The sequence below is a fragment of the Silene latifolia genome, chromosome Y (genome assembly GCF_048544455.1).
Source record: "Silene latifolia isolate original U9 population chromosome Y, ASM4854445v1, whole genome shotgun sequence".
In the NCBI taxonomy this organism is placed as follows: Eukaryota; Viridiplantae; Streptophyta; class Magnoliopsida; order Caryophyllales; family Caryophyllaceae; genus Silene; species Silene latifolia.
Window position 1 is genome coordinate 185,653,557 of NC_133538.1, and position 72,089 is coordinate 185,725,645.

General features: G+C 35.8%; 1 protein-coding gene, 1 long non-coding RNA gene and 1 other non-coding gene across 3 annotated transcripts; 1 reads left to right on the plus strand and 2 right to left on the minus strand.

The window, feature by feature from the left end:
* Window positions 1-22,351: 22,351 nt before the first annotated feature.
* Window positions 22,352-22,458, plus strand: LOC141636975 (small nucleolar RNA R71). Its single transcript, XR_012541540.1, has one exon. It is a non-coding gene; the product is annotated as a small nucleolar RNA R71 (small nucleolar RNA).
* Window positions 22,459-24,902: 2,444 nt separating this feature from the next.
* LOC141629608 (protein FAR1-RELATED SEQUENCE 5-like) lies at window positions 24,903-26,932 on the minus strand. The gene is made up of 3 exons (XM_074442583.1): window positions 26,397-26,932; window positions 25,794-26,151; window positions 24,903-25,499 (listed from the first exon to the last, which is right to left on the minus strand). The coding sequence occupies exons 1-3, from the start codon at window positions 26,930-26,932 to the stop codon at window positions 24,903-24,905; spliced, it is 1,491 nt and encodes a 496-aa protein (XP_074298684.1).
* Window positions 26,933-33,422: 6,490 nt separating this feature from the next.
* Window positions 33,423-38,828, minus strand: LOC141626513 (uncharacterized). The gene is made up of 2 exons (XR_012536093.1): window positions 38,401-38,828; window positions 33,423-33,820 (listed from the first exon to the last, which is right to left on the minus strand). It is a non-coding gene; the product is annotated as an uncharacterized LOC141626513 (long non-coding RNA).
* Between the last annotated feature and the right edge of the window lie 33,261 nt (window positions 38,829-72,089).

A 72,089-nucleotide genomic window follows, 5' to 3' on the forward strand; every position in this document is an offset into this window, starting at 1 on the left:
GATTGTATGAGATCATCCGCTTCCTTTTCAATCTCCTTAACGCCCTGTACATAACAATAGTTCCGAGTTTCAATCGCACCAACAATCATCTTCATCGCTCTCAACTCTTGTTCAAGTACCGTTTGAATGTTTTTTTCCAAATTGGCGATCAAACCCATTGACATACCACTTAGGTTTGCCATTTGAAATCTTTTGTAGTTTTAGTGAGAAGAAAGAGATAACTATTGTTATTTTAAATTGTTTTCTTTTAGAATGATGTTAACCACCTAATATTTATAATTGAATTTATGACCTTTGGAGAACCGTGCGTTGAATAGTTAAAAAAAATTGCCACTTGCGTTTTTATTTTTATTTTTATTTTTATTTTTGACAAATTGGTTCATAAATTATGACTGTTGGTGATTGCCAATTTCATTTACCTTGCAAACAATGGCCACTTGCATAGAAATCAAATGAATGATACACCTAATGTAAGAGGTAGAAGTAGAGAAAACCCAACAATGTTAACTAATTTAGAAATAATACCAGGATAAACTTAAAAAAAAGTACAACGTAATTATATAACTAAATATCAAACAGGAATAAAATAAGGTCTCCTAATCCTTATTAATAATGAACTTTAGAGCGTCAATATCCTCTTCAAACTCTTTTCTAAGATTGTTAAATTTTTCATACGTACCCAACACGTATTTGAATAAATCATCCGCGTCCTTTTCTGTTTCCTTAAGGCCCCTTAAATAACAATCGTTACGAGTTTCAATCACCCCGACAACCACCTTCATTGCTTTGAACTCGAGTTCACGAAGATTGGAAACTTGTTCTTCTAAAAATAGCAACGATTCAATTAACAATTCATTAAGGTTTCTCATTCTAAAAATTTTAGTTGATTTATTTAGAGAGAAGATAAAAGGTGAAATAGTTTAGAAAGAGAGGAATAGTTATGTTTTAGAATGGCTACTTTGTGCTAGCTCCCCACTATTTATAATTAAGTTGGTGACTGTTCTACTACCATGACATCAAAGAAATTAATTAAATTAAATTAAATTAATATAAATTTAATTTAAAATTACTTTTTAATTACTGTTGCTTCACCATTGCTCTATTAAATATAAAAAAATAAGTTGGTGGCTGTTGGCGTACCATTGCTGTATTTTAATTGAAATTATATAAATAATTGAAATTGGCATAATTTTTAAATACTTTAATTTAGCACATTTGAAGGTAAATTAAAGAGTGCAAGGATTTGAAACGTAAAATCGAACTGGTAGATAAGACTTAATACTGAATTGAAAATAGGAACATAACAAATTCGACCATCTAAAATCGAAACGAGACTATGAATCTACTTGAAATTAAAAGGATCCATGAAAGTTATTTAGTAAACTCTTTGATCCACCCTTGATAAAATTCTTGCAACCCTATCCTCTATTATGGCAAGCCTTTGGTCAAGATGAAACAAATCTTTTGATACTGGGTCTCTTATTCCCTGGCATAGACAATATTCCTTGACTAAATTAGTCCCTCTTCTTATAGTAAGGATACCAAACTTCACCTCTCGGCGTAAGGACAGACGGTAATCTCTTATAAATGATGGTTCATGGTCTCCAAGAAGAAACCATTTAGCCCAAGCTTTGCATACCTCTGCTACATTCTTCTTATCAGCGGTGGCCAACCTATTGAATATATGAGTACTCATAATATCCACATTGCCGAGGACTTCGGTAATAGGTGAACCCGTTCCCCGGTTTCTTTCAACACTATATTCAACATCGAAATCCATTTGCATGGAGCGCTTTTTGTTGGCGATATATTCTTCTTTGAACAATTGTTTGTCCTCTTCCAATCTATTGATTGAATGAAATCGACAGTCAACAATTCTCATATTCTCATATTTTTTTTATGTTAAATTATGTTTAATTTAACTTGAGATAGTCTTTTAGGTTGGAAGCATAAGGTATTTATTTAAGATGCGTGACCGTAATGGGTCTGTGGCCTTAAATACACAACTGTTTATTTGAAGAATGTAGCAGATAATGAAAGGTTACATGAAACTAAATTATTTGAAAAGATACCAAATATAATATTATGATATCTATTTTAAGTGAACATTACTAGACAATGTTCGTTTATACAACTTAATTGATCAACTATTTTTTGTACGAAGTAGTAGGTCTAAATTATGGCGCTTTGTTTCTAGGTTTGGTTTATTTTAGGGTTGGTTGTTTTAGGGTTTCTAGTGTTTTAGGGTTGGTTGGGGTTGTATGTGTTTGTTAAGTATAATTATTTCTACGTCACGTTTATTTTAGGGTTGGTTTTGGTGGTTTTAGGGTTGGGTTTATTTTAGGGTATGGTTTTAAAAAGGGTTTGTAGGGTTTTTTACTAGGGTAGGTTTATTTTAGGGTTTGTTTTTAAAAAAGGTTTACTCATTTCGTCTCGATCTTAGGTTTATGTACCTATTTCTCTGTCAATTGATATGTAAATTACCTTTTTGGATGTATTACTCAAATGTTATTTACTAAAAATAGATTTTGATAACTATTGAGTCATAGTCCATATTTGTCTGTCAATTGATATCTAAATTTCCTTTTTGGGTGTATTACTCAAATATTACTAAAATTATCATAATATAACTATTGAGTGATACTATAAATTTGTCTGTTAGTTGATATCTATTTCGTTTTTGGGTTCATTACTGAAATGTTATTACTAAAACTAGATTTAGATAACATTTGAGGCATACTCCATCTGTCTCGGTCTCGGTCAATTGTTATCTATTTCCTTTTTTCTTGTATTACTAAAAATAGATTTAGATAACATTTGAGTCCTACTCCATCTGTCTCGGTCAATTGTTATCTATTTCCTTTTTTCTTGTATTACTCAAATTAGATTTAGATAATAGTTGATTAATACTCCATCCGTCTCGGTCAATTGTTATCTATTTCCTTTTTTCTTCTATTACTCAAAATAGATTTAGATAACATTTGAGTCATACTCCATCTGTCTCGGTCAATTGTTATCTATTTCCTTTTTTCTTGTATTACTCAAAATAGATTTAGATAATATTTGAGTAATATCTATTTCCTTTTTCGGTGTACTACTCAAAATAGATAAATATCCACATTTCAGTCATACGCCATCCGTCTCGGTCAGTTGTTATCTTTTTCCTTTTTGGGTGTATTACTCAAAATAGATTTAGATAACAATTGAGTCATAGTCCATCCGTCTGGGCCAATTGTTATGTCAAATTTTCTTTATTAGGTAACAATTGGTTGTTATGTCAAATTTTCTTTATTAGGATTAAACTTATGTTTTGTTGAAGTCATTTAAAATTGAGAAGGATTTATGTTAATTTGTTTACAAATTAATTGTTAATTCGTTTACTACTCATGGCATGTTTTATTTTGTTACAAAATAAATTATTGATGAACAAAATTAGGTATACTAAAATATTAACTCTACTACCAAAAACGTACGCCTAAAACTAGGTTAATAAACACATTACCTCGTAAATAGATGACATAATAAAGATTACATAGGGAACTTAAGAAACACAATTTACTTGCAACTTAAAAAAGAACAATATCATCATGAAATAACATTGGAATATTAAAAAAATGTCAGAACTCAATGGCCTTTTAGATTAAAATATAAATTTATGAAAATCGAATTTAAGAAAGGTTATTTATATGTATATATTGTATATCTTATACTCCAAAAAAAAAAAGATAGTGGTTAATTTTCTTTAAATTGTATCAAATATTTTAGATTTAATGTTATATGTTACTTTTAATTTACTATATTGGCCTTTAGTTTTTTGGAGGGAAAGTTTACTACAATAAGTGTAATTTTGGAGGGAAATTTTACAACATTAGGGTAATTATGGAGGGAAAGCTTACACTATAAAATAATCACCTCCCTCCATTTTTTATACACACAACTTAACACTCAAGTAAAAGAAAAATCCTTTTATTACTCTATACAAAATAATGTCGATGGAAAGAAAGGCCCACATGGCTGATCTTCTTTCTTTAAGGATGTTCATGAGGGAAATGCTCAAGGAATCTGGAAAAATTGCAGTATCCAACGCAATTTCTAGAATCCCTAGAACTCCAAATCGCTTACTAGATAACATGTACGAGGAGGAGTTTAACCTAATGTTCGAGTCAAAGCCGAGAAGAGATCACTGTTGTACACGAGGGAAATAAACGGGGTCGTTGATGTTGCAAGGCCAAGTGATGAAGATGTCATTCTCTACCCGGTCAAGAATGATATTGTTGAGACACCAACTGCTAGAAGGAGCAACCGTGTAAGGTTAGCAACCCCAACATTTAACACGCCGTCACCAAGGCCAAATGTTCTTACGAGAGGAATGAAAAGGAAATATGGATCTGAAAATATAATTGTTAGAAGACTACACTTCTAACAAGCTTTAATCTAAGGATTAATATTAATTTAGTTATGAGGAGGGATGGGGGGTTCGAGGTTAGTAGTATCTTTCGCAATTGCTGTACTTCTATTTTGCATGCATAACTTTCATTAATGGAGTTTATTTTCATATCAAGTGCATTAATTGTCTAAATCGTTATATTTACGTTTTAAATTAAGTTAATTTCACAAACCAATATATTTGTAGAAGTTTACGTCTTAGAGGTATAATGAACAAAATTTAAGCATCGGTAGGGTTTAATATAAATTCATTTGAAATACATTTTTATTGTAGAAGTTTACGTTTTACATGTATCTACATTTAAAAACCATTAGATATTAGAATTCACTAGTTCCTACTATTTTGCATTAAACATATGATTCAATTCCATCAAATATTAACAACGTTAGAAACTCAATATTACATAAACAACATTATTACGGACTTAATAGATTACTTCATGGACAATATAATTTTCCATCATATACGCCGTAGAAGACTTATAATAACTAAATTGAAGACTTATAATAACTAAATTATGAAATCCCAAAATATTACAGACTTAATAGATAACTTCATGGACAATATAATTTTCCATCATATACGCCGTAGAAGTCCAATTCTTCTCTAGTCTTTTCCTCCATCTCCTCCATTAGCCACGCGGACCGAAACCACCATTGATGCCATGCTCTGGTTGTTTTGATCACGACAATTGCATTCCATCCGCACCGGGGTAATATATACCCCACCATCAAATCCTCAGAAGAACCAACTTGGTAAGCAGATGACCTCTTATCCGTACCGTCGAGACTAATTTGTTGTGGGAGATTTCTAATGAAATCCAAATAATCTTTCTCAAGCCGTTGACGTTGTTCCACTTTTCTCTTTTTCACTTCTAAATACCATGGTTCTTGTCTTATGGCCTTTTCTCTCCTTTTATCTTCTTCAAAATTCTCACGGAGGCATCGTTTATCCGCCATGTTTTAAGTTAACTTGTGGGATTTTTTTTTTAAATTAAAAATCAATTTAATATGATTAATGAGTAAAATGGGAAATGTGGACCATTGGTGGAAATGGTAAACCAATGAGCCTATTAATAGGGACGGCGCGTGTAAGAACTTTTCGTAAATTATCTTTTTATTGACCAATGACGGTTGACGTTTTGGGAAGTGGGATTAATATGAACCGTTTAAAAGTAAATACTTTATAATTTTTAATTATAATAAATGAATACTGTTATAAGAAAAGACGTTTTGGGACTAAAATATCACATTTGATATGGATAATTGTGCAAGACAGAGTATTTATGAAGATGTCTGTTGATTACTCAAATTTTTTTTAATTATAATTAATTACAACCTGTTAATAGAGAAACCTTTCTGCGACTAAAAAATAAAGTTTCAGATGGTTAATTGTTGGACAGAGTTTCTATGAAGATGTCTGTTCATTACTCAGTGTCTTTTTCAATTGGTCAATTGATATTTTTTTAGTTATTTATTTTTTTGATTAAAAAAAATATCATGAAATTTTAAAATTAACATCGAAACGATATTGAAATATTTGAAGCTTGATGACTTGTTTTGATTATTTCTTCAATTTTTAAAAAAATAAAAAAATTGTACTTCTGAACTTAAGTCAAATTTATATAATTCGATAATGGAATGAAAAATAGAACGATATTCATATTGCATAAACGATAATGTGAACAATATATCATGAATTGAAATTCAAACATCGAAACGATAATGGAACACAAATTAAAACGATATTTGAAATTGCATAAACGATAATGTCAACAATACATAATGATTTTCAAATACAAAAGAAGACAATAAAACCATCATATTGCTTCGAGATAAGGGACTTCTACATCAACCCGTAAAAATCGCAAAACAAATTAACAACAACAGATAAGAAAGAGATATTAGATAGGTTCCCATAATATGCATGTCCTCCAACTTAATTAAATTATTAATCAAAATAACTTAGTAATTGTACTCTCTGATGAAGATGGAAGCTTCTTTTCTTTTTTTTTCTCCGTTCATATAATGACAGAGGCAAGATCTCTTAACATCTAAATCACCTCGACTAACGACTTGCGTTCCTAGCCGGAGTTTATATGTCAAACTTTGATCATAAACTCTGTCAAGCCTAGGACCATTTGTTCCAATGAGGAACCATTTTGCCCAGGATTTGCAAACCTCGGCCATATTCTTCTTATCTCCCAATGCTAACTTATTAAAGATTCTATCTCTCACAATCTCTTCCAGATTGAGAATTATGTTACGACTTTGATTTCTCCTTACACCATCTTCTTCAAGTGTGTGGGTACGTTTAAAGAGCCATTCCATTGCATTTTTTTGGTCCTCTACGTGATTTTCCTTAAAGGACTTCCTATCTTCATCCATTATGTCTATCTCGGATTCTTTGGACATAAATCATCATCGACATTGAACATCATCTTCGGAAGGTAGCTGATAATATATTTAATTTGGATTTAAATATTGGGGTAGATATGAAGAGTTGATAATAAAGTGTGTGTTATGTAACTATTTAATAGGGAAAGGAACTAGGTTACATTATATAGAACTATTAAATAGTTCTGACGATAAATAGGTCATTTACTACGGTTTCTAGGGTTTCTATGGTTTAATGGTTAATATAAATAATTTAAATAATATTAAAATAAATTATACTAAATAATGATTTATAAATAAGCTCAATCTAATTTGAGAATTGTAACATCACATGTAGATGATTAATACAATGTTGCCACCCTTGAGCCGGTTTCTTCGTTTAGTATGATTTCCGTGTAGGTAATCCCTACGCAGGTTGGTACAGGAGGTTGTCCAAAGTAGTGTATATGTCACCCCCATAATCCATAATGCTTCATATTTGAGGATTGTAACATCACATGTAGGATGATTAACACAATACAGGTTGGTACCGGACGTTATCGAAAGTAGTGTATATCAACCCCATACTCCATAATGCTTCATATTTGAAGATTGTAACATCACATGTAGGATGATTAACACAATACAGGTTGGTACCAGACGTTATCCAAAGTAGTGTATATCAATCCCATACTCCATAATGCTTCATATTTGAGGATTGTAACATCACATGTAGGATGATTAACACAATACAAAGTTGGTAGTTGGGACGTTATCCAAAGAGTGTATATCAACCCCATACTCCATAATGTTTCTTCGTTTAATATTATTCCCGTGTAGGTAATCCTAAACCCTAATCCCTAAACCCTGAAACCCTAAACCATAAACCCTAAAACCCTAAACATAAACCCTAAATCCCTAAACCATAAACCCTAAACCCTAGACCCTAAACCCTAAACCCTAAAACCCTAAAACCTAAACATTTTTTAAACAAAATTGGTACCGGAGAATGTCCAAAGTAATATGGTTAAACATTATTTAACGTAATTAAATTATTTGGTAGAAATAAATATTTTAAACAAAATGTCGATGACAATAATGCCCCTCAATTTCACTAAATCCATCCCTCCATAGTTGCAATATTTCATGGGTATAAGTGAAAAAATTTCTTAAAAAATTAAAGGGAAAATAAATAGGGAAAACATTCATTCAGGCGCCGAAATGAAAAATCGAAAGAAAACACCCCCAAATCCAGAATTCAAAACCCTATTTCGCGAAAAATTAAAAAAATTAACTTCCCTCCAACTCGAAAATAATGGATGTAGGCAGAGAATATTGGGGAAATGTTCTAGATTGTTGTCAAGATATCAATAAGGGAATAGACATGGGTGACAAAACAGTAGAAGACGAAGTAACATGTTCGACCAAAGCAGCTGAAGACGTCAACGATAACGTATTTCCATACTTTCTTTACACTTTTTCATTTGTTAATTACTCAATATTTTAGATTTAATTGAACAACCGTATTCACCATGAAGCTTAACAACGAGGGAGAATCTGATGGCGAATATGAAGAGGATGAATCAAAATACGGAGACGAAAATGAATCTGTATGTCTTTAAATTAATTTCATACTCATGTAAATCCTTGTGCTAATTAATTGCAGCAGATGTACTAAAATTAATCTCACTGGTTCTTTTGAAGGACACCCATTCGAAGGATAGAAGCATCGATAAACTCAGAAAGCGTGGAAGGCCAAGGAAGCTTCACAAATCATCTGGCCCCAGAAAGGTAATATTTAAATTTTAAATTTTAATTAGTACTCCCTATTAATTCTAATTTGTTCGATAAAAACCCCAATTTTTTATCTTTAATTTCAGTATCCTCCAATGCGCCTTTATCCTCATAAAGTAATGGAGCTCATTGTCAACTTAAATAGTAATCAAATCCAGTGGGTAAAGCAGTCCATTTTTCAGACGATCCTTGACCTGAAAATAAACAAGTCGCTGGACCGTTTTTTCCTGGCATGGTTGAGTCGTAGGTGGAACCCTAGATCCTGTGAACTGAAAATTCGTGATGATTATATTGTTAAAGTTGATGAGGAAATGATTGGGTGGGTGCTTGGTTTACCATATGGTGATGACGCCTCCGACTTTGAAGAAACGTCTTCAAGGCGTCTAGAGTTTAAGGAATTGAAGAAACACTATGAATGTTATGGTGGTGCCCCCTACAACTTCATCTACAATGCATGTATATCTGAGGTCAAAAGTAGAGTACTTTTCTTGCGGCATTTCATTTTTTATGTATTAGGTGTCCTTCTCTGTACTACGAAGAGCAACTTTGCAAGTCCGGAGTCGCTACGAGCGGTTGTTTACGATTACGTTTCGAAAGTTGGAAATGGAATTGGTCTAAGTTCATTTTACAGTGGATGGTGAAATATACAGGTGAAGGTACATGTGATGGTATTTCAGGCTGTGCATTAGTCTTGATGGTAAGTGATTCCTCATTATATGTGAATAGCTTCAGATATGGTTGTTAATTTTCCCTGAAAGTTGCACTCCATAACTATGCATTGTCTTTGTCACGTGTTGTACTTGCAGATTATTTATCTTGATAGGCTGAACTTTGAGGGTAAGGGCCTTAGGTGGAAAGTTGATGAGCCAAGATTGGGTGTATGGCAACACTCTGATATTCAAAAGGCAATAGCTGCTGATAGGGTAGGTGATTCAGAGGATCATTTTGGAAGGTCTGATGTTGTTCGGAATGTCGTTTATGTCCAACCTTACCCAATAGGTCCACGCTACTGTAGACCAAAGTGGCTTGAAGGTAAAGGGTGCTCGGTGACTAAGGAAATGGGTGTTGATGTGGATTTGAAGAAGGTTAAGGTAAAGCCGGCAACGGTAGGACGTAAGCGAGTTAAAAAGGTCACAGAAAAGGAAACAAATAACTGCAGTGTTGAAGATGTGGACCAAAAGACATTTATCAATGAAAGGGTTGACAAACTTCTACGCCGTATAGTTCTACATCCTGCCAAAGCTGCGTATGGGTTAGTGCATGGGAATTTTTAGGATTCTGTAGTTGCTTTCATAAAATAATACAGTTTGTGTACTTTGATATCGTCCATATTGTTATTTTTTAGGTGCAAAGACGACTTTTTTTTCAATGACGAAGAAGTTGAATTGTCGGTCCGTCGTGTTCGTCAAGCTATTCTTGGAGAAGAACCAATTGGTGTAGAGGTAGTTGAAAAAGGTTTCCATCTAAATTACATTAACTAATTTTTTAATTTTTACTAAATCAGAATTTGATTAACTTTTTTACTAGGTAATGGAGGCTTTGGCAAGGGTAATCAATTATACTTTATTTATGGAAGATCCGATTGACACTCAACACTACATACTTTGTCCAAAACTTATGGTAAATTGTGAGACATATTCAACTAACTTTGTAATGTACAATCTTAGAACTACATGTTTCTTCAATTTATGTAGGGGGAGATGCTTGATCTGGTTGTGAAGGGTAGAGGCTGTCATAAGTTCATGCCGAATATGGCCACCCTAGTAAAGAAAGATGTAAGTAAGGGGTTTAAACTAAGTGAGATAACCCATGTAAGTGCCTTTTCTTCATAAATTTGCATGCATGATGGTTTTATCTGTGCCTCACTCGTATTTGTTTTTATTTGTGCCTGAACCTTCCATGTTTATTGACTAGTTCCATGTACCTGTATTTGTTGATGGCCTCTGGATGTTGTATGTGGTGAACAAGTGTAAAAATTCAGTACGCCTTTACAAGACAACCGATGATTCAGTTGACAACACGAATGTTCATGAAGCTGTGGTAAGCAAGCATTATTAATGTCCTAATAACGTTTCGTATATGTTATGTGCTACTAAAGCATAAATAGCACAACGCTAATAGATGGAATTTTCTATATGTTTTTGCAGAAAAGGACGTTGGAGAAAGCAACAAGTTTGGCCGGTGGGATTTCGTTCAAGTGCAGAAATGGCAAATCGAAGGAGAAGAAAGGAGTGGCAATTGAGGGGATTCAAAGAACTTACGTCATGCACCGTTTTCTTAAGTTACTAAATCCATCCGATGGAAACTTGCGTAACTTGAGAAAGACGGTAAAATGTGCCGTAAGTTAGCGTTAGGATTTATGTTGGGTCACCAAAATAACGGGAGCAATTACATCATTAAGAAATCGATCGGGAAGTCTATTAAGAAAATGACTTGTTTAATTTTATGTAAATTTGTTTGTATACACTTTAAATTAACGAATTGCATTTCCACGTGAAGACAACGTAGTAAACGGACCATTTCGCACACATCTTCAAATTAATTACCAGAGAATATGGAGTATGTACATTGAAGCTATACAATATACGTAGTAAACGGACCGTACGGCGTATGTACATTGAACCTATACAATATACGTAAACCGACCATTGAATATGGAGTATAAAAATGAAAAGACACCATCTCCATCTCCTATATATATATATATATATGTATATATATATATATATATATATATATATATATATATATATATATATATATGTGTGTCCCCATAAAATTTTTTTCTCTGTCAACCATTCCATCAACACAACCCAAAAACTCTAAAAAACCTAAATGGAAGTTGTTTACCCATACAAAAGAATGAGGTGGGAACCAAGGGTCTATACACCAAATAACTATAAGGTCAAGGGATACAACAAGACATCACCAGCATTCGTAGTTGGTTCGTGCAGGGACCTTATCATGTCCTACATCCCGCCAAGATGCGATACGGAAACTAAATTTGAATGTCGCCCTGGTTTGCGAGCATGGGGCGATTGGTACCATAACGAAGGTGGCCGTGATGAAACGAAGAAGTATAAAATGTCAATTAGTGGTGGTTGGCCACAACCACCATATTGTCCATGAAAATGGACAATATTCAATTAGGAAATGTCTTGTTTGTTTTTTATTTTATGGAATAATCAAAAAATATTAATATGTAATGTTTATGTTTATCTAAGTAAGTTTCGTTCTTTTTAGATCATTTTACAGAAGAAAATATATTAATGTTATAATGTTTATGTTTATCTAAGTAGGTTTCGTTCGTTGTTAGATCATCATATCACATAATGCAATATTATAATATCCGTATCATAAAGCTATTAAAATAACGCAATATTGTTAAGATCTTATCTCTCTTTTTTTTTTAATTTGCTGCCACAGTATAATCCTATAATCATGTTCATATTGTACTGAATCAAAAAAAGAAAAAAAAAACAAATCGTTTATTTTAATATCCCACAACAAAGTGGCACCCATTAATTTTCTTTTTCCACTTCCCCATATAAACTGACTGCATAGAGAAGTTGAAGAGACATACCGTCTGATAACGTCTACATCACGCTTACTTCTTCATCATTATCAACAAGGTAGGTTTGATCTCACGTTTAAACTTAAATATGTTTATTAATAATTTAACAAGTATGTATGTTACCGTATATGTTAAAGAATTATTGTTCTTCATTAGTAGAAGATTAAGTACTTGATGGAATATTGTTCTTTGTATACAAATGTTGCCCTAAATTTATACTCTTTACAAGTTTAAATGATTATTGTTGCTTAGTCAGTCCAAGATGCATGCTTGTTCTTCATATATTGATGTCTTGATGATTCTGATTATATGATATGTAATCCCCAAATATGCATGTTCTACATATATTGAGGTTTAGGTTTAAAGGATTGATGATTGTGAGTTTTGAGTAACATCATGTATCTCATTAATCTTTATGCATGTTTGATCTTCTTTGGAATCTTTCAAGAAATTATGGATATGAACAGAAAAACGGAAGTGCGACCCTTTCTGGTGGAAGTTTCAACATCCAAATAAAAGACAAGCGGTTTCAAATCCGGATTGTCCTTGGGAGGCAGAAATAACAAAACTAGAGGAAGAAAGATTTCTTAGAAGGGCTAGGAAAGTTCCAAATTCAGTTGTGTATCCAAAAGAAAAGTTCATCCTCAAAGGGACAGATGAGAGATCATCCGCTTACGAAGTGGGTTCTAATGAGGACTTGATGGTGGGTTATATAATACCCAGGTGCGGCTGGTGGAAACGTTCTGTGAGCAAGGCAACAAGGGGATGGTATACCTGGTGGTTCCACTCAGGCCCGACCATTGAACGTATTGAAGAGCAACTGCGTACTGAGAACCTCTTCTACGACAAAGATTATAAGAGGCGATATTGTCCATGACTTTATTTACTTTTAAGTTGATCTATTAGGGCTCTAAGTTTAAATTGGTATGTAATTTTGTAATTATAAACTCATGGTTTCTGGAATTAAACTTATGGTATGTGAAATTAAACTTGGTCAATATAATTAGACTTCATTAAGTAGATGATTGTCTTCATTATGCAAAATGCAATTTCATTCATATGCAATTTACATGACAAACATACTAACGGTAAAATTCGTAAGATGACTCATACATCGATCGATTAACATCTCCTTCCATCGCATGCAAAGGAGGAGTAGGCTGTGATGCACCAAATGTGCTTCTGCTAGGGGTAGAATAAGGTGAGGGTAATTGCAATGCACCAAATACGCTCCTTGTAGGAGTTGATTGCGACATATCAAACTGGCTCCGCGTAGGGGTATATTGTGACGCACCAAATAGGCTCCGCGTAGGGGTACATTGCGACGCACCAAACTGGCTCCTCGTAGGGGTACATTGCGACGCACCAAACTATCTTGTAGGAGTAGATTGCGATGCACCAAACTCGCTACATGCAGTATTTAAATGATTGCTCTCATTAGCGGTGAATGGGTTTGGAACATTAATTTTTTTCTGCAATTAAAAAAATTATGACGTTATTTAGAGGGTTATGCAAAAAAGCCGAGTAATAAATTTAGTACAACAATGAATAACAATTACTATATTACTCACCTTCTTATTCTTTCTAGCATCGGGAGTTCTCTTGCCTTTTGGTACCCTCCCAGATCTTCTTCTGTCAACAGGATCCTGCAGACCACCATCCCTCTCTGCTGCCTTCCTCTTCATATATCTAATATTGCATTCCTGATCGAGGCCATTTCGTGTTCACAATTAAGCATATGTGGTCGTTGGTCAATGGTCGATACAAAACACAATTTATACTCCACAAACAACTCTACAATTAGTAAAGAGGCAAGTAAAGGTCGGATCCCAAGGGACGGGTATTGAAATGAGAATTCTATTGTAACTAGTAGTGTCTAGGGGTGTCACAAATTGGGTTGATGTAGAAGGTTACTAAACTAAAATAACAATGAAAATAAACTAGCAAGATGAATAAAATAAGGGGTGTAAACAATTGATTAAAAGCACTAGGGTGTCATGGGTTCATAGGGGAATCATGGGATATGATCATACAAACATGTTCTCAAATTATAAGCAAGCAATTATTGTTGTGATGGATTGAGTTGGGTTATATCTTACAATCCTAGGAAAGTTTTGGGTCCCGGAGCCGAATCGATTAGATTGTACAACACCTACAAGTCGACTTAATCTTTCCTACTCAACACATGCATGGTCTAACAAGACTCGAGTTGGGTTATGTCTTACAAGTCAAGTTGAAAGGATAGAAGATGATAGTAAATGCAAGGATTCATAGGCTTAGCATTTCATCAAATATAACATGTGCATGTATTAAGATCAAAACAAGCAAGCAAATAAGATATGAAAGCATATTGATTTAAGCATGAATCATCCCCATGATGGTTTCCCTTAATCACCCATTAAACCCTAGCTAAGAGACTACTCACTCATTATCATATTGATCATGCTAGAAAGGTTGTCAATCATACTAACATAATGAAACATGATGAATAAATGAAAGTAATTAACAATAATTAAAAAGGGATTAAGAGATTATACCTACTAATGATTCCAATAATAAAGCAAGAATAATAGAAGTACTTGAATCCTAGATTGAGAGGTTGTCAATCTCCCAAAATAACCCAAATAATCTTCAATTACCCAAAATAAAGGAAGAACAAGAGAGAGATTAAAGAACTAAAACTTGGATTAAAACTTGATTAATACTTGATTACAATATTAAAGAGAGATTTGATTGATATTAACTACACTAATTATTGATAAGAAGAACATGCTCCTCTAATTAGCCTAATGGGGTATTTATAGTGAAAATTAGGGAGGATGCATTAGGGTTAACTAAGGGCTAAACTAGTAATTACACTTTTTAAGTTGAGCAAGGAAAAGCGGTATTTTTCGAGAGAAGGGCTTCTCTTTTCGTAGCTTGAAGAATGAAAAAACGTCTTGCATCTTGAAATCCGTGCGAATTGGAGTCGGGACGGCCGGATCTGGGCTGAGGAATCCGAGCGGATTCAAGAGAGGGACGCTCGGATTGTGCTGGGGGAATCCGAGCGGATTCCAAGGTGGGACGCTCGGATTGGGCTGGACGGACGGGCGGATTTGGTACAATCCGTTCGGATTGTTGGTCAGCTTCAATTCTTCTTCTTTTTCTTCATAAATTCCTTGGGGATTTCCTCGGGGACTCAAGGATCCTTTTCTCAACATTGTTCTTCTACTATGATATGTACAAAGGCCTTCTAGTCTTGTCTCTCCTTGATGCTTGGTCATTGAATACAATCAATTTAGCCTCGTTTTGCCATGAAAATGCAAGATTCTTACTCCTTTCCTACCAAGGGATCAAAATCTCAAAGAATATGCAAAACAAAGAACTAAAGATAAGAAATGACCCAAATAGGCACTAAAAAGCATGGAAACAATGGTAATTCGGGGGCTAAATATGCGCCAATTATGGTCACATCAAATATCCCCAAACCGAACCTTTGCTCGTCCCGAGTAAAGAGGTGACAAAGACTAGGACCAATACTAACCTAACCTAATAATAATAGCCGATATGAGACAATTAGCGGGTCTCACTCCGCCCCTTCAACTCACAACAAGACAACCATGAGGTAGGATGCCTTCTTGCAAGGCAAGGTGGGTCTTGCCAAAATGGCGACACATCCAAACATTAAGCACAAAAAATCATATAATGGATGCATCTACAAAAAGAATAGCCACTTTCCTCATCTAAGTGGCGGAAATTATCTACAAGGGAAGCAATTCAAGGGTACACACTCCTTCATAGATGCAATTTGTTCAAACTACTAGGCCTAGAAGGATACCAATAAATCACCTCCAAAATGTGTCAAGCTAGGGTACCTTTGTCCTCAATCGTTAAATGCTTTTGTCAAGAGTAGACTCCCTATGGTGTTAGAAACACTGGAGGATCGCGGAATTCCCCCTCTTGCCTAGACAAGAAGAAGGGTCGTCCCCTCTCTACCATGCACAAAAATGGATACGATGGATAAAGGGATCGATAGATTTTTGAGTTTCACTTTGGGAGTTTGCTTTCATTTTTGTTTTTCCCCCCCAATTTCATTTGGCATTTGACATTTGAGAACACTTTCTTGCCATTTCTTTTTGATTTTTGGCATTTCAATACTTGACAACTTTTTTGCATTTCTTTTTGAACATTTTCAAAGTCACCCCAATTAGTAACGAGGGTGCCTTGTATTTGAAGCTTTAGGAGTCTATTTTTGCTCCTCTTTTCATTTGATGCATTTTTGCAAACTTTCTTTCACTTTTCATTTCATTGAACTCAAATTGATTTGTTTTTGTGCCCATTCCCTTTGATGACAAAAATGTATGGTAGAACATGGATGAATGATGGAAGTATGCATGGTTTCAAGGGTCACCTTGGAATAAACGGTAGCCAAGGAGTTATCACACCACAAGGTACTCTTGACTAGGCCTTAAACCATGGGTCAAAGGATACTAGCATGACACATCCTAGGGTGTTTTACAAGCATTCTAACAAGCAAAGTCTTAAGAATAAAAAGCATCTACTAGGGCCTATATACACTTGTCAAGCTTCCCAAATAGACGGTTTCGCAAAATTTTTCTAACATGCAAACTACATGCCATGATGCAACTACCATATACACATCCTAATGCAAATGATTCTACCAACTAATATGACATATAAGCTAAATGCAATCCTAAGTTCACATTGTTTTACCGCATCAATCAAAATAAAGCCACATAGTCATTAACATAAAGAGGAAAAAGGAGATTGGAAAGATCATACCATGCGGTCTTCAATATCCTCATGTCTCGGATGTGGCGTAGTCAATCAAAGTGAACAAGGATAAACAAACACAATATATACAAGACAATATATACAAAGGAAATGAACTTGTTTTTGGTTTTTCAATTTTTTCAATTTTTATGATTTTTGAAATTTTTCAATTTTTATGGGTTTTTGAATAAAAGTTAAGTGTTAGAATTCCCATCCCCACACTAATGTGGGCATTGTCCTCAATGGCCAAAATGATGGAAATTATGCAAAAATGATGCATGATTTCTATACTAAATGCAATTCTACACTACGCTATACTACGTGATGCATGGTTTTTGTTATGACGGAGAGGATAATTTAGATTACCTCCCGTTGTGTGTGCATTAACTTCCCCAAACCAAATAAGACACTATTGCTAATGTCAAGGATGGGTATAGTTCATGCACACACTATGCTATGCATGAAACTAGATTGTCATTTTGGATTTTACAAATGGGAACAATAATGAACACCTCAATGGTACCGAGGTGTGAGTCCTTTGATGTTGCTAGGACTAAACCAACAATGATCAAAATGAAATAAAATACAAAGAGATATAGACAAACCATGGGAGTGTAGGAGTCTCCAAGGCTAGTCTTCCATCATGCTATCATCATCACCTCCCTCATGAGAAGTGGTCACATTGCCACTTTCCTTGGCACTTTCTTCATCACTTTCTTCATTATCTTGCTCATCATCATCTTCACCATCTCTTTCTTCATCTCCACTTGCTTCTTCCTCAATATTATCATCAATTTCTTCACCATTTCCAACAACCTCATTGTCTTCCACCACGTCCCTAGATGCACCCGGAAACAAGGCTTCCTTATCCGCCCAACTAGGCAAAGGACAAGATGGATCAAGGAGTCCTTGCCTAGCTAGATGTAAGAGGGGAGGATATTGAGCCAAATATGCATTCTTCCGATCTTCATAAGCTTGCTTGTGCATGGCTTGCATAAGAAGAGTGACATAGTCTTTCCCAATTTCAACTCCTTGCGGTTTGAACTCTTCATACACAAAGGGGTAAGGCGGTATAACAATGGAAGAGGAGGGGGTTTCATGATCACCCTTTTGTTGTTGAATGATGTACTCGGCTTCTTCGGATAGGGGAAGTAAATAGTTGGTCCGGTGGACACTTAGACGACAAATCTTCGCGGGTAAAGTGAATGATCGAGCCTCACTAGTAAGCCACCCATACTTGGTGTCAAGGGGATTGTGAGCAACCCACTTGAACTTGTTAATCATGATAGACATATCAATAAGATGGCCACCTTCCTTAGCCTTGTACTTGCTATCCTTATTGAAATTAGGATCAAAGTGCTTGGCTAGGACCGTGACTAGGCCGCCATTAACAATAACGGTTGTACCCTTCTTCCCACTATCAACACGGAGCCATCTATCAACCAATAGCCTCAAAGAATTGTAAGGCTTGGTATGAATTCTTCCAATATTCAAAGCCGATTCAAGGAGAATAAAATCAAGTCTTGTGAAATGATTGGTGTCTTTCCTAGCAATTATGGTATTTCCCACAACTTTGTGCCATACTCTTATGCCCGGATGATGGACCAAAAGAGCACGACAAGCATGAAAATCATCAAATTTCTTCCTGGAGATTGCCTCCCAAAGAGGCTCAGGGTCATACTTCCCATATTGCTTATAATATTTCTCTTCATCGCTAAGACCCAAAATTTCACCCAATTCCGGAAAGGTAATGCGTCTACTAGTGTTAGCTAGACGAAACTCAAGATTTTCCCTATTCTCAACTTTGGTCACTTTTAAAGAACTTAAGAATTCTAAGACAAGGGAGGGGTATGTTACTTCCTTTGTTTCAAACAATTTCTTCAAACCCATGGCATTGAAAAAGGCTTTTGTTTGTTCAAGAACACCCAATTTCTCCAAAGCATCTTTACATATGAATTTGGTGGGTTGAATTGATTTCATAGCAAACTTGGCAAATGTCTTTCTATGGGTATCGGAAATAAAAGTTATCTCCGGATAATGCAAGAGTTGATCGATTACCGGAGTAGAAGGTGATGCTCCCATAGAAGTTTGTTGTTGTTGTTGTTGCACTTCCAAGGTTGGTGTTGCTACCACCATTGCCAAAGCTTTCTTTGTTTGGAGAGCTTTTTGCCTTTGAGAGAGAGCCTTTGCCTTTGGTGCCTTTGTTGCACCCTTTGTCCTTGCCATTTGATGAACTAACCAAGAAAAGAATCAAAATCTTCAATTTGTAGAATGGCCAAATCGATTTGAAGGTGAAAGGCTTTGCCTTTATGAAATCAAAAATCGATTCAAAGGTTGAAGAATTTGTTCTTGGTTTTGATTTTTATTGAAGATGGAGTGATTGATTTGTTGTTTGAAGGATGGTTTGATTTGATTTTGGTGGATTTTGTTGAGGGTTTTTGTTTTTGTGATGGAGAGGATGAGGGTTTTGATGTTGTGGGTAGTGTTTGTGAGTGAATGAATGAATGAATGAAGGTGGGGTGGGTATTTGAAGAAGTCGACAATTTCAGACGCAGGACAATCCGTGCGGATTGGGCGCAATCCGTGCGGATTCTCGCAGACTTCAAAATTTTCAAAATCCCTCCTAGAGACGGGCGGATTCTGGGGAATCCGCTCGGATTCTTTTGAGGGACGGGCGGATTTTGTATGCGGGGACGGACGGATTTCAGTCCAGAGATTTTTCTTTGTTTTCTTGACTTCAAGACGGGCGTCTTTTATAAAAGACGGACGGATTACGTGAGACGGGCGTCTTTTCCGTAAATCCGCTCGGATTCTTTAACGATCAAGAATTCTTCAATTTCATTTCGGCTCGGGACGGGCGTCTTCTCACAGACGCTCGGATTTGCTGCAGACGGGCGGATTCTCAGGAATCCGCTCGGATTTCTTCTCTGTTGTACACGTGTTCAGCTCCACCCGTGCACAATGCATTTCCCTTTACCATTCTTCCATTCTTCTTCATTTCTTTTGTTCTTCATTGTGGGGGCACTACTAAGGCATGAATAGCCTAGGCAATTGCCATCCCCACACTAAGGTAAAGCACTACACACCAATTGAAATCGTTAGTCCCTCCCTCACTTCTCTCTTTCATGACAATTATTTTGATCAAAGTAAATAAAATCCAAAAATGACAAAAATGCAATGCAAGAATTGAAATGTAAGTTAGGGAGTTAGAAATATTTACAAGTGATGGTTTAGGGAGGACTCCACCAAACTCTCATTCTTGATGAGATGTCAAGGGGGCATGTTCAAGGTGTTGTTGATGTTGCTCAACACCTTGAAGAAGTAATCAAAAGCTTGTTCATTGTTATGGTAGAGGTCCTCAATAGACCGTGGCCCTTGTTGTTGATCATGATCGATGGCATGCCCAATGTAGGGATTAAAGATCCCTTCAAATTCGTCGTCCCAAAGACCACAAACTTCATTGAGTTGATCATTGAAAATCTCTTACTTAGATGGAGACAACTCTCCCAATTTCTTCTCTTGGCCAATGAGGCCATCCTCTTCTTCCTTGGTTGATTTTGATGAGCTTTGCAAGCTCTCCTTGTCACAATTCACTTGCTCTTTGAATGGAGCATCTTCAATTTTCTTCCTCCATTGGAGTTCCGATTTCTTCCTTTCATCTTTTCGGCTATAATGGTCAATCATGAAACATGGCTCATGCAAACGAGGAGCTCTCATGGTCTTGTCAAGATTAAAAGTTATGCTTTCATCTCCCACTTCGAGAGTGAGCTCTCCATGTTTCACATCAATCACCGCACCCGCGGTGTGTAGGAAAGGTCTTCCTAAGATGATTGGAATGTTGGAATCTTCCTCCATATCAACAATGACAAAGTCCACCAGGATGAAAAACTTCCCAATTCGCACGGGGACATCTTCCCATATCCCTAATGGTGTCTTCGTCGATCTATCGGCCATTTGAAGAGTGATATTGGTGCATTTAAGCTCTCCCATTCCCAAACTTTTACTCATCGAGTATGGCATGACACTCACACTAGCCCCTAGATCACATAAGGCTTTGTTGATCGTCGTGTCGCCAATGGTACACGGTATTGAGAAGCTTCCCGGATCCTTTAACTTTGGAGGTGAACTCCCTTGAAGTATTGCACTACTCACCTTAGTAAAGGCGATAGTCTCAAGTTTCCGGATCGACTTCTTCTTTGTGAGGATATCTTTCATGTACTTTGCATAGGCCGGAACATGATTGATTAATTCCGTGAAAGGAATTGAGACTTCTAAATTCTTCACAATTTCCATGAACTTTCCAAGTTGATCATCAAATTTGGGCTTGGCTTGACGACTTGGAAAAGGAAGTCTAATTACAATGGGCTCCTTCTCTTTGGCCTTGTCTTCATTTTTCTTTGAACTTTCTTCTTTTGATGATTCCCCTTCTTTGGGGCTTTGCACAATTTCTTCCTTCTCACTAGCTTTCACAACTTCATTCTCAACTTGCTCCTTCGGTGCCTCATATCTTGTACCACTTCTCAAGTGAATGGCACTAACCGTTTCATGTCTAGGGGGATTACTTTGAGGTGGTAATTGCCCCTTTTGTCTTTGTGAGCTTGAAGATGCTAGTTGAGTCAATTGTGTTTCCAACATCTTGGTGTGAGCTAGAATGTTGTTGATGGTGGTGTCTTTTGCTTGGCTATCTTTTTGCATTTGGGTGAAAAATTCTTGTTGATTCTTTTGCATTTGGAGGACGCTTTTTGGACATCAAAACCTTGGTCATTTTGGTGATTGTATGGATTTTGATTTTGGTAACCTTGGTTTTGATTGTAAAAGGGTCTTTGATTTTGATTTCTCATGGGTGGTGGAGTGTATGTTGTTTGAGGGTTTTGAACATTTTGGCTTTTGTATGAGAGATTTGGATGGAACTTGGTGTTTTCATTGTAAAAATTTGAATAAGGGGTACCACTTTTGTAAGCTTGGAAAGCATTAACTTGTTCGGTTGTTCCCCTACACTCACTTGAGTCATGACCCAAAGTTCCACAATTCTCACATATCCCACTTGGGATTGATGAGGATGCCGTCATGGCATTGACATGATGCTTTGATGATTTTGAGTTTTCCTCAAGTCTAGCCATAGCTTGTTCAAACTTCAAGTTGATTGTGTCAATGTGAGCACTAAGTTGAGCACCCAATTGAGTAACGGAGTCCACTTCGTACTTTCCTCCTCTAGTAGCCTTGCGAGGTCTACTATATTGTGAATTATGGACCGCCATTTCCTCAATCTTGTTCCATGTTTGATTGTCATCAACTTCGTCGAACATTCCATTTGATCCCATATTGAGAATGTTCCTTGAATCTTCATATAAACCATTCCAAAATTGTTGCACTAAAAACCATTCGCTAAGTCCATGGTGAGGACATGAGCGACAAATACCTTTGAACCGCTCCCAAGCTTCATACAAAGATTCTTCATCCCTTTGCTTAAAACCCGTAATTTGAGCTCTTAGCATGTTAGTCTTTTCCGGTGGGTAGAATTTTTTGTAGAAGGCTAGAGCTAACTTCTTCCAAGAATCTATTCCAAGGGTGGCCTTATCAAGGCCCTTCAACCATTGCTTTGCGGTGCCGATTAACGAAAAAGGAAATAAGACCCATCTTATTTGGTCTTGAGTCACGCCCGTTTGAGAGATAGCTTCACAATAATCGTAAAAGGTTTCCATATGAGAATGAGGGTCCTCACTAGGCATTCCTCCGAATTGGCTCCTCTCAACTAGTTGGATGAAGGCGGACTTGGCAATAAAATTACCGGTGAGATGTTGCGGTGTAGGAGTACCATTTGGTAGATCCTCCTCGGTGGGTATAGAGTGTGACGAGAATTTAGGCATTGTAGGTGGATTTTGTGTGGTATTGTTTAATGGGTTTTCTTCTCCTTCTATTGCGAAAGGATTGACAAACTCACTAGTGGGTTGAACAACTTCACCAACACCTCCCAAATTCCTCCTAACAAGTCTCCTATTATTCGTCAAGGTTCTTTCGATTTCACGGTCAAAAGGTAACAAATCTCTTTGTAACCTTCTAGATATGCAAAATATCAAACAACTCGAAAACAATTAGAACAAACCTTGAGGAGTTTTACTTCCCCAAGGTGAAAAAGACACAACTAAAAACAGTAAAAGAAATCTTAAATCAATTAAACACCGTCCCCGGCAACGGCGCCATTTTTCATCGAGGCCATTTCGTGTTCACAATTAAGCATATGTGGTCGTTGGTCAATGGTCGATACAAAACACAATTTATACTCCACAAACAACTCTACAATTAGTAAAGAGGCAAGTAAAGGTCGGATCCCAAGGGACGGGTATTGAAATGAGAATTCTATTGTAACTAGTAGTGTCTAGGGGTGTCACAAATTGGGTTGATGTAGAAGGTTACTAAACTAAAATAACAATGAAAATAAACTAGCAAGATGAATAAAATAAGGGGTGTAAACAATTGATTAAAAGCACTAGGGTGTCATGGGTTCATAGGGGAATCATGGGATATGATCATACAAACATGTTCTCAAATTATAAGCAAGCAATTATTGTTGTGATGGATTGAGTTGGGTTATATCTTACAATCCTAGGAAAGTTTTGGGTCCCGGAGCCGAATCGATTAGATTGTACAACACCTACAAGTCGACTTAATCTTTCCTACTCAACACATGCATGGTCTAACAAGACTCGAGTTGGGTTATGTCTTACAAGTCAAGTTGAAAGGATAGAAGATGATAGTAAATGCAAGGATTCATAGGCTTAGCATTTCATCAAATATAACATGTGCATGTATTAAGATCAAAACAAGCAAGCAAATAAGATATGAAAGCATATTGATTTAAGCATGAATCATCCCCATGATAGTTTCCCTTAATCACCCATTAAACCCTAGCTAAGAGACTACTCACTCATTATCATATTGATCATGCTAGAAAGGTTGTCAATCATACTAACATAATGAAACATGATGAATAAATGAAAGTAATTAACAATAATTAAAAAGGGATTAAGAGATTATACCTACTAATGATTCCAATAATAAAGCAAGAATAATAGAAGTACTTGAATCCTAGATTGAGAGGTTGTCAATCTCCCAAAATAACCCAAATAATCTTCAATTACCCAAAATAAAGGAAGAACAAGAGAGAGATTAAAGAACTAAAACTTGGATTAAAACTTGATTAATACTTGATTACAATATTAAAGAGAGATTTGATTGATATTAACTACACTAATTATTGATAAGAAGAACATGCTCCTCTAATTAGCCTAATGGGGTATTTATAGTGAAAATTAGGGAGGATGCATTAGGGTTAACTAAGGGCTAAACTAGTAATTACACTTTTTAAGTTGAGCAAGGAAAAGCCGGTATTTTCTGAGAGAAGGGCTTCTCTTTTCGTAGCTTGAAGAATGAAAAAACGTCATCTTGAAATCCGTGCGAATTGGAGTCGGGACGCCGGATCTGGTGAGGAATCCGAGCGGATTCAAGAGAGGGACGCTCGGATTGTCTTTGGGGAATCCGAGCGGATTCAGGTGGGGACGCTCGGATTGGGCTGGACGGACGGGCGGATTTGGTACAATCCGTTCGGATTGTTGGTCGCCTTCAATTCTTCTTCTTTTTCTTCATAAATTCCTTGGGGATTTCTCTGGGACTCAAGGATCCTTTTCTCAACATTGTTCTTCTACTATGATATGTACAAAGGCCTTCTAGTCTTGTCTCTCCTTGATGCTTGGTCATTGAATACAATCAATTTAGCCTCGTTTTGCCATGAAAATGCAAGATTCTTACTCCTTTCCTACCAAGGGATCAAAATCTCAAAGAATATGCAAAACAAAGAACTAAAGATAAGAAATGACCCAAATAGGCACTAAAAAGCATGGAAACAATGGTAATTCGGGGGCTAAATATGCGCCAATTATGGTCACATCAATTCCTTAGGCTGTAGCCTTCTATGACCCCATACCCTATAAGAAACACCGCCAGGGACATAGGCGTCTATAGTTTCAACACCAACAATCCCCTCCAACTCCTTAATTAATTCAGAAGTCAATCTATCATATGTTGCATAAGTTTCATCGTCTCGAAGCGCTAGTGTGGAAATGTAATGGTTCCTTATAGTTACCTCCAACGACTTCTTCGCACGAGCTGAGGCTTCCGGATTATAGTACCCAGTTTTGATTGTCTCGTATTCTCTAACCAAGTCCTTTCGCCATCGATCAAGTATATACTTCTCCGGGATCAACTTCACATATTCGATAACCATGCATCTAATAATATGTCGACACAGTATACCCTTGAACTCAAATAACTTACATGAGCACTTGAGCAGTCCCACACTTCTGTCAATATCAACCCAATATTTTTTACACTTACCAAATGGCGCCACTTTTTTATCTTCAACGTTAAATGTCACACTATGCCCAAGTCTTCTCGGCGGATCAGCGTTCGTATAAATTAACCCAATTACCTCGTCACGTACCAACTTATATATCTTCTTAGTATACAATTTATGGAAAACCTGCTCAACAAGTAAGTTGCACTCAATCTTATACGGTTTCTCTGTGCAATCGTCATTGTTCGCGGTCTCCTCCTCCACTTTCAATTTCAAGGCTTCCTCAATTTTTCGGGCAACCGACTTAAAGTAGTCCTCCCATTGACATAAGTTTTGAAAAACCGGTTTTGTTGCTCACTCCTCTGCGTCGACGACATCCCAAAGACAAAATATCCCACGCCAATATGCGGGGACCCAACTCTCCTCGATCAAATACGACTCCGTCACCCACGAACATTTTTCAATACCATATTTACGAACCATTTCCTTCCATGCTATCTCAAAATCATGCACCTCCAAACTGTCGTGAACTGCTAAATTAAGGTCACTTGAGATATCGTTCCAAAGTGGATGTTTTCCCATTTTTACCAAAGCATTTTTCAATATGTGCAAAGGCGAGCCGTGGTGAGTGTTTGGGAAGATTTTTTTAATTGCATTACCAATTGCTCTTTCCTGGTCTGTCAATATAACGGATGGAGCTTTACCCATGCATTCTAAAAACTTGGCAAAAACCCACTCAAAACTTTCTTCATAATCACGCGTAACCAAAGCACAAGCAAAAGCAATTGAATTCCCATGTTGATTCACCCCTATGAAAGGGGAAAAAGGCATGCGATACCTGTAACACCATGCTTTACTCTATCAGATTAATGATATACTACAAAACTTATACTTACATAACCAAACAAATAAAATCGATGAATCGAATAATTTCTATAGTACAATTAAATTGGTAATTTTAATTTAAATTTTATGAATTCTTGAAGCACGGTAAAACACTCCTACTCTTACATAACAAAACAAACAAATACGATTAATCAAAATAACATTTTAACACAGATAAATTGAGATATAACGCCTTACATATTCGTCAAGAAAGTTGTATCGTACGACACAACGTCTCCATACGATTTAAACATAGCTCGAACGTGAATCACACCAAAAACATTCATTGGAGCCCCAAAATCATCGAGCTCAATTGCATAGAAATAATTAGGATCCTCCTCTTTCATCTTCTCAAAATATGCCTTCAATTCTTCAGCATCGCCATCTATGACGCTACGTCTTCGTTCTTGATTGATGGCGTTTCGACTATCACTAAACTTAAAGCCAAGGTTCTCATGACCTCCCCCCTCCAAGACCAACGACTTGTAATTATTTAATATTGAAATACCAGCAGCATCATTGATCATCATCCTCTTTTTGAAGTAGTCATTTATATGTCTAAACCCAACAAATAACCGGCTTTTCTTAGGATCCATCTCATGGTTGTGCTCTAAATGGCATTGCGTTATCTTCACTACATCTTCATCGTCGAAATAACGGGACTCAATGTAAGCATTGTAGGCATCCTTGGTTTTAGCAGCATGACCACAACAAAGCCTTAATCTTTCATACATATGATACCGCGGTTCATTCTTAAAGGAACCTTTTTTTTGAAACACCGTCTTCCTTGTACTTTTTAAAGAGTTTATTACTGCGAATGTACCATGAAAACCCCTTCTTATATGCGTATGAATGGGCGAAAGTCATGAGTTCTTGAGATGACTTGTAAGCCAAACCTACAACAGGTTCAACAATGTTGTCGTTCTCGGACAGATAGAAGACGGTGTCATCATCATCCACTGGACCGTCGCCATACAACTCGACATACTCTTTCATTAAATCAACATCGCCATTATATTCTGCTTCATCGTTGCCTTTTGTTTCTGCTGCTCGTGAACATTCACCTTCTTCATACAAGTTATTGAGATCAAAATCAAGCGCCATTTAATCAAATGTTGAACGAGTATTTTTTTTTTTTTTTGGTGTAGATGTTGAACGAGTATTAAAAAATAAGGTTTCCAAAATTTTAATCATTTGTATTTTTTTGTTCTAGTATAAGTTATTGTATTTAAGTAATGAAAATAATAAGAGAGATAAAGTGTCAATTAAAAAGATTAGATTAAAAATAAGTGTTGTTAATTATAAAGATTAGATTAAAAATAAGTGTTGTTAATTATAAAGATTAGATTAAAATAAGTGTTGTTAATTATGGAGATTAGATTAAAATAAGTGTTAATTAATCTTGGGGTTATTCCCAATACTACTCCCGCCAAAACCCAAATAATCCCTCCCATTTTTCCCTCCAACTTCCCTCCAAACAAAAAAAGAATCTTTGACTCACCTTTACACGTGGCGAGCGCTGATTGGCCCGTGTACCAAGGCCTTGTACACGCCGTGTACTCCTAACATCTTTGGATTTTACCTCATCGTAGTCAGGTTTATTAATTTAACAATAGTTCATTGTTTTTTCCTGAATTCTTTGATAATGATTCTGATGATTTTAGGTACATTTTCCGTTACTTCAAATTCAAATTCATATCATTTTATTAATTCTACAGTGTTATTTCAATTTTAATGTGTATAATTTCAGATGTTAGTGTGTGTAACTTTAATTATATAATGTGTAACTTCACTTGTTAAAGTGTGTAACTTCAATTATATGCGGAATATAGGAAGATAAAAGCTTTTTGTTTGGCATGTATATGTTGCAGGATTATAATACAACAATCTATATATATATATATATATATATATATATATATATATATATATATATATATATATATATATATATATATGTATATGTATGTATATATCTATAGATTTAGGATCCGGTGAGAACGATCACTCGGTGAGAACGGTGAGAACGCACTATATACATTAGAATATATATACAAGATATACTTTTTTTTTTTACCAAAACTTAGATACGCTTTTGACTATCGTAGGTACATTGATTCTATATACACTTTTTAATAACGTAGATACTTTTTTTTTTTTTTACCAAATCTCAGATACGCTTTTGACTATTGTAGGTACACTTTTCCCTAGAATTCTATATACACCTTTTTAATAATGTAGATACTTTTTTTTTTTTTTTTTTTTTTATTTAACAAAATCTTAGGTACACTAAAACATATCATAGATACATTTTTTCCCAAATATAATACCAAAACCAAGCCAGCTAGATACACAAATGAGTATACTAGATACATGAATATGTAATCTAGATACGTATATACTGAGAGTAGTCGTATACACAAACGACAACTCAAATTTCAAAATCCAATAAAAAACCCCCAAATTGCAAACCCTAATTTTCAAACAACCACATCATCACCCTAACTACCACCACCAACCGGCGACCATAAACCCACATCATCACCCTAACTACCACCATCAATTCACCACCGTAATGTCGTCACCATTACCAGCGACATCATCATATTACCTGCATTTTCTTTCAATCTATTGCCGTCTATCGTCGACTTGTCCCGCGCCGGTAGATTAGAACTCGTCGGCGAATTCTATCCCATGTAACGCCGTCAGGTAGGTCGAGCAGGCGAAAGTCGAAATAAGAGAAAGGAGACTCCAGATCTGGTGTTCGCAAATCGGAAATGTATGGGATTGGTGGTGTTTAATGGTGTCACCGGATGTTCGACTATGGTGGTTGTTGTCGACTGCCATCGCAAATCAGAAATGTAGGGCCTTGTTAGTGGTCGAAGTCGACTGTCGTTGCCGTCAGCAAGGAAATCGCGCCGGCATCAAGGAAGTCAGCGGCAGTTTGTCGGAGTTGTTGGTGATTGTTGACGGGGACGGCGACAAGTGGCAGTTGGCGACGGCAGGGTGGTTGGTGGTGATGGGGGAATTTGAAGGGTGGTTGGAGTTTAATGAGGGATGTGATCATTGGGAGAGATGAAGTTTGGTTGTGACTTGTGAGGAATAATGACGCGCGTGATGTTTGTTTATAAAGTCGTTCTCACCGTTCTCACCGAATGGTCGTTCTCACCGGATCTCACCTCTATATCTATATATGTATATATAGAGGCAAGATCCGGTGAGTCCACCTATATATTTGAGTCCATGAGTCTATAAAACAATATCATGCACTATACAAAACAATATCACGAATTTTTTTTTTTGGAAATTTTTTTTTTCAAATTTTTTTTTTCAAAATTTTTTTTTCGAAATTTTTTTTTTCAATTTTTTTTTCCGAAAAAGTTTTTTTTTTTAAGCTGTGATATTATTTAGTATAACGTGTGATATTGTATTACAAAATAATATTACGATTTTTTTTTCAAATTTTTTTTTCCGAAAAAGTTTTTTTTTTTTTTTTTTTTAAAAAAAAAAATTAATGTATGCTGTGATATTGTTTAGTATAACGTGTGATATTGTATTACAAAACAATATCACGATTTTTTTTTCGAATTTTTTTTCAAAAACTTTTTTTTTTCAGTTGTAATATTGTTTAGTATAATGTGTGAAACTGTAAGCTGTGATATTGTGTAGTATAACGTGTGATATTGTATCATGGACTCACGGACTCAAAAAGATAGGGTGAACTCATGTGATTCTAATGTCTTTGTATATATATATATATATATATATATATATATATATATATATATATATATATATATATATATATATATATATATATATATATATGTAGAAAGAGCATCAGTGAGTCCAACATCTTAAATGAGTCCGTCCTATTAATATAGACCATGGGATATAATAAGATTGACGCACCAGATCACGCCACGTCACCCCTCTAATCTCACAGATTACCCCCAATTCCCGAAACCTTCCCCTTCTTTATTTCTTCATTGCAGTTTCTCTTTCCTCTCGCAAGTAGTTCTCTAACTACATCCCCCAAATCAAAGAAAAAAAACCCTAAAAATCTCAAAATTGAATGTGTAAATTGACGATAACATTAGTTCTCCTTAATATAATTAAAAACTTACATCGATTTCGGCCACAAATTTGAATCTATGTTCGATGAAATTACGCTTTAAATGATCGACACTCTCGAATTTGATGATAAAGAATCGTTTGCCTGATAACAAATTGAATGATTAAAGGTTAGTGTTAATCTTCATTTTCTATTTCATTCAATAGATCGAAGTCGTCTTTTTTGTTGTTGTTGTGAAGTCTAATAGACTTGCGATATTGATTGTTTTTTATTCATGTTTATTCCTTATTAAGCTTTATGAGTGTTAATGTTCTTAATTTTGACTGATTGTGTTGAATATATCGTTTGATTGCATTGAATACTGACTTTACATAACTAACGTGATCTTGAATAACTATTATGAGTACTTTGAAGCACCTTGATTGGTGTTAGTGTGTTACTTATGTTAAAATTCATATTGGTGTTATATATGTTCATACTATTACCGTCGATTGCTCATATTGTTACTATAGATTGCATTTGTTCATAGTGTGTTGCAAAAATTAGGGTTATGAGATGGTGAAATTGAGTAACAATGTTCATTTCGTAGTATTTGGTGAAATTGAGTAACAATGTTCATGTTGTTATCCGATAGTGTTATAACATCTTTTCGATCATAGTATTTGCTGAAAAATTTTAGGTTACCGTCAATAGTTCATCTTTTGTAACTATTTGTGATTTTATTATTTGATAGACTTGTTTTCGTGAAAATTGGGAGTAAAACTAACACGATTAAATTATATTTTATGTTCTTATTACTGTAACATTGTTATTGTAACATTAAAATGTTACTGTAACATTAATATTGTACTAGAAGCGATATGATAGCAAATTTTAGTTAGTTGATGCAGCAGATTATTTTGGACACTCATTTTGGACAAGTTTAGTGTATAATATCATGTTTTTATCAATTGTTGTAACCTGAGTCCTTCATAGTACTATTTACTCAAAAGCCTATTTGCTCAATTGGTAGAGCATTGTATAATTGTACAAATGGTGTGAGTTCGAATCCCACATAGGCTGTCTATGTTTCATAACTGCCTAACTGGTGTGTAGTCTTATGTTTTTTGAAAACATATATTATGGCTATTTTCAACAGAGTAATCAATTAGGAAAACACAGTTGCATCATTATTGTAACAAAGTTATGTTTTATTGTAACAGTTACGCCATAGAGTTGCGGCGTATTGTAACAGTTAGTGTTACCCATAACTATAACAGAGTTACGCCGTATTGTAACAGTTACGCCATAATTATAGTAACATCACACCATTATTGTAGTAACACAAGTACATTGTTATGTATTAACATGCCTTTTGTGGTTGAAATGAATTCAAGTAGAAACTTTAACATTGTTTCCGTGTTACTTTCATGAATCAATTATGTTACAGTAACTCAATTACTGTACCAGCATAACTGTAATGCTGTTACAATAACTTTGATACTCTAATATTTACCTTTACATTTTAGAATTACTTTATACACCGTGTTATATAGTAAATGAACTAGATAGTTATTACTCTAACCTTGTTCTAATGTTACTTTAATGAATAAATGTTGTTGTTACAGTTGTGTTACTGTAACATTGATCTCCCCTTGATGAAATAAAGGAAAAAAAGATGTTACAGTAATAATATGTAATACTATGTTACCCTATGAATCAATGATGTTACAGTAACATTATCACAATAAAGTAGCAGGATGAGGATAGTCGTATAAGTGTTATCGCAATGAACTAGATGATGTTTCTCTTAACATTGTCCCATGTTGCTTTAATAAATCATTGATGTAATAGTAGAACTGTTAACTATAATAATAATCACCCTTGCTTCTGAAAAAAGAAATACATGAAATAAAGTCGTTATTGTATTACAAACAAAACATTTAAAAAATCGTAAACTCCATTATTGAGCAGCACCAACATTTGAATACTCATTAGCATACTCCGTATTTGAACCTCTTTGTAGCGTCGATGTAAAACTTAGAATGATCCACAATAACCTGCTTATGAAAAAAGAAAAGTTCACTCGAAAGGGTTTTTAGGTCTTGATCATTAACATATGATGATTGATGATTATAAGCCTCATCGAATTCATCAAACACTATGGCCCCTCCTTCAATGTAAATCTGAAATATAGACTCTCAGCCAATCCTTGAATCGTCATTGAGCTTAATGATGAATAACTCATTCCTCGCTTCCCCCAGGTTGTGAGACAAAACAAGTGGAGGATGTGGTTGAACATGATTTAGCTGTTTTACAATCGACTTACAATGGATGTTATTCACGCAATTGGAGCTAGGAGAAAATGCAAACTAATGAATATAATGCATAAAGAAACAATAGGGAAAGAAAACATGAAACGCATTGACAATGACTAATATATTACATATTGATATTGTAATAAAAGGCTCGTCTATATAGTAAATTGTTACTGTAATAAAAGACTCATGTTACTATGACACTATTACTATAAGCAATAAAATCAACACTGTGTTTTGGCGGAGGTCTAATATTATTATAACAATGCGGCAATAAACATCAACATCGTACAACATCAATGTAATAAACATAAAGTCTCAAATTATTAGGCGTCTCATCCAAATCCATGAATAACTTACCTATTGGCTACCTTTTAAAATGGTGAAACTCAACATCAACCAAAGCTATGAAAAATAGCTATAATTAACTCCTATAGTACAAGTTCATCCGCACACTCATAAGACAGAATTAAGATACCTTCTATTCATGCCTTGACGGGCTTCAATCATATTTTTTGCGTAGGCATCATATACATAATTATTGTATAATTGTTACTTTAATGAGTAAATGATGTTACAATAACACTTAGTACTTTCAATATGAGAAAAATTAATCTTTACCATTGCATTTCAGAACTACATTATACACCGTCTTATATAATAAACGAACTAAATAATTATTATTGTAACATTGTTGTCATTTTACCTTAATGAGTCAATATTTTTACAGTATCACTATTACAGTAATATTGATCTATCTTTGATGAATTAAATAATGAAACATAGATGTTACAATAACACTGTGTTACTCTAATGAATGACTGGTGTTACTGTAACACTATTACTGAAGCATGGCAGAATAAGGACTGGTTGTATAAGAATTAAGAGGAACGCATAAAGTTCTCCAATAAACTAAAACAACAAAGCGGTGTTGACCATACAATAAGCAACATTAGACTATACGGTCTGTTTCAAAAGTTGAAATACAATCTTAAATAACTAGATAGGCCTATCATCCACTTTTTGAACAAAAGATTATTTAGAGAGAGATTGAGGGAAGAAATTTGAATAATATTGTCTTCTTCGCGCCTATCTTCTTGATGAATTTTAAACGAACAATATGCACGAGTCTCTATTTTTCTTCCTTTTTTTCTTGCACTTGTATGTACCGTCTCTTTGCACAACTAGGTTTTTTTGTCTGTACCATCGCTTTACACAACTCAACTTTTTTATTGGCTGATTTGTCAAACCTGAATATTCCATGAAGTAATAATGTTACAGTGATAATGTTACAGTAATAATGTTACAGTAATAATATTACAGTCCGCAATGAAATCCGCAACGAACTTGATGAACATGTAAGTAACAGCGCTAAAACTAGTTTAAAAAAATGACACATCAAACAAAACGCAAACAATCAGTAGCATGATTCAAATTCAATATCATAAAGAATGTGCGTATTGTAAACACATTCTAGAGGTTTCAAATTTAATGAAACAAAATCAGGACAATCAGAACTAGCAGAAGTTATATAAAATCACAAAAATTAGAAGTTTCTAGTGTCCAGTAATCGTCATTGAAAACGCGATCCCTGAAAAATTTATACACATAGTTAAAACGCATTCAAAGAACCTCAAAAGTAAAATCAGTAGTAAAATTATTTGTACGCATGTTGTTCTCAGTATCATGCATAACAATACAAGTAATGAAAATAAAATACGAGAAACAAAAAGCATCATCGAAACTCTTAGTTGAACATCTATTAAATAAATTCGAAATTCAATAACAAAATCGAATTGTTGTAGTTCAATAAGAAATTTGAAAACAACTAGAAGGTTTAGGAGTAACCTGGAAATCAATTGAAGATTGCGATTTCAATTAGATGACCTGAAATTGGAGTTTGATTAAGTTCTTTAAATTGATTAAACTGATTCAATCATGAGTTGATATGATTCTGAATTGCTTGAATTGATTGAAATAGTAGATCGTGAATTGCTTAAATTGATAAAGTTGACGAAAGTAATATTGGAATTGAACAAGAATTGTAGAAAAGTGGAAACCTAGAATTTGGGGATCTGTAGAAGAACATGGTTTAGAGAGAGATGGACGGAAGAGAGAGAAATTAATATTAGGTTATGACGCTGTTAGATTAGAATTGTATGTTTATATAGTATGAGTTAGGATTAATCTCAGCCATTCATTTGAGTAAAATCGAATGGTGGAGAATCGCGGGACGGACTCACCTAAGATACCTAGACTCATCTCGATGCGGTTTTATATATATATATATATATATATATATATATATATATATATATATATATATATATATATATATATATATATATATATATATATATATATATATAGGCGGGATCTCGTGAGTTTGGTTCTTATGGTGAGTTGTGAGTTTGTGTGCTTTAAAATCTAGACCACTAGATTAAGGTAAACCAACGGCTGGGATCAAAACTAAAAAATAAATAAAAAGAGTATGTTCTTCCAAAACCAAACACGGATACTTGTGCATCTCAGTTTCTTCAACTTTCATTTTCCTCTTCAACAATGGCGTGCAATTTATTATCAATTGAAATTGCAGTTGACATTAAAGAAACAATCACCAAATTTCCCAAACAATCACACGGCTCTCTCACCACCACAAAGCGGCGAGGAGAGAGATAATCGCCGCCGTAAACAATCACACCGCAATCAATCAACTCATTGTTTTAATGGCGATTATATACGCCTTAGTAGCTCGAGGAACTATTATTCTCTCCGTATTCTGCGCCGTAACCAATAATATCGGACGCCGAAACTGTATTCGCCAAAATTAAATTTTCATTTAATTTTTTCACGATAAACTGAACCGGACGCCGAAACTGGATTCGCCGGAGAACGCATATGCGGCGACGGAGAATTTACGCGGAAACCTCGGCGGCGGAGGATAGCGAGGAGTGATAAATCGACTGCGGCAGCAGCGACGGTGTTGAGGTTTTGTGAGGTTGTGGTTTGTTTGGTTTCGTTTTCGGTTATGGCGGCGGATAAGCGTCGTGGCTGGACTGTTGATTCTTTTGATCGTTATATTGAGTTCAGGTCTTTGTTTACAACAATTTTTCATGTGTTGATTGATTAATTGATTGATTGATGATTTAGGTTGTCGAAATTTAGTGATATGATTTTGCTGTGATTGAATTTTAGGTAAATGTTAGGTTAATAATGTTGTTGTTGTTGATAATTATGTTGTTGTTGAAGATTATTGGATTATTTAGTGCCTTGATTCTTTTTAGTTGTTTAGTAATGATTTAGTTGAATGCGTTTTGTTGATTACTAGCTTTTCGATGTAATTTCCGACCCGATTTTCATCATAGATCAGCTGAAAACAGGTTGTATATGTTGTTAACATAGTGTGTGACTGTGTGGTTGCATAGGTATGGCACCCTAGTGAGTAGTGACTCTACCCTGTCTTGTGTACTACTCGAGCCTTGAGGCAAGTACTGAAGCAGTCTTGTGTTTGTGCGAATTGTTGAACGAATAAAACTCCACAGAAATCAAATTTTCTAGGAAAGCATCAGAAGAAAAGACCAAGTTTTCATTGTAACTTACAAGTTACAACGATTTTGGGGTGATGTGCAAGTCGGGTTGATTTTACACCCAAGTTCCAAATTTGCTAGGAAAGCATCAGATGATTTTACACCCAAGTTCCAAATCCTGGCTCCATTCCTCGACCTAAGACCAAGGATGTATGCTTCTGAGTTTTTGCTTTCGGCTTTTTTTATGATTTCGGTTGATAAATGAAATGTGCGCAGTTGGCAAAATTTTAGAGCATTTGTTTATTGTTTTTCGATTGTTCAAGTCGGGTTGTAGTTGTTCTAGCATGGATTAAATGTCACTTGATATAATTAATATTAATTAATGCTATGTGAAATAGTTGCAAACTCAATTTGTTTGGTTCTATGTTGGGTTTCAGACAGAATTGGTGCAAATTTTGGGTAGAGCGGTGATGGTTAATTCAAGAATTGGTGCAAATTTTCGGTTTCGGTGACTCAAAGAGTATATATGTTGTAACAATTTAGAATAATAGTAGAATAACACCACAATAATAATGGAGTAACAACACGTATAAGGAAAAAAAGGTAACAAAAAGAGAATTTTTTTTTAAAAAATAACAATAACACAACAATAATAGCAGAATAACAGCACAATAACACTGGAGTAACAACACGTAAAGAAAAAAAAAGGTAACAAAATGAGAATTTTTTTTAAAAAAATAACAATAATACTACAATAGTAGTAGAAGAACTGCACAATAACACTGGAGTAACATCACGTAAAGAAAAAAAGGTAACAAAATGAGATTTTTTTAAAAAAATAACAATAGCACTACAATAATAGCAGAATCACAATAACAACAGAATAACAGCACAATAACATGTGGTAAAAAAAGAGTAAAAAAATAACAGTAGTAAAAAAAATCAAAGTGACACCAGAATAACATTACAATAACACCAGAATAACAATACCACCAGAATAACAGCACAATAACACGTGGTAAAAAAAAAGTAAAAAAATCAAAATATTAAAAAAAATCAAAGTGACACCGGATTAACATCACAATAACACCAGAATAACAGCACAATAACATACGGTAAAAAAACAGTAAAAAAATGAAAGTAGTAAGAAAAAATCAAAGTAGTAAAAAAAATCAAAGTGACATCGGAATAACATCACAATAACAACAGAATAACAGTAGAATAACAGCACAATAACATGTAGTAAAAAAAAAGAAAAAAAAAATCAAAGTCGTAAAAAAAATCAAAGTGACAGCAGAATAACATCACAATAACAGCGAAATAACAATAACAGCATAATAACAGCACAATAACATGTGGTAAAAAAAAAGAAAAAAAAATCAAAGTCGTAAAAAAAATCAAAGTAAAAAAAAGCACAATAATAGCATAATAACACGAGGTAAAAAAAATAAGAGTAAAAAAATTTCAAGTAAAAAAATCTGGTACAAAAAGAAAAAGAAAAAAGGTAACATAATGAGAAAGTTAGAGAAAAACATAAAAGAAAAAAAAAATCAAAGTTGTAAAAAAAAGCATAATAACACGAGGTAAAAAAAGAGATAAAAAAAATTAAAGTAAAAAAAAAAAGTAGCACTAGAAAAAAGATAAAATAAGTGAATGACAGTGATTTTATATGACATGTAAGATTAGATTTTGGCCATTCATCTCTAATATAATCTAGTAGCTGAGATTTCCAAACACAAATTCACGACTCAACATAAGAAACAAAACTCACAAGAACAAGAAGCTAACTCTCTCTCTCTATATATATATGTTATAACAGAAGCAAGAAAGAACTAATAAAAGAACAATAAAGAGACAAACGCACAGATTTACGTGGTTCACTAACGGTGTGTTAGCTACGTCCATGAAGCAAAAGGGGAGAGTTTTATTGATATGTGAGGAGTTTTGATTCTGATTCAGACGGTATAATCAGTAGGTAAAGCTTAGAGAGTTTATATAATACTTCTACAGACCTAATCTGAGAATGATATTGATTAACGAAACAAAGACAAACCCAACAATATATATATAAAGAAAGAGTCAAGAACCGGTAAGAACGACCATTCAGTGAGAACGGTGAGAACAAGCTACCTAACTAAATTATTAAAGACGATAAATAACTAGCTTACCCTCTGCAGTACTCCTGTAAAGTCATTTTCACAAAAATTCCCAAACAAACCCATCCCCATAAACATAAAACGCATCTCGTACGATGTGGTTACCAACAATTAATTATGTAATTAAAATAATTAATTAAATCGCACCTCAAATCACCAAAATCAATCAAATTCAATTCCCATTCCATGTCGAAGCTGACATCAAAATCAAAGTTATTGAACCATCAAGGCGGCCAGCAGTTTCTTTAGATTCAAGGTTGCTGACATCGATGTGGGCCTCGACGTGGTGGCGGAAACGATTTCGATGGAGATTCATCCCGGTTTTACGAAGATCGTTGTTGAATCCAGCTCGATTTCCGATTTGAACTCTTGTTAGCCTAATTTCGATCGAAACCCAAAGTTTTTTATTTTTCGGACAATTAATCCATTAAAATGCAAAAACTAATGTTACTAGGTATGAAATAACTTCTGGAAGTTTCGCTAATCTTAAGCTTACCGCCGATTCCTCATCAAAATTTCGTAATTAATTTTATTAACCTCTGGAGTTTAGCTTGAATTTGTTTTCATGAAGCCTGGTAGTTATCAAGAATGCGGCAAGTCTGTTGTTCTTTTATCAATTTTCGTGTATTTTAATCGAGATTTAGTATTTCTAAAAGCAATTGGTCTTCCTTGTGACGGGTTACCATTTGTGGCGGATATTTTGTGAGTTAAAATGATAACAAAATGGGTTAGTGGAGAAAGGGGACCACATGAATAGTGTTGCAGAGAGAGAAAAAGTGGGTACTTTGTGAGGTAAAATGGTATCCGTCGTCACTCAAGAGTGACGGATATGTGCCGTCACAAATAAGAATTTGTATTCTAAAAGAGTGTTCGTAACATTGTGTTCCCTAGTTGGTAAATAATAATTTTGTGGGGTGTAATTTGTTTTTAGATGTACTAATTATAATATAGTCGCATTAATTTTATCATTGGATACATTTAAATATATGTCGAATAAAGTGTATCTAGGATAAAAAAAAATGTATCTCTACTAATATAAAGTGTAGCTAGAATTCATGTAAAAAACTTACTTACCTATGATAGTCTAAAGTGTATCTAAGATTTTTGGGAAAAAAAAAAGTGTATCTGACATATATTTTGCTGTAAGTGTGTATATAAGAAAAAAATTGAAAAAATGTCTCTACATTGTGATAAAATGTATCTAGGATTCATATAAAAAGCGTACCTACGTTAGTTTAAAGTGTATCTGAGATTTGATAAAAAGTGTATCTAACATATATTTCAATGTATCTACTTCGTTCTCACCGTTCTCACCAAATGATCGTTTTATTTGGATCTATATATATATATATATATATATATATATATATATATATATATATATATATATATATATATATATATATATATATATAGGCGGGATCTCGTGAGTTGGGGTCTTATGGTGAGTTGTGAGTTGGGGAAATCAAGGGCTGAGATTAAATGATAAATTAGAAAAAAAAGGAAAAATACAAAAATACAAAAGCAGCTGAAACATGAAAACAGAAACTTCATTCAAACGATATTCTCTCTCTCTCTCTCTACATCTCTCTACAAATCAAAAACAGAGAAACACAAAAATCAGAACGCCGACTATAGCAATCTCATAAAAAACCTAATAAGATTACACAAAATCGTTGATTTTTAGCTGCAATCGAATTACAGGTAATGTAAATTCGTTGATTTTTAGTGTATTCAATCGTATTTTCGGAATTAATGTAAAATTCGTTGATTTTAATTGAATTGAATACTTGATTTTTCTGTTTTCATGTATAAAAGATGGACAACGAGATTAATAACAATGTTAGCGAAGAAATCAACTCGACAGTAAATATGGAAACAGGTAATACTGCTATTGATTCTTATCTCTTTATCCGCCGTTGTTTATAAATCAATTATTGATTTCTATGTGTTTCTCAGCTGTTATTCTGATATTATTGTACTGTATGGCTTGTATTAGAGTAGAAAAAAAGAACTGTTATTCTGATATTAATGTACTATTATTGTAACAGTATAGTAACATGATTATATTATTCGACTGTTATTGTGATATTATTGTAATATTATTGTTCTATTATTGTGCAGTGACATGAAAATATATGCCTTGCAAAAGTGTAACATAATAAATACAGTATTATCTGTATGTAATAAAGTAGAATCAGAGTACTGGTATTCTAATATTACTGTACTATTATTGTAAAAGTAGAGAAACATGATGATATTATTGTACTGTTATTCTGATGTTATGGTACTATTGTTGTGATATTATTGTGCATTAGCATGAAAATATGCGGCTGATAAGAGAGTACTCATTATAATAATAATCTCTCCCCCATGCTACTGTTATTGTGATATTATTGTGTTTTTGTTGTCCTTGTGTACTCATTATAATAATTTACTATCCCAGATCTTTCTCTTTGTGTCTATTGTTGAAGACAATGCAATCTTAACTATTGGGGATTCTTCTAATAACAATATATTCACCACCCCAACTGTTGGACGAAGAAAATGATGAGTTTGTTGCAACTCTTCATTCTGCAAAGACACCCGGAAGTCTTGAGCGAGTGGGTAAGGACTGTTGAGAGTGATTTTACGCCTAAACGTGGCATGTTCTTTCTTACCTTGGATGATGCGAAGTTTCTAAAGATATATGCATTGGCTTGCGGATTTGATGTGAGAAGGTACACAAATGCGCAATATAGGGGGGGGGGCGTCGTCGTCAAATCAGTCCGCCAGCAGACGGGGGTATAGGGATATGAAAAGAAAGCTGCGACTTGAAGCAACAAATCACTTGGTAATTTGAGTACTGAGAGAACAAAGAGCGATGAATTAGACACCCAAAGAAGCATGCTCTGACAAGGTGTGGCTGCAAGGCGCACATGAGGTTGAGAACCTGTGAAAAAACAGACGATAGACCGGCTGGGTATATTGTGGATGTCTTTGTAGACATTCACAATCACTCTCTTTACTCTGTCAAAAACAGGGAGTTCCAAAAGCTCTCAAGGGACGTCCATGACTACATTAAGAGGACCATTATTGATCATACTAAGCTCAACATAGGTCCAACATTGAGCTTCAGAATTCTCAAGGAATACTCAAATGGTTATCAGAATATCGGTGCCTCTTTACTAGACTTCAAAAACTTCAAACAAAATATCAAGTGTTACATTGGGGGATAAGGATGCTAGTATGTTCATTGGGCATTTCAAAATGCTGGCTGAAACAAAGGGGTTCTATTTTGCTTATGATCAGAATGAGAACAAATGCTTGATGAAGGTTATTTGGGCTGATAAGGAAGGGATAAACAACTACAAGTTATATGGAGACACGATCTCGTTTGACCCTACTTATGGGACAAACAAATATTTCATGGTGTTTACTCCGTTCACCGGAGTAGACCACAACAAGAAGACGGTAACTTTTGCAGCTGGGTTACTTGACTTCGAGAGTCAGGATTCATTTGAGTGGATTTTTAAAAAATTCCTCGAAGCAATGGGGCAAAGCGACAACCTCCTTTGTGTAATTACGGACCGGTGCCCTAGAATTAAAAAGGCCTGCCCAAATGTCTTCAAGCATTTCGTGCACAAGTCGCATGTGGCATATCATGCGGAAAATTCACGAGAAAGTGGGAAGGGCAATCCGCAATGATACGGAATTTATGGCCGACATAAATGCCGTTGTTTGGGATGTTGACCTCGAACCGGGCAATTTGAAAAGAAGCGGAAAAGCTGTTATTGAAGCACATGGTATGCAAAGCAACCGGTGGTTGAAGTATGTCTTTCCAATAAGACAAAAGTGAATACAAGCATACTTTCGGGATCCGCCTCTAGGTTGTTTGTTGCGAACAACCCGGAGATCGAAAGTTCAACAGCTATTTCAAGCGGTTTGAAAGCCACTTTGGAACCCTTGTCGAGTTCTGGATGAGGTACAATTCCGCAATAGAACAACAAAGGCATACACAAAGGAGGATGGACAATGCCAATGAGCATAGTATGCTCGAGAAAGTAGGGTAGATGAAGGTAGAGATGCATGCCTCACTTGTCTACACACATCCTATCTTTGCGGACTTTGGAATGAATGAAGTCAAACATGCGATATGCAGCATGGGGGTCGGGGTTTGACAACGGTAGGGGCGGTGGAGTACCATGACGTTCGTGATGGTGAAGCACATAAGCTTCCGAGTTGAATTTAACACCAAAACTAACGAGAGCAAATGTGCATGTAAGCTGTTTGAGAGGCATGGCATTGTCTGTCGGCATATATTGTGGGTGTGGAATGGTAGGCGGTACACGGGATACCCGAGCCTTATGTCCTTGCTCGATGGACAAAGAAATCCTACGAGCCAATTGTCCGAGATGAAAATGGAAAGGTGATAGAAGACATTGATGAAGCTGACATCAAGAAAGCTGAGATGTCAAAGGTTTGGTCAGAGATTTATGCAACTGTCGGGGGTGATGGACGGTTATGCTACGGTTAAACAGATGAAGCAATCAAGCAGAAAACCACGACACGATTCAAGGAGAACATCACGGGACCAATTGAACCGAAAACTAAAAACCAGGAAATCGAGGCTCTTCTTGGCATCACAACTTCAAATGATATTGACCTTCGACCGCCAAACAAGGCCAAGAATAAGGCGGTGGTAAAAGATTAAGGTCGTCGAAAGAAAAGGCCAAGAGCAAGCCACAAAAGAGGAAGCAAAGATGCGGTAATCGCAAGAAGTGGGTGAACCACAACAAGTAGAACTTGTAATCTTCCATTTTTTGAAAGTCCCTCTTCGATGACGATGATGAAGAAGAATCGAAAGCGAAGAGGTATGAATCGAACTATTACTCTCCTATTATTCTAATGTTATCCTCTTATTCTACTTTTATTCCCCTATTATTAGGTGTTACTCGCTATTCTGCTCTTTGTTGTGTTATTCTCCGCTATTCTGCTATTAATGTGTTGTTATTTTTGAATAGAAAATGGATATTCTTCGTGGAAATGGATAGTGTCTGCAATAACAGCAGAGTAGCTGCTAAATTTGCTCTAATTGTTAATCTATTGCTATTAATGTTATTCTACTGCTATTCTGCTATTAATGTAGCTGCTAAATACTAAGCAAACATTGCAGGAATATGAATCAGATGCATGAACTAACAAAGACAAAAGAGACGGAAAAGACAGCGGCTACGATGAAGACCTCGCCTGAAAATGTCAAAGACTTTTACTATTTGTCATTGTTTGAATTACATTTTAACCTAAAATGTTTCTTCTAGATAATAAAGTGAGACCTACATTATATGAGAATTAATATTAGTTACTTTAATTTTTTTTGTTAATATTATCTGACTGTTTTTTCATAAACCACCCACAAAATAAAACTGCATTTACACACTACAATAATAGTTGAATAATAACAGATTAGTAATATTTATAAAAAGCAGCTCCACTTTTCAGTTTTTATTAAAAATAGTTACCTAATCTAATATAATGACAGGAAAACTGTTTGTATTCCCCAAGCCCCTATAAATACTGCTATTGCGTGTTTTAAAAAAAAAAACACACACACTGAATAAGTACAGAAAAATTGTTTCTATTCCAGAAAAAACTCTGCATCTCCTGTGCAAAAGGTAATTTCTTATCTTTTTTTTGGTAGACAGGTAATTTCTTATCTTTCTATACTTTATTACACAAAAACTGTTTCTATTCCCCAAGCCCCTATAAATACTGCCATTTCGAGTAAAAAAACAAACACACACTGAAAAAGTCCATTCCAAAAAAAAATTTTATCTCCTCTGCAAAAAGGTAATTTCTTATCTTTCTATTCTTTATTTTTCTTTGATGTTTATTTTTCTTATCTGTCTACACTATACTCGATGCTGCAGAAAAGGTAATTCTCTTTCTTCTGCTTTGGTTTGCTTTTAATTTGGTTGAAATATTTTAAACATCTTTTTATAATGCAAAAAGTTTCATACTTCCAATGCTGCAGGATGAGTGACGTAACTGACGATAACCAAAGGTCCCCGAGAAGGGAGGAAATCGATGAAGCGAAACGGACAATAGAGTCCCTCACGATAGAGTTGATTGACACAAGGACAAATTTAGAGGCAGCAGAAAACCGTGAAGAGGCCTTAATATGAGAGGTCGACAATGTTACGGCACAGTTGAAGGTTGCTGAACTTCAAAATGAACGTATGCGTAGACAGTTGAAGGAAAAGAAAAATAGGAACTACATAGAAGCCGACATGGACAATCAATTCATTGCTGGTGTGAATGCTTTGAGGAAGTATTATACTGAAGTCGATATTTCAATCTCTGGCAATTGGACACCAGTTCTGAAAGCCATGGAACTTATGGAAGCATACAAAAACCCTTTTCAGGATGAGTCGGTAAAAGTTGAGAGCACTGTCCAAGGACCGGCGCGCAGGCGTCAGAGAATAGAATAAAGATATAAAAATCTAACGATGATGGTCCAGGCCTGCTGCTTTAAAATATGTTTAAAATGTTTATTGCTTTAAAAATAATGGCTTTAATATTTTAGATCGTTAATGTTTATTATGTAAGTACTATCTTTAAGTACTATTTACTACTATGTTTAAGTAATGTTGGAATAATGAAGTCTTTGCGAATAATAGTGCAATAACAAGATAATAGCGCTAATTATGCGGAATAAATACCGCAATAATGTTGAGAATATGGTAGAATAACGAGTGGAATAAAAAAGCGGTCTAAACCACCGCTTTTACACTTGACTAAATTTACACTTGAATAAAAATGAATAGTTTTAACAAAATAATCTTTGGACTAACGGTGGAATAATGTGAGAATAAACTAGTTCTTTTGTGGAATAATACTGCAATAACAGCAGAATAAACTACTTGTTATGCGGAATAATAGTACAATAACATCAGAATAACGGTGCAATAAGAATAGAATCACAATTGAGAAAAAACAGCCATTGACAGTTGAATAGAAAATGCATATTCTTCGTAGAAATTGGATAGTGTTTGTAAACCTTAATTAAACTAGCGGAATAACAATAGAATAAGTGTAGACTAATAGTACAATAACAGCAGAGTAGCTGCTTATTATGCGGAGTAATACTACAATAACAGCAGAATAATGGTAGAATAACAGTGGAATAAAAGCTGTCTAAACCACTGCTTTTACACTTGAATAAAAATGGATAGTGTTTGTAGAAAACAAAGGTAATAAGAAAGCTTAATTAGACTAAAATAACTGTAGACTAATTAGGCAATAACAGCACAACAACTGCTCATTATGCTGAATAATACCGCAATAACAGCAATATAACAGTGGGATTAAAGTAAAAATGGATGGTGTTTGAAAAAAGTACAAGTAATATGAAAACTCAATTAAATTAGAGTACACACTAGAATAACATTAAAATAATAGAGGAATAACAGCACAATAAACATATTATACAGAATAACAGTGCAATAACTGCACACTAATTGTTTAACAAACAGTTTACACTAACTTAGTCTGATTTTCCTGGATACACAACAGTCAAAGGTACTGCATTCACGACGGTGCCTGACTCTTCACTACCAGCAGATGATTGGGGTTTCACTTCTTTCAACTTGTTCCTTGCTGACGCTAAACCCAACGTCTTCGGCCTTTGATTCTCACAAGCCGTCACTTTATCAAGAACTACTTTCCTATAAATATTAATATCCGCCAAGATCAGGGAAGCCGACATTTCAACACAGAAGCTTCGACGAGCAATCTTACTGTGAAGATTGGACTCAAACACACTTCCACCATATTCGGCCATCGTGTACAGCAAGAAACATCCCGACTCGGAATTCAGCAGTTCCTTCTTTTTCCATTTAAAAGGAACATCAACAATTTCGAAATTGCGGCAATCTTGCGACTTCATAACATTATGACCCTCCATAAAAACATACATATAGTTTGCCACAATCTCGGCCAATCTTCTGTAATCCGCTAATTGGTTGGCATCGTGAGTCATGTTGTCCAAAATATCAATCGATTCATTCATAAAATTGATGCAGAAACAAGAGTAGTGATCATTGTACAAAATCGGCACAAACACAAGGTCCGAGTTCAGATGACATCTTCCACTGCAGGAATCAAAAACACATTCTGAGAATTTCAATGACTTCTTACCCGGACCGTCAAGAGGGCTTGAGGAATCAAAGTTCTCTAAGAGTGAATAAAGAGCATCCTCCTAAACAGAAAGCATAAACAACCAAAAATAGTGCACAAGTGTTAACTTTATATCAGTACATGTGAGTAAATATGTAGGTAATAACGCAAAATAGCAAAGCAAAAAACAAAATACCATATGACGAAGTCCGAAAAACATTGAGCTTGGTTCTGAACGCTCCTCAAACTCCAGCGAATTCAAAACAATCGACCAAACATCGACTACTCTTGTTGACATCATAGCAGCTACATTCACAATGGAAACATTATCCCCCTGTCCAAAAACACGCCGACGTCGTCGTTGTACAACACTAACATCTCACTGCATTCACAAAAAAAAACATATGATAAGAACAAGTGGGATTACGGTGGTATAAAAATGAGAATAACGATTCAATAAATGAACAATAAAAAGAGAATAATAGTGGAATAACGGCGGAATAATAGTGGTATAACAAAGAGAATAACGGTGAGAATTAACAACGGCATAATAGTGGTGATGTAGAATAACGAGTTCACTAACAATGCGAGAATAACAAAAGGAATTAACGGTGGAATTACATCTTTGGACTAACAATGGAATAATAGTGGTATAACGAAGAAATAGCAGTTCAATAATGAATGAGAATAACAAAGGGACCTAACAGTGGAACTATTGATACTAGTTTGACAAAATAACAACATAATAACAGCAGATTAACAGCAGAATAATAGTGGGAAACAAAAAGACTAACTGAACAGGAACACCACAATCAAAGAAATGAAAATCGACACATACTCTTCTTTCAAGTGAGCATCTTCACGAAGAACAAAGTCCACCACTTGCTTCCGCACCTTCAGCATCTTAGAGAACTGTTTTTTGTTCTTCCGAAACAAATCCGACACCGCAACAAAACTCCGTCCTGTCCTCGGCCCGCAATCCATAGAGCAACCTTGCCCATCGTCCGCCTTACCCCTTTTACGGCTACCCAAAGCCGACTTTGGACTCACGGTGCTATCCACACCCCTGCTTCCCACTTGACGGCTGCCAGTAGGGGTGTTTGTAGAGAATTCAGTGCTATCAATGACAGTAGGAGTAGCGACGGGCTTGACAATAGGCTACGTCGTCTTAACCTTCTTACCAACAGTTTTCACCCTGCCAGAACCACGACGTTTCTTACCGCTTTGAGAAACCCTCTTTTCCGCATCCTCAATACGCCGTTTCTCTTCAAGCACACTCAGGGTTTCCTTTCTCGTCTTGTTCAACTCCTCCAAAGTTTTCAACACATCTTCCTCGGACTCGTTCATATCAGACAGCACCAACAAGGCAACGATCTCAGCGCGGTAAAGCGCTCTTGAATCAGAATTACCCAAGTCACAATCAAAAACAGTTCCACGGTAAAAGAGCATGTGCAACATCGTATATACATCGCAGTCAAATTTTCAATCGCAGCGGTTTGACAGGTAAAAGGAACGTTGACAATTTTATAATCTTTAACCTCCCCACCTCGGGCAACTCCTTTGTTGACAAGGAAATCAGACATCAAGCTCACCTTAAAAAAAAAGGAAAAAGAAAACATAATTACTAACAATACTTAAACAAACTAGGCTAAACACCAAGAGAAAATTAGGCACAATAAATGACTTACAACAGTTTGACAATACACCAAACGTACACACGCTTGTTGATCATCAGCAAACATCGCCTCTTGAAATACATTATCAAGATATTCAACCCTCTTCGCAATGAAGTTGATGCACAAACAGCTAAAGTGCTCATGCAAAAGAATTGGGATGAAAATCTGGAAAAATATTTGGCCAAAAAAATTGTTACTAATTATGTGGTCTTTAAAAAAAAGCAGAAACACAGCAGAATAACAGCAGAGTAATAGTAGACTAATAGTAGAATAGTAGTAGAATACAAACAAAGTACAGAAAACATACCATATCAGAAGTAAGATCACAATCTCTCTTGTTGTTATTGACAAAGACAGTAAATGACAATATGACTTCCGCACATAAATCACTCCTGGAAGCCTTCTCTGTAACACCCCCATACTCCAAGTGCCTTACTAGGACCACTTAAGGCATGAAAGTGCTACCATCTCGGTTACCCGAGGCAACGATAATCATAAGACAATAAAGAAACGTACTTTAAAAGTAAACATAGTTTAAGTGATTACATGATCAAAACAAAAGCGATAAATCGAAATACAAGGTTCTCAGGACGGTCTCTTGCTAAAACTATCAAAGCTACAAAACACCGTCGACATAGCGGAAGACTTCTAAGCGCCACGTGATGACTCATCCCGGCTATCCCATACGCGTCATATCATACCGCTCAATAAGCGCCACCACCCCGAATGGATCACCACGAGTTTTAAAACATTAAACGGGTCGATACTAATCGACAATTTATATAACCCGATGGGACGAGTAAACAACACGGCAAAAACAGTCACACACAATCACCCACACCAATCAATCTCCGTCTCTCCGATCCTTTGGACGACCGCCCGAGTGGGGGACGCGACCATACCCACCAAATCCCCGCTAATCATACCGAGCGATAACCCTGTCCCATTAATGTGCACATCCCCTTCCGTGGCGGGTTCCACGAAGGGTGAAACTAGGGCGTGAAGCCACTCCCGCAAGTGACCCCACTCAGCCGAGAACGCATCTCGAGAACCAGAGACAAACAATCACAACCATCAACAACAATCAATCAACAATCGTCATAAAACCAATACGATAATAATCAGCAATTACACAACACCAACAATGCATTATGGGACTAATACTGAGTAGAGAAACCCTACCTGGAAAGCACAACACAATCAGACGATCTCACAGCTGATATCAAAACGCTTCCTTTACGAATCCTCCTCCTAACATACAAACATATAATCACTACCAATCATACAAAATAACAAAACCCCCAAATCCCCATATTAGGGTTTAACCAACTTTAAGGAAACATTATAAAAACGGTACGTAGGTCTTACCCTCGACGCAAGGATCACAAAGGTATCAAGAAAGGTAAAATCCGACCTTCCAAGCTCCGGGATTTGCCAACAATGCGATTAAAGCGAATGACGTAGTTTGATTTCTCTTTTCACAGTAATTAGGTTTTAAAAATTGTTTAAAGAACAATGACGGAAGTAATATATACTCAAATCGCATTATTAACAAAACCCGAGAAATCATCCCCTGCAAACCAGCTACTCGATCGAGTAGCTAAGGTAATCGGTCGAGTGCCCCCTTACTCGATCGAGTATCCACGTTACTCGATCGAGTACCCAACAGGTCAGAAACTATTTTAAACTGCAACTCACCCTTACTCGACAGAGTAAGGCCTACTCGATAGAGTACCCAGAGACTCATAAATACGTAGTATTACAATCTTCCCTCCTTAAAAAGAACTTCGTCCCCGAAGTTCAACCCATACATAAAAACAAACATACTAACTTGGTCAAGACGCAACAAAGCTACTAAGAACACAAAACAAAACCCCAACTTACAAAACATGAAACCATGAACCCTTAACACCAACTCCGCCAACTATTCCTACCTCCCCACATCGCTCACGATGTCGTATCAACTACATTATAAACTCTCCTGACACTAACTCCATACACTACCAACTACCATCCTCTAACGCTGCTAGCTCCATAATATATCATCCACTACCAAATCCAAAATCAAGACACTCATAGACATCAAACGGAATGTTACATTCTACCACCCTTAAAAGGAACTTCGTCCTCGAAGTTTAGTCACACTCATAACCTCATCATCCAACTGTCAACACTAGTGAAATATTCTCACACACCTAAACATCACACTACTACAAGCACGGCCATGGCCTTTTAACAACATCAACCACAAAATATACAACTTCATTCTTTATGCTACACCAACACTCTACTGTGAATATACTACCATATGCACAACTATCAAAATCTCTTTTATCGCATCCTACTCCTCTTAAGATAAATTTTACGTCCTTGTAACTCACTAATACTATATCCTTAGTTATATCTTCTCATTATTCTCATCACCATCACATGTCATAGATAACCACCTATACTCTAAGCACTCGCCATGCATATATCCAAGGCTCTCTTATTTAAACAATTCTCATACTTCAATTCACTCGTCACACCCCTAACCTGTACCTCAAAATCTTTAGCTTAACCCAAAACTTCAACTTTTCCACATTACCGCAATACGACATACCTCTCTATATAAACTATATAAAACTATCATCGTCAAAAGTATAACTCACGATCCACACTTGTTACGTACACTCACACTAGCTCCTCAAGTTCTTTTCTTTCATTACCACAAAACTCATACATAACTTAACATGACACCAAATCCCAATACCCTGCACTCAGTATCTCAACAAAAGATTATGAACCACCTGCCGGTTTCAGATCATTACAACACATGTTCCACGAATCACTTGCCATGACTATGACTACCGATGCCTCATCTTAAAACAAGATCAAAATTACTGTAACAACTTCTCACAACTATGTCCCATCAACAGAATGTCACTATACCATGACAACAATGAAAACATATACAACTCTCTTTCATATCATACTCTACCCTCATTCAAAAACTTAACTGGTAAGAAACATCAATAAACAAAACAACTGTCTATCTGTATAAACTGAAACTCACAGAAAGCCACATCGACAAAACAACAATTTATGTGTAATGGTATATACTTTGAAACTCGAATCACAAACATCCCGCCTACTCCACCACAATCCGTGTGACATCGCAACACCGCCACCAACACCACACCGCATGCGAAAATACCCGCATCACAACACTAAATACCGTGCCCGGATCACCACCCGAGGCACCACAACCACATCGATAGTCATCACAACTTACACTATCCCATAAGCACTGACTCAACATGACTTCTCGGACAAGAAAAAACTTACTCAAATCCACTTTACTAAATCACAAAGCAACATATTATATGAATTAAACAGATAATAACCTAATGAACATCATCCCCTTACCACATCACGGAATAACATATATCATGAATACATACAAGTATAACCGGTCATGCGGATCAATCAAATGATTACTTTTTGAATATCATTCAATTAAATTACCGTGTCCAACATATATCACAGAACATTCAGATAACAGCTTTATAACTATCACACCATACCACTTCCCGTGAGGTCAGAACCTCGCACAAACATTTATACACATCATAGACCCGTAAACACATCCACCTAGTCAGTCCTGATCACGTAAGTTACCACTCGATAAAGGTTACCTGTCGCCCGAGCTTAACTCATATGCCCCTCATAACATATTCCCCCATTCGCATAACCATCACCTCATGCCAAGTATAACCATATCATTACTATTCAACTATTAGCACCCGCCTCATCTGACCACATCTTATACTTCCTTACAACCATACATATTAATCCGGCCTCTACAAAATCAACCTCATTAGAATTGCTACCTTTCTAATATACCATCACGCTTAACCACTAGTCACAAACCATAACACTACCACTGTCCGGGCATCAAACCTCTTACACTCATCTCTAAACATCACGATTTCTTTCCTATCTGTGGTTTACATCCCAAATAACGAACATCAAATCCATCAACAACATTACCTCAACATTCTTCCCAATACTATCCTTAATTGTATAGTCACCCGACTCACCACCAAAATCTCATATCATGCAGATATTCTACCAACTTCTTACTCCCTTAATTCCTCGAAACTCATGATTAATCATGTTGTCTGAAACTTCGTATAACCATTAATTTACTTACTCTTGATATTATCATACATCTCGACGATTCCTTACTTTTATGTCACATAACTCCGGTCAACATTTTCCTAGTTTTACTCCCCTCATTCTTTTCTTTTACACTTGACAAAATCAATTAACTATTCAACTCCTTATCACTTCTACCTAAGTCTTTAGTGTTCCGGTTACTTTCCCATTGCTCCAAGACTCACATCCCATTATTTTATATCGATATCATCTCACTCTTTCTTACCATGGATCTTCTCTTATAATGCTATCACTCACACTTGCCACTAATCTATCCATAAAATCAACGTTTAATGTTCAACAATTGCATCTCCCTTTTTACATCTCTAGAAATCAAAATTCCTTTCATACCGCTAATTATCCAAGGAAATCCCACAATAGTTTCACCTCTTAATACACCAAATCTCCCAAACTCACTCACTGTCTACAAATCCACCTCGCGACATGTCTCCACAAAGTTCACTATATACCACTCTTCTCAACCCCTTTAAAACAAACTTTCACTATGTATATTCTTAACCCACACGACTCCTAACCATCTCCCTCCATAATTCTTTACACATCTCAAGTTGCCACTATCCACATCCTTACTCTCAATCCCTTCATTCTCACGTTCCTTAGACTCACATCATCCCTTGCCCATATTCACTTACTTTTACGTTACTCAATACACAATCATATCACTCATCTCATCTCATCTCAGAAAACATGCTCTATGTCTCAATAAGCCATAACAATCTTTCTTTTCTTTTTTCCACTATCTATCGCAACCACATATAACTCATGTCCTCCCACCGAATTCATACTCACCACAGGTGCCACTCACTACACCACAAGATTGGGTAACTTACGCGTCAAGACCAACATACATGTAAAACAATGCACAAAGAAGCAAAATAACACCTTTGAATTAACCATAATATGCAACGAAGTCAAAAGATAGGCATATGACCCAAAACAGGGGTCACTAGATCGAGTACAGGCCACTCGATCGAGTAAGGGACTTACTCGATCGAGTTGGTGAAGATCAGAAGCACATAAAAAAAATCACCAGGGCTACTCGATCGAGTAACTAACGTACTTGATCGAGTGCCGCCTACCCGATCGAGTACCAAGGCTACTCGATCGAGTACCTACGCATTTCTCAGCACTGTCCAGTTTTCGTAAAACAGCCATAACTCACTCATTTCTTGGTCGATTCGGGCGTGTGACCTGTCGTTAGAATCGTAAAAGAACAAGCTATCACCTCCAATTGGAATCACATTAAAATCATTTATAAATCTCAAGTTATAATAGTTTAAAGACAACCTCTTTATAATCGAAAACATAACTACTTAATTTTACCTCCAAACAACTTAAACGACAACATGGTAAACAAAAACAACCCAATACTCATAATACCAGTAGTCCCAATCACATGTTACTATTTTCGAAAGCAAAGCAACAACATTCATCATGCAAATAATTTATTTAACTTGTCAATCATGACTTACCCACATGCTTTTATTCTATCACTTTTCGTAAACAAAACATTCTCATTCATTACAAATCCTATTTCCATGTTACTAATACAACAATATTACAAATACACTTCGTCACCTAAACATATTCATAATAACAAAATTCATATTCTCGTGTAATTGCCACTCCATCTTTTCCAATCAATTCATCCATTTCCACCACATTCTTCATACAACATATACATATGAACAATAGTAGACATGTATAAGAAATCATTATATAAAATTACACAAACAAAATTATATATAATCATATCACATATGAACTACTTCCTTTTTCCACCACATTACTCATCATTCTCATACACTTTTCTAACAATTCCAACCAACATTGTAAACCAACTATCATGCAACATGCTTTCAATCAACAACATACGAAATCACATCATCACCATCTTTTCTACACATTCCCCATTATCCACATACGTACACCCACTGATTCATGTGACACATCACTATATAGATACACAATTCACAAGATAAACACATAGCGATCCCGACTCATATCCCATGGTGACCGGTTCAAAATTGTAGGGCGAGTTCGTGACTTTAGGACGTCTCCCAAGTCTTTGCATTAGCTCCTACAACTTCTACCCCGGGTTCATTTTAATTGACTCCCTATGTTCATTGGATTCATTGGTTACAGGTTTCAGGATCGTCGCTCTGATACCATTTTGTAACACCCCCATACTCCAAGTGCCTTACTAGGACCACTTAAGGCATGAAAGTGCTACCATCTCGGTTACCCGAGGCAACGATAATCATAAGACAATAAAGAAACGTACTTTAAAAGTAAACATAATTTAAGTGATTACATGATCAAAACCAAAACTGATAAACTGAAATACAAGGTTCTCGGACGGTCTCATCGCTAAAACTATCAAAGCTACAAAACACCGTCTGACACAGCGGAAGACTTCTAACTGCCACGTGATGACTCATCCCAGCTATCCCATACGCGTCATATCATACCTGCTCAATAACTGCTCACCACCTCCGAATGGATCACCACAGTTTTTAAAACGTTAAACGGGGTCAGTACTAATCAGACAATTTATATAACCAATAGTACAGTAAACAACACAGCTCAAACAGTCACACACAATCACCCACACCAATCAATCTCCGTCTCCGACTGTCCACTGGACCAGCCCTGCCAGTGGGGGACCGCAGCCGTACCCAACAAATCCCCGCTAATCATACCGAGCGATAACCCTGTCCCATTAATGTGCACATCCCCTTCCGTGGCGGGTTCCACGAAGGGCGAAACTAGGGCGTGAAGCCACTCCCGCAAGTGACCCCACTCAGCCGAGAACGCATCTCGAGAACCAGAGACAAACAATCACAACCATCAACAACAATCAATCAACAATCGTCGTAAAACCAATACGATAATAATCAGCAATTACACAACACCAACAATGCATTATGGGACTAATACTGAGTAGAGAAACCCTACCTGGAAAGCACAACACAATCAGACGATCTCACAGCTGATATCAAAACGCTTCCTCTACGAATCCTCCTCCTAACATACAAACATATAATCACTACCAATCATACAAAACAACAAAACCCCCAAATCCCCATATTAGGGTTTAACCAACTTTAAGGAAACATTATAAAAACGGTACGTAGGTCTTACCCTCGACGCAAGGATCACAAAGGTATCAAGAAAGGTAGTTCCGGGATTTGCCAACAATGCGATTAAAGCGAATGACGTAGTTTGATTTCTCTTTTCACAGTAATTAGGTTTTAAAAAGTGTTTAAAGAACAATGACGGAAGTAATATATACTCAAATCGCATTATTAACAAAACCCGAGAAATCATCCCCCATAAACCGGCTACTCGATCGAGTAGCTAAGGTACTCGATTGAGTGCCCCCTTACTCGATCGAGTATCCACGTTACTCGATCGAGTACCCAACAGGTTAGAAATTATTTTAAACTGCAACTCACCCTTACTCGACAGAGTAAGGCCTACTTGATAGAGTACCCAGAGACTCATAAATACGTAGTATTACATTCTCATCTTTCGACGGCGTACAAAGTCGCCGCAATGGATACTAAACAAAAAGTGGAGAAAAGAGTTGAAACGTGATGCAAAAATGAAAAATAAAGTAAAAGAAACGATAAGATAGAATAACTAACCGTTGCACCCATCCCAAAGAAAAGTCGACTTGGACTTCCTCTTATACAAGTATCATTAAGAAAGAGGGACCACCAGTCAACAACACCAAGCATTATCATTGTATCTGGAACCATCGATTCCATATCCTCTCGATTCAGGTAACTGTTCACACCCCAAGTGACAAGATTCTCCCTTCAAAACCAAATAAACAGGAAAAATAAGAGTCACATAAATATATTTTTGAAGAACAAAAAGCAGTATAATATATTCAACAGAAAGCAGAAAATTTTTACAATAAAAACGAGCTCTTACCCTTGCGAAATGTTATGATCATTCAAGAAGCAGTAGTCTGCAACCTGTTTCCGCTTGGATAGCATTGGGTTGAAATCATGTCCCATCGTTATCATTGATTTTTACAGGACAACTAGCTGAGGATCCACAGGACCACAATTATAGGTGCATCCGAAATTCTGAGGCACAATAGACAACAGTAGCTCCTCATGTGCAGCAGAGTGCAGCAAATAACTTGTACAGATATTAGGAACATTTAACCTAGCAACGCCATTGTCCTCTCGGACAGCCTCACCAACAACAGTACCAGCTTCCAACACAACCTCGGAATCCTGTTTATTAGATTTATCTATCTCAGACGCAGCCCCAAGCAACAAGTCTGCATGACAAGACATCACCACATCCGCTACTTCCTCTTCTGCAGTCACAAATGCTTCACTACCAATTTGAGTGGAATGTTGAGTGTCATTACGCAAAGGAATGTCAGCACCGGTATCCGTCACCTCCGTCTCAGGCAAGCAAGCATCAGTCTTTGGAATTTGATTTGCTTGAACCTCTACCGGTGTACACTCAACAGTATTAGGCACGTCCTCTGGCGGATTATCAACAAGATAGTCTTCAACTTGAATGTTAACGTCCTCCACATCATTGTTAACATCCTCCACGTCAATGGTAATATCCCCAACATCAACTACTTTCTCACCGACATCATCTGGCTCTCCATAACGAAACTGAATGTCAGCACAGATATCCGTCGTAATAGAATCTAAACCGAGTGGTGACAATTGTGGAGTCCCCACCTTTGCACTTTGTTGAATGACGGGACTATGTTCAACACCCTTCTTTTTAGCTATAGTCGGCTGCACATCCGACAGCCCGACACACTCCTCATAAAATTGAGAAAACAGATTAAATGATGCGGGTTCAATGATGACATCTTCACGTCTAGCTTTTTTGGAAGCTGGTTCTTCAGGAACAGTTGATCGCGATTTATTTGCCGGTTGCATAACCAATACATGCTTTACCAGTTCGTCCAGCTCACGGATAACTTGATCCGTGAAGAAAGATGGGGTGGCAACCAAATTCTCTGACCCTTCACAACCAACTTTTTCTGACTGTTCAGTTGTGCTTTCTTTAGCAGCTCGTCGCGTTACTTGGCTGGGCAACTTAGCTGCAGGTGCTTGACGCAGAGCCTGCTGGTTCTTCTTCATCATCTTCGACTTTATAAGTTCCGCCCGTTCCAAGTATCGGCGGCATAAAATCTGAGAGTCCCTCTCATTAAGCAGTATAAGTCGATGAACATCCTGTCAAGATAAAATCCCAAAATTTTACTTAAAACAGTACAATAATAGTAGAATAACAGAGGAATAATAGTACACTAAGACCAAAATAGATAACAGTGGATTAATAGTAGAATAACAGTGCAGTAATAAAATAACAAAGGAATAACAGTACACTAACAACAGAATAAATAACAGTGTAGTAGTAGTAGAATAACAGTAGCATAACAGTGGAGTAACAGTTGGAATGAAAATTAGAATAACAGTGGAATGACAGTAGGAAAACTGAGGAATAACAGTGGAATAATCGTAAAATAATAGCAATGAGGACAACTAATGCTTAAAGACAATAATGAGAATAACATTTTAGAATGATTCGTTTTAAAACAATCAAACAGTGCTTACGTCGATCACATTGCGGACTGTACTTGCTCATCCGTAAGAATATCATCAGGTAGATCCAGACAAGACATCGGCGTTGAGTACGTTGACCGAGCCAACGATACTTGGACGAGACAATGGGAAAGCAACGTCGAACGCTCCCGGTGCCCGAGCACCGGCACCGCCTCACGCTGCAACCTCTCACTGAAAAACTTAAAATCCCAATGTTTAATGAGCGGTAGCTCATTATTCACCTGATCACCGCTAAAGAAATAACGGTGAAAATAGGTGATAGCCAACAGCACTACACAACAACGAATATTTTTCCTCCCGTTAAGCGTTTCACGCACAGAAGTCACCAAGTCTGAGAAGACAAACTGACACCAATTAAATTCCTTGATCCTAGAAACATATTCCACAGCGCTTAGAAGTCTAAGATCAACCACATAACCCGACACAGGAGCAACTAAACACGACATAGCAAGCAGAACAAAAGTCTTCTTAAACTCATCATCCGCAACCAAAGACTCTAGCAGGGTCTCCTGAACTTTGTTAAGTGGTATCCCACTTTTGTTATTGGCGATACCATACTTCTCACGCCAAGCACTCTTCAAAGCTTCTCCATCAGCGTCTGCAGAACCAGGAAACCCAGTAATAACCAAATCCAATTTTGGACCAGAATTTGGTAAACCAAACACATCGTGCACATCATCTGAAGTCAACTCGAACTTCTCCGTTTTAGATATTTCAAAATACTTCCCACTCCTAAAAGCATATATAAACTCCCGGAACATGGTATGGGGGAGGGAAGAAAGCTTCAACTCAAGTAAACCCCCGAATCCCATTTCCCTAACAGCCTCCTTCTGCATCTCGGTGAGGGCTTCAATAACTTTGAAAAGAAAAGCGCCGACAATGACTAACAAATGGATCAAGACTTTGTGCACACAAAGGGGAAAAAATATACAATGCATTAAAACATTTAAGATAACATAAGCAAAGCAGCAGAATAATAGCAAAATAACAGGAGAGCATCAAAAAATAACACGAAAAGTAACATATTAATAGCAAAATAAAAGTAGAATAACAGTAGTACATACACTGGGTTATTTTCTGCAGCAACTCCAGCCCGAGGTTGGTTGCTACTTACCACAATTCCCTTCTCATGCTTAACTTTGCCAGCCAACTTACTACTAGTCTTTGGTGGAGTAGACAACAACTTCGCAAGTTGGGTCTCGGCCTTTCGTTTGTTTTTTTTAGTGGGTGGTTCGGTTGTACATATTTCTTGACTACGAGTACTCCTTCTCTGAGAAGTAGTGCTCTTTGATGGAGATGTGACAGGGGATTTGGATGGAGACAGACCCGGAGAATTTGATGATGACGGTTGAGTAGACTTTGATGAAGCGGTGGATTTGATTCTTAACTTCATTTTCTGCCGTACTATCCAGAAAATAAAGATAAGGATTACTTTCAATGATAAATAGGTATTCAGCTAGACTTTTTTAATAATGACGCCAGAATGAGAGTACCGTAACAGCACAATAACAGAACACTAACAATTAGTCAAACTAATAACAGTAGTAAAAACACAAAAAGAACAACATGGAAGTGTAAACAAAAACACGAAAGAGAATAAAAAGAAAGCCTCTTTGAATAAAGAGTCAAAGACAGTTTCAAAATTACATACGGCCTACATAAGCCTTCATAAAACAAAATAACGTACTAAATTACAACCGGAGACAGTTTCGAATTACATAATACCCAAAATACATTCTTTCCCACAAAGAACCAAAATGTACTTCCGAAAATACAGGACATAACGTAAAAAGTCAGTCAACGTCAACAACTCGACTGACTTATAATACAATTCGTAAGCAAGATCATAAGCAGCAGGAAAGTCCCTGAGTGTGTCAAAGTACTCGTGAATTAGCCTGATCCGTTCAGATACAGGTGCATCAAGGATCTTGTCATGATCGTGTATATACTGGTAAGCATGCAACACCGCCTTTGCTGGCTCACTTGCAAGCATATAGCACTTGCATCGTTTGGAAACTACTTTCGAGCCCCTTGACAAAATCTTAAAACCTTGACTGTGACTTGTTGTTAGAACTTTCATATATTCGGCGTGAACACCAGGCGCACTTTTATGAAATAGGAACATTTGTGACCATTTCTTACAACAAGAGACATATTGCTCTTGTCCAAAGTAGTCTCTACATGATCGAATACTATTTCCATTAGGTTCTGGCTATTTAAAACTGCCGACATTGATTGATTACGACGACGAACTCGTACATTAATTTCAAAGCACTTATCACTCTTATCTTCCAATAACCAACCCAATTTTTTTTCTTTTAAGTAGCGAACTCTCTAGCAAATAACAATTTATCTTCATTCACTATATTTATTACCCATCCCTCACAAACTAAGTCCATTAGTGATGCTGAAACCTACAAACAAACAAAACCAAACAAACAAAACCACAAGAATAACAGCAGAATAACACAAAAAGAATAACAGAAAATAAAAACAGGAAAAACACTACAATGACAGGAAGAGTAACGCTGCAACGACACCATAGAACCAGTATAACAGCGGAATAACAGAAGTACTGAAAAGTGAAGACAACACGAACAAACACAAAAACCCTAGAAAAACACATTAAACAATTAAAACATGACAAATAACTTGACAACAAACTAAGCGATAGAATAACAGCAGAATAACACAAAAAGTAAAGTGTGTAGAAATCAATAGTAAAGTTCTCAACACAACTCGTCAGCTAGAACATGCAAATCACTTCAAAAAAGAGAAAAAGCTGAAACGACTAAGAACATGCAAATCACTTGGGAAAAATCGAAATTCAAAAATGCAAAGATAATATTTCAATGAAGAAACTGCATAAACACAATAACGGCATTAAAGTACTCGATTAAGTAAACCTAGCGATAATTAAACTGAAAAAACGAATAAAAAAGCATACAAAAGCATGAAATAAAACAAAATAACAAAATAAAAGAGGAAAATGTCATGAAATTACCTTCAATCGGAAGAAAGAATGATGAACGGCGAAGAGAAAACGGGAGAAAACACGAAGGAGACGAACAGTTGAAGAAGAAAAACACAAGAATAATAGAAGAGAGAGGAACGCTTGCAGTTGATAATGATTATATAAACCTTTTTGCAGTAATGTGGAGAATTAATTAGAGAGGGAAACAGTTACAGTAAATGACGGAAAGAAGAGAGAGAGAGAGAGAGAAAAAGACAAAAAAAAGAGAAAATAAACTAAACAATGCTTTTATATGACAACTAATATTAATCTTGGCCCACTCATCTCTAATTTAATCTAATGGCTGAGATTCACCCAACTCACAACTCACCATAAGAACCAAAATCACCAAATCCAATCTCTACACACACACACACACACACACACACACACACACACACACACACACACACACACACACACACACACACACACACACACACACACACACACACACACACACACATATATATATATAGTGCTTTGATACTCTGGTATGGTCCAGCTGATAGTTTAAACTTTTGTTACTATCAGTTATTATATTCTCTTAGGTCCGTTCTGTTTGCCCGCTATGCCAAAAGATAGGCGATTGGGGTGTTGTGAAGTGGACATTAAGTTATAATAAATGATAGTATACTCTTTGTTTAGTAAAAACCTTCTTAATCTGGCTGGATATTAGTGTATGCTGAGCTCCCTTTGAGAGCTCCCTTTGTGGTATCAGAGTCATGGTGGTGATAATTAATTGGAATAGTTAGATATAGTTCAACACAATGTTTCTCTAACCTTTATGAGTATAGTTAAAACATTTTCTTGGCAATAAAACTACTGTTAAAAACAGTATTAGTCACGAGGTTGATATACCTCAAGATCTAGATTTACTTAATAAATGGACTATTCCTAGAGTAAGTGCTAAAACAGTTTATAAACTAGGCACCTTTGAAAAATTGGGTTTAAAACAAGTAGTGAAAATTACAGAAGAAGCAGTCTCACTTAATAATGAAGAGATGTTTCTACAATTATTGAAGAACCATGATTTAGAACCTTATAAAAAGTCAGACCACAAATTTATTCATATTGGCCTGGTTCAAGTGGCTTTTAAACCACTAACCTTAGAAGGTTTACCTGAGAGCTTTATAGCAGCCCTAAGAGATGGAAGAAATTTGGATTGGAAATAATCAATCATGGGTGTCATAAAATCAAGTCTGGCTCATGGACCAGTTTATTTTGATGTTTATCCAAATTTAACATTGTCTTTAAGTGATGATAATATATTAGATGCGTTAACATTAAACGTTAAAAGACATGGTTATAACTATGCTCAAGGATCTGAAATTATTTGTATATGTTATAGAATATACTTTAAACCATTATATACTCTGAATCCTTGTTGTAAATTGGCTGATAAACCAATTAATAAAACCATTGTCATAGAGACTAATTTTCATAATTCTGATATAACGACTAGAAGAAGGATTAAATGGGAAGAAATATCGTTCCCTGAAAATTGGAAAATTGAAAGGGCTATGACACCTAAACCTGTTATTTACACAGATCTGTTAGATGTAACACAGACATGTGATGGATCTGTTACTTTAAACTTTGGTAATAATCAAACTAATAGACTGCTAAGAAGAACTAGTACCAGCCTTTCTAGACTTACTAGATATAATTCTGCGAGATCTTATATATCTCCATGTGACTATATACTAGATCGCCCGAGTACATCTAGACACTCGACTTCTCAAATAAGAGAATAAATTAGAGATGATGATTCATCTCTTGATGAACCTAAGGAACCTAGAATGGATGAATTTAAACTCCATAGAGATAACATATAAAGGGGACATTATACTAAAGAGAATGTTGAGACTATGTCTCAAATGAGTTTTAGTTTTGGTAATGGATAGAAAAACTTCTAAAATAGATTTTAGTTTCGGATCTGAAGCTAGATATGAGATTAAAGAAGAATTTAAGCTACCCAGATGGGAGATTTTCAGGACATGGTTCCTAAAGATTTTTGATGATAATAAAAAAAACAACAATACAAAAGGAATTTTATGACTTTTGTACTTTTCATTACCAGATTACATATTTTGTACCTTGGTTTTGTGCTACGTATGTAGAACAATACATTTCTGTTTTAGAAAGAAATTATATTTTATCTAATGGAGACGAGTTAAATGATATTTACCCTCCTTTACAATCTTTTAGGATGGAAAACTGTAATTTTATTGCCCTGGCAAAATTATTTGACAATAAAGATACTGTTATGACAGCATTTCATCTAAATGTTTTGATACAACAACAAAACTATTCAAATCTATTTTTAAAAATAGTAGGAGAACAAATTGGTTCTTTACACGAAAAAATAGATAATATCATTTCTCTTTTAAATAAAAGAACTACGTCTGAAAGAGATACTTCTTCGTCAACTTCTTATTCATCTTCTTCAGCTGTTAGTATCCAAGGTCCTCCTGAAATCAAGGACTTCGTGTTAAAACAAAAGCCAGAATGGGAGACCAAATTAACAGAACAAGTAAAACTCAGCGAACAAGTTCAAAATTTTCTTAAAGAAAAAATGGAAAGCCTATCTTTAAAAACTCTTAGTGACGATTTTACTAGTCATTTTTATAACAACCCTTACCACAAGGAGGTCATAAAGGATGAGTTTAATAAACTTGATACAAAGTGGGCCGATAAACCTACTCAGAGATTGTATTACTATAATCGTCCTTCCCCCATAGTTGTTCTTCATGAAGAACAAGAATACCAGTTAAATAATAGTTACAGTGGTAAATGTATCTATGAATGGAATATCGATGGTTATACTGATAAACAAATTTATAATCAAATTCATAGAATGCTCATGTATTCGACTATTTGCAAAAGTTCTGGTAATACCGATGTCAATATAGCTAAAATGATAGCTACAGGATTCACTGGCCAATTTAAAGGTTGGTGGGACAATTATTTATCTACCACCGGAAGGAATGCTATTCTTAGCACTACAACCAATGTTGATGATAAAGAAAAAGAAAACGCAGTTTATACACTAGCAATAAATATTGTTGAACACTTTACTGGAAGATATTCTGATAATCATGAGAATATCAGAGCTTTATTACAGAATCTTAGGTGTAAAACACTTACTGACTTTAGGTGGTATAAGGATACTTTCCTTAGCAGGGTTATGGAACTCCCCGAATCTAACAGTACTCATTGGAAAGCCAAATTTGTGGATGGTTTACCCAATTTATTTGCTAAAAAAGTTAAAAAATCCCTCAGAGGTAATATGACCTCTATTCCTTATGATAGTTATACTTATGGTAAAATTATAGGAACTTGTACCCAAGAAGGCTTGAATCTCTGTAATGAGATCAAATTAAATCAACAATTAAAATGCCAGAATTTGGTTAAAAGAAACCAACTAGGTGAATTTTGTAACCAATTTGGCATGGATGTGCCAACTTCTTCCCATAAGAAGAACAAACATTTTAATAATTCTTATAATACTTATAAAAAAAGAAAAAAGAAATATTACTCTAAGGACAAGCTGGATAAAAAGGTTGAAGGAAAAGCCTTTAGAAAATCTTATAAGAAAAATAAAAAACCAGACAGACAGATTGTTTGTTATAAATGCAATAAGATTGGCCACTTTGCTAAAGACTGTTGGACCAAAAATAAAATTTTTAGTCTTGATATTGATAATGAAATAAAAGACAAGTTATACAAACTTTTTCTAGTTTCTGATGAGGAATTTGAAGAATCTAGTTCCAGCTCTGATAATGAGGTTAAGATTATGGATAATGATTCTTATCTCTCTGAATACGAAAGCTCAGAATGTGAACCATTTTTAAAGGGTAAATCTTGTGACAAAAATAACATTAATAATCATGATTATTATAATCTAGTATCTCAGTTTCAAGAAAATCAGATAAATGTTCTCGATAATAATCAATGGGTTGAATTACTTAGAACTATCAAAGACCCTGAAATGAGGTCTAAGATAATAGATCAAATAGGTAATGAACATAGTACTTCTAATACTGAAATTAGTTTTCGTACGGAAACAGATTACAAAAAACCTTATACTATGTCTGAAGTTTATAATCTTCTAAAAACACGACAGATAAATTCTCACCCTACTTCTTTAAAAGATATTTTATCTGAAATTGAAAATCTTAAACTAGAAATAAAAAATTTAAAGAATGAGACTAAAAGTCAAGATATCAGAATATCTAATCTTGAAATTCTTAGTCTTCTAGACCAAGCTCCCAAGAATAAAGAGACTCAAGAAAGTCAGATAAATTCCGAAAGCGCTAATAAGAATCCAGATATACCTGACAAAATTGTTGGAATTAAAGAGACTGTGAACCCTCTAAATCTTAATAATGAATTTATTCAAACCCTTGAGACTGTTGTTAGTCAAAAATGGTATATCAAAATTATCCTATAAATTGATAATTATTTTTCAAAAGAATTTATTGCCCTTAAAGATAGCGGTGCAGATTTAAATGTTATTCAAGAAGGATTAATTCCTACAAGGTATTTTGAAAAAACCTCTCATACTCTTTCTCATACATGAGGGGAAAAATTGAATATTAAATTTAAACTTCCTAGAGCTTCTATTTGTGTTGATGGGAAATGTATTCCATTAAGTTTTCTATTAGTCAAAAAAAAATTATCTACCCAAGTTATTCTTGGAACACCATTTCTTAATAAGATTTATCCTTTTACTTGTGTAGTCAAGGAAAAAGTTGTTGCAACTTATGACGATGCTTTAATAACTTTTATATTTATAACAAAACCTTGTCTAAAAATTTTGCATCAGATGTATGATCATTTGGTTTTAAAAGAAAGCCAATTGGGGTTTTTAAAACAAGAAGTTAATGTATTAACCATTGAAGAACATCTTCAAAATCCTAAATTAAAGGAAAAGATTAAAATTTTGTCTGATTCTTTTTCAACGGATATTTGTGGAGAACACCCTAATGCTTTCTGGAATAGAAAGAAACATGTAGTGAATCTACCTTATGAGGATGATTTTAAAGAAGATAATATCCCTACCAAGGCTAGACCATGTCAAATGAAGTCAGAGTATTTAATACTCTGTAAGAATGAGATAGCCTCTTTATTAGAGAAAAAAATTAATTGGGCCATCAAAATCTCCATGGTCATGTACTGCTTTTTATGTTAATAAACATTCTGAACGGGAACGAGGAGTTCCTAGACTTGTGATCAATTACAAACCCTTGAATAAAGTTTTAAAATGGATTAGATATCCAATACCTAACAAAAAAGATCTTTTAGATAGATTATATGATTCTATCATATTCTCTAAATTTGATTTAAAATCTGGTTATTGGCAGATTCAGATTGATCCTGCTGATCGTTATAAAACAGCTTTTAATATCCCTTTTGGACAATATGAATGGCATGTTATGCCTTTTGGGCTTAAAAATGCTCTGTCGGAATTTATGAAAATTATGAATGAGATATTCAACAGTTACTGTGACTTTATTATAGTCTATATTGATGATATCTTGGTTTTCTCAAAGACTATTGAAATGCATTTTAAATAACGGGTTAGTAATATCCAAACCAAAAATGATTTTATTTCAAACAAAAATCAGGTTTCTTGGTCATAATATTGAAAAAGGAAATATAATCCCTATCAATCGTAGTATAGAATTCAGGTCAAAATTTCCTGACGAAATAACTGATAAAACTCAGTTACAAAGATTTTTAGGAAGTTTAAATTATATTTCCCCCTACTACAAGAACATTGTCCAGGACATAACAATTCTATATGAAAGGCTAAAGAAGAATGCCCAGCCTTGGACTGAAGAGCATTCTAATGTTGTCAGGTTGATTAAAAGAAAAGTTGTTTCTTTACCTTGCTTATCTCTTGCAAATCCCCATTGGGATAAAATAATTGAAACAGATGCCTCTGATATAGGTTATGGTGGTATTTTAAAACAGGTTGATCCCACCAGCAAACAAGAATTTATAGTCAGATTTTATTTTGGCAAATGGAATAATGCTCAAAAAAATTATGCTACTATAGCAAAAGAAATTCTTGCTATAGTCAAATGTGTTTTAAAATTTCAAGATGACTTATATAATAAACATTTTATTATTAAAACTGACTGCAAAGTAGCCAAATTTATGTTTCTAAAAGACTTTAAACATGATGTTTCTAAACAAATGTATGCCAGATGGCAGGCTCATTTAGCCCCTTTTGATTTTACAATTATTTACAAGAAAGGTGAAGATAATCACCTACCTGATTTTTTGACAAGAGAATATTTATAATATTCTTTTCTTTTCAGGAATGCTTACCCACAATAAAGGCGACCTCTCTAATAGAGGTGGTAGAGATCGTGGTAACTATTCATATAGAGGAGGAAATAGTTCTAGTTATACCATAACTCAATATGGTAATAAAAAGCTAATAGCAGCAGACTTATCTGGAGCCAGTCAAACTGAGCTCGAGGAGTTCACAAAATGGAGGCAGCTTCAAAAAAGAAGGACTAATATTCCCAACTCTTCTTCCAACCCCTCATTTTCTTCAGCTGTTCAAAACACTACCCAAAAAGAAGATGAAATGCTTCAAAATGAAAATGAAAGAGTGATACTCTTACTCAATGAATCTGATAAAAAATGGGAAGACAAGCCATGGATACTCTATGACAGATATCTAGGAGGACATGGTTATACCATGGTAACATACAAACCTCGACATTTCTATGAGACAATACTCTCTACTAATGGTTGCACTTTTACCCATTTTACTGGGACAAATAAGGAAATTTATAATTTCTCTAAAATAATTATTGGACAGGTAATATCCATGAACGACTGGGGAATATCTCCATTAACAGAAAAAACGGTTGTGATAAAAAATACACCAGTTAAATATAACTATTGGGATTATATGCAGGCCTTTGATAAGGTATTTCTTTATGAAAATGATAAACGAAATCATACTTGGTTTATCAAAATTAATTCTGATATTTATAATCATGACCTTCCAATATAGTTGGTTAATTGGTGGCGCTTTTATGGCACTTCAGAGTATATTCTACCATCCGTTCTAAAAGAATATTTTGATGAATGGAAGATGGTAATACTGTAACATCCCGTTTGATGTCTATGAGTGTCTTGGTATTGGATTTGATAGTTGATGATATTATGGAGCTAGCAGCATTAGAGGATGGTAGTTGGTTATGTATGGAGTTGGTATCGTGAGAGATATATATGTGGTAGATACGATATAGTGAGTCATGTTGTGGAAGTAAACATAGTTGGTGGAGTGGGTGTTAAGAGTTCATGTTCTATGTTCGGTCGAGTTCTTGAGTCCTTAGCTAAGTTGTTGTGTCTTGGTCGAGTCTGTATGGTTGTTTTTATGTATGGGTTGAATTTCGGGGACGAAGTTCCTTTTAAGGAGGGAAGACTGTAATACTCCGTATTTATAAGTCTTGGGGTACTCTATCGAGTAGCCCTTACTCTGTCGAGTAAGGGTAAGTTGCGAGATAAAATAGTTTCGACTGTTGGGTACTCGATCGAGTAGTGGGGTACTCGATCGAGTAAGGGGGTACTCGATCGAGTACCTTGGGTACTCGATCGAGTGTCCGGTTTTACGGGGAGTTTTCTCGGGTTTTGTTAATTATGCGATTAAGGTATTTAAACACAGTCGTCATTGTTTTAATTCACTTTTACAAAACCTAAAACCCTGTTTAAGAGAGAAAGCAGCCACTTCATCTTCCTAATCGCATTCTCAAAGAATTCCGGAGTTCGAGACGGTCGGTTCTTGTCGTTTTTCGTGTCGTTGGATTCCTTGCGTCGAGGGTAAGCTTTTAATATAGTTTTTATAATGTTTTGTTAAGATTGGTTAAACCCTAATTTAGGAATTGGGGGTTTTGGTGTGTAGTGTAACACTACGGATTTTTATAAGTTAAGTACTCGACCGAGTAGTGCCTACTCGGCCGAGTAATGTTAAAAGTGTATTCTGTTTGGCTTCTGCCGAGGAATACTCGGCCGAGTATGAGGAATACTCGACCGAGTAGAGGATACTCGGCCGAGTATGCTCTATACTCGACCGAGTACCCGGTCCGTCGAGTATTATTTTCAGATTTTATTTGGGAATGGTTAGGGCGTTATATATTACGATAAACAGTTTCTATTTACAATTTACAAAACCTAAAACATCCTACGACGCTCTAATCATCTCTGAATCTCTCCTTTGGGTGATCATAGCAATTGTATTCTTTCCTTTGATTCATCTTCGGTAAGTCCCCATCCTTATATTCAATGATTGATATTTAGGGTTTGTCTTTGATCATGAATTGGGGGAAATGGGGTTTTGCAGTTAGTGATTGGAACTATGTGATTGTTGTTGTAGGTGACGATGTGGTATTTGTTATGCATTTGTATGGTTGATTGCAGCGTAAGCGGATTGCGAAAAGGTAGGGTTTCCTACTCGGTTCTTGTTCTTTGTAAGACATGTTTGTTGTGATTATTGTTATCGTTGATCATCGGAGTATGGAGATTGTTGTGACGATGTTGGTGTGAGGGGATTGAGATGGCTGTGATGTCATGTGATTGTGATTGTGGTGGAGTCACTTGCGGGAGTGGCTTCACACCCTAGTTCGCCCTCCGTGGAACCCGCCACGGGAGGGGATGTGCACATTAAGGGACAGGGATTGTTAGTCGCTCGTTGATGAGCTGGACTAGGTGGGGATGGGCTGCGGTCACCCACTGGCGGCGAGGATTACCTGTTGCGATGGGTAATCTGGCAGGGCTACACACTTCGGTGTGTAGTCGGTTACTGTGTGAGATCGATGGTCAGCTGGTTGTCTTGTTGTTGTCTTATATTGATTGAGTAGAATCGACCCGTGTTGTTGTTTTGTGTAAAACCTGCGGTGATCCATTCGGGGATGGTGAGCAGATTGTGACAGTAATGCGAGATGTTTAGCTATGGGACAGTCATGGGGAGTCATCACGTCAAGTCTAGCTTCCGTTGTTATGAGTTTAGATGTCTTGGATTTCATTTGTATTGAGACATTGTACGTTTATTTTGAGTTGGTCCGAGATAATGTAATCTTTAACTTTTATACTTTAATAAATGTTGTTTGGAATTTGTAACTTTGATATACTAACCTCGGGAAACCGAGATGGTAACAGCCTTTCATGCTAGGGTAGTCCTTGGCAAGGTACCTTGGTATGAGGGGGTGTTACAAAGTGGTATCAGAGCCGACGATTCCGGCACCTAAAACTAATGAACTCAATGAACTTAGAGAGTCAAAATAAAATGAACCCGGGGAGAGTTGTTTGGAGCTACCGCAAAGACTTGGGAGACGTCCCGAAGTCGCACTATGGCCCTCACAATCTCAAGCCGGTCACCGGGGGAATTTGTTGTGAGTCTTTTCGTTGCGTGTGTGTGGCATGTGGAACTTGAATGGTTGAATCATGTGAATGGAAGTGAGATGTGTGGAAACATGTGTAAGACGTGGTGAAACTTGTTGAAACGGATTTGGTATGAAATATGTTGGCATGTTAAATGTTTATTATGTGGCTTTCAAAAGGGTAGTGATACATGCGTATATAATCATGATGATGTTAATGTTGGTTGTTGGTAGTAGCATGTGATTAAGGTCTTCCGTCTATGCATATGAATATTGTGTTTAATTTTGATGTGGGTATGGTAAACGTTCACATATGTACTGGTTTTTAGAAGTATTGGGTTGTTATTATTTGTTTTATGCATGTTTAAGTTGTTTTGTTAAGGAATTTTGAGTTGTACACAAACCGATGTTTGGAAGGGTTGTCTTAAAACTGTCATAAGTCGAGTTCTAGAAATGATATTGCTGTGATTCCAAGTTGAGGTGATAGCTTGTCCACTTACGATTCTAACGATAGGTCACACGCCCAGATTGACCAAGTAACGAGTGAGATATGACTGTTTTACGAAAACTGGACGGTCTTGAGAATCTGGCGATACTCGACCGAGTAGTCCCTACTCGGCCGAGTGTCTTTTATACTCGACCGAGTATTCCATATTCGGCCGAGTAATCTCTCTGTGATAATACTGTTTAGCGTCTGGAGTCGTGGACTCGGCCGAGTAGTCTTATACTCGACCGAGTAAGGTCTACTCGGCCGAGTATTCCCAATACTCGACCGAGTAATCCTTCGCGGCAATTGAGTTGCTTCGGAGTCGAAAACTCGACCTAGTAATATAGTTACTCGACCGAGTACCTTGTACTCGACCTAGTATGTTATGTACTCGACCGAGTACCTCGTTGGGCGGCCACTTTGAGTCGGTGGCTATGTTTTTACTCTTGTTTTGAGCCGGTGGCTATGTTTTTCATTGTTTTGAGTCGTAGGGTATATACACATGTATGTTTTGAGTCTTAACGCATTCTTTTATATGTGAGACGGTCTTGATACGTAAGTTACCGGAAGGTATGACATGGAGAATGATGGCTTATGAGGGATATGTGTTGGGTAAGGAAGACATGTGTTAATGTGGTTGTGAAGGATAGTGGAAAAAGAAAAGGGAAGAATGATGAGCTAATCGAGGTAAAGAGCATGTTTTGTGAGATACGATGAGTGATATAGTCGTGTATTGAGTAGTATAAAAGTAAGTGTGACATTTCGGGATGTGTAAGGACTTATAGAGGGAGACGGTTAGCATTGTGTTGCTTAAGGATATATGTAATGAAAGGTTTCTTTAGAGGGATGGAGAAGAGGGGTATATAGTGAACTTAGATAGAGTTATGTCGCGACGTAGATTTGTAGATAGTGACCAAGTTTGGGAATTTGGAATTTTCACGATGTGAGTCTAATGAGTAATTCTTTGGGCAACTAACGGTATGAGATGAATTTTGGTTTCCTAGTGATGTAAAAAGGGAGATGCAATTGTTTGAACTTTAAACGTTGATTTTATGGATAGATTAGTGACAATTGGGAGTTATAGTATAATGAGAGAAGACCCATGGTAAGAAAGAGTGAGACGATATCGACATAAAATAATGGGATTTGAGTTTGGAGCAATGTGAAGGTAACCGGAGCACTAGAGAGTTAGATAGAAATAATGAAGAGTTGAATTATTAAGGGAGTTTGTCGAGGGTAAAAGAAAAGAATAAGGGGAGT

Excerpts from the sequence above, each read along its gene's own strand:
- LOC141629608 (XM_074442583.1), bottom strand. The coding sequence starts at position 26,932 with ATGTATGAAAGATTAAGGCTTTGTTGTGGTCATGCTGCTAAAACCAAG. Across the intron at positions 26,152-26,396 it reads ACAACTTTCTTGACGAATAT|GTATCGCATGCCTTTTTCCC; the intron begins GTAAGGCGTTAT and ends ATGGTGTTACAG. Across the intron at positions 25,500-25,793 it reads AGATAGCATGGAAGGAAATG|GTTTTCCATAAATTGTATAC; the intron begins GTTCGTAAATAT and ends CTTGTTGAGCAG.